The following is a 72,089-nucleotide window of genomic DNA, read 5'->3' as shown; positions in this document are numbered from 1 at the left end:
CATGGCGGTATTAGGAACAATAGCGTCAACAATTTTGAAGATATTGTGGAACTTTGGTCCACTAGCATCAAAAAATGTTACGCTAGTGGGGCACAGTGCAAGGAGGTCAATTGATTACAATGGGTGTGTCCTTTTAACGCCTGCTTCCAGTGCCATTTTTGCGGGTCTCCTTGTGCCGGAACGTCCTCTTTGCATACATTATTCATGGTGCATGTATAATGTGACGCAAAGGGTTACAAAGTGGTGCAATTGTAAATATGGCACGAGAAAAAGGTCACCAAGGCGCTGCCTTAGCGTAAAAAAAATGACGCTAAGGCAGCGCTAACGTGGGGTAAGGGGCTCTTAAATGTGCCCCTCTATTTTTCCTTGCATTTCTGTCACACAAACTGCAGGCATATGCAGGGATCCACAAAATTCCTACCACGCAGCATTTCCTCACTTGTCCTGATAAAAACACTATCCCACTTGTGTGCCTGTGCCTGCGTCAGGAATGGCACATGTAAGGACTATTATTTACCATTGTGTGATCCATTCCTATAATGAGCACTAAGCCCATGCACACCAGGGATGTAGTGTTTCATCATTATGAGTTGCGGAACCTTGGATGGTAAGCAGTTTGTGGATCCCTGCATATTCCTGTAGTTTACGTCACACACATGCAAGGAAAAATAGTGTTTTTATTAAACCGTTTTACCTTTGCAGGGCATTCTTGGGGAAAACACTTTGGGGAATTCTCACAAGTGATACGTTCCTGGACTCCCCGTGATGTCTTTTCAGAAAAGTCTACAGTTGATGGGTTTCCCTAGATGGTTCCCAGGACTAATTAGTACACTCACCTTAGTTATCATTATCGCCACAATACATTTTGGGACTTTCCCTGTCGCTAGTACTTGGCCTACCCACACAAGTGAAGTAACATTTTTATCTGGGGGACATGGGGGAATGCTGGGTTGAAGGAAGCTTGTGGCTCCCCTCAGATTCCAGAACTTTGCATCACCAAAATGTGTGGGAAAAGTGTTCTTTTAGACAAATGTTGAGGTGTACAAGGTATTCTGGGTGACATAACCTGGTGAGAGACCCACCACAAGTCACCCCATTCTTGATTCCCCTTGGTGGCTAGTTGAAAAAAATACATAGGCTTGCTAGGCTTCCCTATGTGCCGACTGAGCTAGTGCCCAAAATCCATAGCTAGGCACTTTGCAAAAAACACATCCATTTTCATTGGAAAAAGGTGATGTGTCCACATAGTGTTTTGGAGCGTTTCCTGTTGTGGGCACTAGGCCTACCACACAAGGTACGATTTTTATTGGGAGACTTGGGGGAATGCTGGGTGGAAGTAAGTTTGTGGCTCCCCTCAGATTCCAGAACGTTGCAGCACTGAAATGTGAGGAAAAAGTGTTTTTCAGCCAAATCTTGAGGTTTGCAAAGGAGTGCGGGTAACAGAACCCAGTGAGAGCCCCACAAGCCACTCCATCCTGGATTCCCTTTGTTTTAAAAAATGTAAAGGTTTAGTAGTTTTCCCTAAGTTCTGGCTGAGCTGCAGTCCAAAAACGTTTGCACAAAACCCACAAACAGGCACTTTGCACAAAACCCACATACTCTGGTTACCTATAGAATCCCCGGAATGTTGGATGTTGGGAAAAAGGGACACAAATTTGGCTTGGACCGCTTATGTAGACAAAATGTTTTGAGGGCCTGAGCACAAACTGTCCCAAATAGCCAAAAGCTCAGCACTGGGAGGGGGGAGGAGGCCCTGCAGCTAAGGGGCTAATAGGCAGAGACTATTGGATACATGGTTACTATGCACACAAAGCTAAATGAGTGTGGGAAAAAGGGAACAAAAGATACTGCAATATGAAACTGAAAAGCAGGCTGGTGTACAAAAATTGCTCAATAGGGAGTATATGTCTTAGAATTTGTAATATTTTACAAAATAAAATAGAAAAAAAAGCATTGACAGCAGATTGTTGAATGCTTTTAAGGGCTGTCGTGTGGATCCTTAGATCCACTGCAGACTATACACAGGGACACGCTGATCCCTGTGGTAGATCTGCAGATCTGCAAAAACCCACTAAACTGGGTATTTTTACTAGAAACATGTAAGGGATTAAATAGTGACCATTTAGAAGTGGAATAACAAAAGTAAAAGATGAAAGGAAGTCTGTGATCTGTTATGTACATGAGTATGAGTGAAAGCACAGTGGGAGGGTTAGCCATTATTGGTACTTTTGTACTGAGAGTGGAGGAGCATTGCCATGTTTCTCACTTGAGATTTGCAGTGGAAAACAGATATTAACAGATATTAAAATAAACGTTGAACAACAACAAAGAGAGAGAATTTACAGGTATGTTAACTAGGTTTTGCTATAAAAAGTATATGTTAAAAAACTATCAATGTAAATAAGCTGAAAGAAAGTGTGTATCTTACAGCAAAAGGCAAAATAGAAGGGAGTTTAGATGAGAACATTAACTAAAAATATTTTCTTTTACTGTAGTGTCAAAAAGAGGAATTGTGATACTCAAAATGTAGTTGTTTTAATAAGACAGTATGAATGAATGTGCTTGAAATTAGATGTGGGTGCTTACTTATAGTATACACACATCCATTTACTCAACAGCCAAAAACAACTTCCACAAGAGAATGAGAGCACTCACAGACTGGATGAAAAACAGCTGCCTCAAGCTCAACTTGGACAAGACCTTGATGCTCATATTGGGTCCCACTCCCTATGCCTGGGACGACTCCTGGTTGTTAGCTGCCCTTGGGAGTGCCCTCCCACCCACCAACCACACACACAATCTGGGCATCATCCTGGACTCCATCTGTCCATGACCCATCATCATGCTTCTACACTCTCCGCCTCCTCCGGAAGATCTTTAAGTGGATCCCCACTGAAGCAAGAAGGACAGTCGCCCATGCACTTGTCAGCAGCATACTCAACTACACCAACACTCTCTACGCCAGAAACTCCAAGCAAGACTCTAGAGAATTCAGAATGCAGCAGCCAAACTCATCCTAGACATCCTCTTCCGCAGCCACATCTTCACCCACCTCAGTAGACTTGCACTGGTTCCCCATCAACAAATGCAGAACCTTTAAGCTCCTGACACATGCCTACAAGGCCCTGCACAGTATCGGACAAGCCTACCTCAACCACCGCCTATCTTTCTACACCCCCAGCAGACAACTCTGATCTTCCCAACTTGCCCTGGCCACCACCCATAGACTCAAGAAGAGCACAGTAGAAGACAGATCCTTCTGCTACCTCACAGCGTAGACCTGGAACATACTACCTACCCACCTCAGGCAGGCCCCCTCGCTGAATCAGTTCAAGAAGGACCCCGAGACCTGACTCGTCTACTGATTGGCACACTTACAACAGCACCTTGAGACCCCATGGGTCATAAGCTGCACTATAGAAATAACTGATTGATTGATTGACTCACCTATACATCTACTTACATAGTCATTCACACACCCATACAGGCACTCTCACACCCACACATCATGTACCCAGCACTCAGTCAGTTACATACTCACTTACACATCCATCCACCCACTCATTCATACAGCCACTCACATAGTTACAAAACCATAGAGCCACTCACACACCTAGTCAGCCAGCGACTGAGGCACTGACACATCCACTCACACAGCCACACAGCACTTATCAACCTCTAACAGAGCCATTTGCACACACAGTTACAAACCCAAACACCCCCTAAGACAGCGAGTTACTAATCCATAAAGTCACTTACATACCCATTTATACACCCATACAGTAACTAACCCATACCATCACACACCTAAACATTTACACATCCAGTGACACACCCGCAGAGTCACTGGTACACGCAATCAAATATCCACTCAACCCCTCACACACCCAATCACCCACCCGTACAGCCACTTAGGTACCCATTTATACCCCCATACTGAGACACTTAACCAGACTCTTACATACTAACATAACCCCTCATGTAGCTACTCACTTGCTTATTGTATGTCACCTAACAGTATGTAATGTAAAGGTAAATGTGTTCCACATGTGTTTTTCAGAAATCTATTTGTGTTTAAAGTGGAGGATTTACTTTGCTGAGAAGAACAGAAGAAAGAGTACTATCTGCTTAAAATTGAGAGTACAAAGGACATGATGGGGAGAACATGCCAGAAAAAAGGTGCTGCTGGATAGAGGACTACAGAGTTTTTTAAATCAATATCTGGAAAAATGCAAAATGTGAAACATGTCTTGATTAGAAAGCGAGGTTTCAAAATCAGCTCACAAAGGAGAAGGAGTAAGTCAGACTGAAGGTGAAAACACCTACCTTGACAAGGAGGCAGAAATAATATAAAGAAATATGGTTGAGAATGTTTAGTAGGGTAATACAGAATTTGATATGAAACATGTAAAAGATGAGAAGGGCAGTACTGCAACAAACACATTATATTGAGAGTGTGGATGATAAAGTGTTGGACCTGGCCCTTTTTTGCAGGGTCATCCCCAAACGTTTTGCCTCCTTCATCCTATTTTTTCTGACCTGTTTTTGTTGGTTTTAAGACTCTGGGCACTTTACCATTGCTAACCAGTATATATGCTCTCTGTGTAAATTGTATTGGTAAATGGCTTTTCCATGATTGGCATATTTGATTTACTAGTAAGTCCCTAGTAAAGTGCACTAGAGGTGTCCAGGGCCTGTATATCAAATACTATTAGTGGGCCTGCAGCACTGGGTTGTGCCACCCACACGAGTAGCCCTGTAAACATGTCTCAGACCTGACACTGCAGTGTCTGTGTGTGCAGTTTTAAACTGCCAATACGACCTGGCAAGTGTGCCCTCTTGCCAGGCCTAAACCTTCCCTTTTTATACAAGTAAGGCACCCCTGAGGTAAGTCCTAGGTAACCCCATGGGCAGGGTGTGGTGTATGTTAAAGGTGGGACATGCACTGATGTGCTTTACATGTCCTAACAGTGGAATACTGTCAAATTCGGTTTTCACTGTTGCAAGGCCTATCTCTCTCATAGGTTAACATGGGGGCTGTCTTTAAATATCTTTTAATTGCAGTTTCCCTTTGGGAGCAGATAGAGATTTGGAGTGTGGGGTCTCTGAACTCACAATTCAAAAATACATCTTTTGGTAATGTTGTTTTTTAGATTGTCAGTTTGAAAATGCCTCTTTTAGAAAGTGGGTATTTTCTTGTTTAAACCATTCTGTGATTATGCCTGCTTGTTTATTCACTGTCTGGGTCAGACTGACAGTTGTGCTATTTTTGAATCTCCACTAGACAGTGACACAAAGGGAGCTGGGGTACAGGCTGCATATCCTGATGGGCCATCTGGGCTAGAGTGGAGGGAGGAGTGGTCACCTAAACCTGAATGGGCTGTGCCTGCCCTCACACAATCCATTCTCCAACCCCCTGGGGTGTGTCTGGGGCCTGGCCTGGGTGAGGCAGGATCCTGTAAACAACAGAGACTTTTCTTTGAAGTTGGGCAACTTCAAAGGAAGAAAGGGGTATACATATTGGACCACAAACCCGAGACTTTAGATCACTTCTGGATTCAAAAGGAACCTCTGCTGAGGGGAAGAGCTGAGGAGAAGCACTGGGTCCTGCCTGTGACTGAGCTTTGTTGGACTACCCTGCAGTTGTTGCTTCAGCCTGTGAAACAGAACAAAGACTGGACTTTCTTGTGTATTCCTGCTTGAGAGGTATCTCCAAGGGCTTGGACTGAGCTTGCCTCCTGTTTTGGAAGCCTCAGGGACAGCAAAGTCTTCACCAGCCAGTCTTTGAGTCTGCATGCTGTGGACCCTAACTTGTCAGAGGGTGCCATTCCAGTTCCCAGACCCCTGAGAGTGAAATCTGGTCAAAATTCCAGTGAAATGACATTGGATAACACTGTGCGACTTCATAAGGATGCCGCTGCACGGAATCTGTGATGCCGCCTGCACCTAATGTTGTGTACCTCACAGAAGCGCGACGACCCCACTGACATCGCAAGCCCAGTGTCCCCGACGCAGCTGACATCCCAAGAACTCATAAGATCGGAGTGTCATATCCTCGATGTTCAAGACACCTGACTCTGCCGCAGAGCCTCTGACACTGTGACGTGACCGCGACCCCTTGAGGTCACTCCGCAACATCGTGACTTCTCCGGACTTCGACTTTGCTAGAGGTGCCACACCTCCACCACTCCTCAGCCAGGACCCAACGCCTCTTCGTGACACCTCCGCTCCTTTGTCTTGCAGTACCAGAACTGACACTGCATCGGATCCAGGTATGCCTTGCTCCTTGACTCCGTTCATCTGCCTGTTTTCCACACATTTCGCTAAGGTACTGCACCTGGGGGCCCGTGCGACTCCGTAACCAGCACCAGTGTCGTCGCATTGGGGAAACAACTCCATCAGGGCGCGGCTTAACATCAAATTGCAGCATTGGTGTTTCTAGGCACTATGGGGGTCATTCTGAGTTTGGCTGGCGGCGGGCGCCGCCAGCCAAACGGGAACCGCCAGAGTACCGCTGCGCGGTCAAAAGACCACCGCGGTTATTCTGAGTTTCCCGCTGGGCGGGCGGGCGACCGCCAGAAGGCCGCCCGCCCGCCCAGCGGGAAACCCCTTCCCACGAGGAAGCCGGCTCCGAATGGAGCTGGCGGAGTGGGAAGGGTGCGACGGGTGCAGTTGCACCCGTCACGATTGTCAGTGTCTGCTATGCAGACACTGAAAATCTTAGTGGGGCCCTGTTATGGGGCCCCATTGGCATGGGCACTGCAGGGGCCCCCAGGGGCCCCACGACACCCGTTACCGCCAGCCAGGTTCAACCAGGCTGGCGGTAAGGGGGTCGGAATCCCCATGGCGGCGCTGCCTGCAGCGCCGCCATGGAGGATTCCCCAGGGCAGCGGAAAACCGGCGGGACACAGCCGGTTTTCCGTTTCTGACCGCGGCTGTACCGCCGCGGTCAGAATGCCCATGGGAGCACCGCCAGCCTGTTGGCGGTGCTCCCGCGGTCGTTGGCCCTGGCGGTCCATGACCGCCAGGGTCAGAATGACCCCCTATGTTTGTGATTTTAATAGCTAAAGGCAATTTTTTAATTGTGTATTGTAGATTTTTCTCGTATTTGGTCTTGTTTACTTAGATAAATATTTACTATTTTTCTAAACCTGTGTGGTGTCCATTTTGTAGCATTTCACTGTGTTACTGTGTGTGTTGGTACAAATACTTTATGCATTGTCTCTGGGTTAAGCCTTTCTGCTCTTGCGAAGCTACCAGAGGTGTGATCGGGGGTTAACCGGGTATGTTTCTCCTTTGCCCTGACTGGAGTGAGGGCCCTTGCTTGGACAGGGGGCAACCTGACTGCCAACCAAAGACCCCATTTCTATCATAAAGCATCTGGCCTGAAGCACAAATTATTTATGTTGTTACTAAACAGAATGAGAACACTGGACAGTGCTGTCTATGACAAAAAGAAGGCAAAAAAGGCTTAATAATAAAAGTAATTTTTGCAAAATTTTCCAAGGAGAATGGAAGCATAGTCTAATACTAAGGCTTTCGTTAATGAAGAAAACTACTTAAAACAGTTAGTGCATGAGGGTGAAAAAAATGGCCGATGCTATGAGGTCAGAGAAGTTACTCTGATTGCAAAAGAAGAGATGATTCCTAGAAATGTAGAGGAAGAGCTAGGTGAAACGGTACAAGGAAGGCATGGACGTGCTCCTGTGTGTAAATTTGACTGCAGGAGTATCTGTAGTATTTGCTGGGAATTAACTGATATATTAAGAAATGTTCTACATTAATTTCCAGATAGAAGTGTTAAATTACAATGTTACAAGCTTTAGACCTATGCAAAGTCAGGAAATATTACTAGCGTGTCTATCCAGGAAAGATTGCACAAGCACCTTTGATCATTTTCAAATGTTGGCTGTTCATCATTCAAAAATGTGATATTTTAATTGGCAGACTGCTGAAAAAGAGATTTTTTCTATTTTTCATTTTTGCAGTTGTTTTAAGCTTGACATTGTAAAACAGAATTGCTAGGAGAGTTTGACTGCTAGGAAGAATCTTTCAATGACGCAAAGGATGGCATTAAATGCTCAGTATTTACAAAGTTTCAACAGGAATGACAGTTTGCAAAGTAGCCAACAAACGTCAGGTTCTCAAAGTCAGGACGTACTTGGATGGCCAGTAACTGAAAATGAGGCTGCTATTGCAATGAATCAGGTAAACACTGCAAAGGAGCAAGCAAGACAGGAAATAATTGAATTTGCAGTTTTAGTTGCACAGCTAAATGATGAGAAAAATGCAAATATATGGAGGTGAAATCTATGGCTCAGCATGGATTGCTTCATAACAAAAAATAGGGTGCATGCTCAACATTTAAATCAATAATGTTGTATGTCAGTGCTCAAGCTGGCCCAGGTAAAAGGTTGTTAATACAAGTTCTTACTGCTTTTCTAAAAAAGACTAAAGAGTGCAATTTATCATGTGCAGTTACAGCACCTACAGGGTTAGCTACACGCTATATCAAAGGTATTACTTTGCATCGACTTTTGATGCTGCCTGCGGAACAACTAATTGGAATACCAAAAGTTATCTGGTGACACTTGTCATCACAAAGGGGGTCATTACAACATTGGCGGTGAAAGCCGCTTACTGCCGTGCAGAAGACCGGCAACACACCGCTGCGGCTGCGGAATTCCACCACAGCTATCATGACCCACATCTCGGATTCCGCCGAAATTCAGACACCCACACAAGTCCGCCACATCAAAGGTCAGTGATAAACTGGCGAAAACAAAACCTCCACCGTCACGCCAACAGAAACACGCCCATGCTATCACGACCCACGAATCAACGCAGCGGTCTTTCAACCGCGGTATTCCATTGGCGGTACACACCGCCGCGCTCAAAATACACACACATCTCCAAAACACCGCCACATTGGACAATTCCAAATACACACATCTGATACATATACAAACACCACTCCCACACACCCAACACTATATAAAACACACACCCACATCACCCACAAACCCCTATGACCAAAATTCATAGACGAAGGCAACAGACAGAGAGCACAGCAATAGACAACCCCACCACACAGAGGCATACAACACCATCACCCATACAACATCCACGCACAAAACACCCCACACCACCACACATCACCTCACTCATCAACACATACACCACCCCACACATCACCTACACCACCCCATGTCATGCCAAAGACACCCCAGGTTTTCTGAGGAGGAGCTCAGGGTCATGGTGGAGGAAATCGTACGGGTAGAGCCACAGCTATTTGGATCACAGGTGCAGCACACCTCCATAGCCAGGAAGATGGAGCTATGGCGAAGAATCGTCGACAGGGTCCACGCTGTCGGACAGCATCCAAGAAATCGGGAGAACATCAGGAAGAGGTGTAACGACCTACGGGGGATTGTGCGTTCAGTGGTCTCCAGGCACAACATCGCAATTCAGCGGACTGGTGGCGGACCCCCACCTCCTCCCCAACAACTAACAACATGGGAGGAGCAGGTCTTGACCATCATGCATCCAGAGGGCCTCGCAGGAGTCGGTGGAGGAATGGACACTGGTAAGTCAAATCTTAACTATCATATCCCTCACCCTACCTGCATGCTATCACACACCCCCACCCTCACCCCCTCCCCTATCACTCCAACTCCTCACTAATGTACTAATAACACAAATCACACATCCCAACACCAAGACCTGCATGACACAACTAAGCATGGACACCCATCACTAAAGCATGCTCACTGCACATATCCATAACACCCCCCAACCATCATCACACAAGCCCCCACACAGGAATGCTTGCACTGGGGTACACGCACACCCACCCATTGCACACCATGACACACACACATGCAATAATCATGCTCTTATACCCCTGCAGGACCACTACGTAACGTCACCAGACAGGAGGGTCCAGACATCTCCACCCCACCCACAGAAGAGGCCCACAGGGACGACAGCAGCTCTGGCCAACTGGATCCAGATGACCAGCCCGGACCATCGTGGGCCTAGGGACAGTTGGTTCCCCTCGCACAGGCACAGCCCAACACTGACCTTCCACCCTCTGGTAACACCAGCACAGCACCCACCCAGCGGGCCCATACCTCTGTCCCCAGGACATGTCAATCAGCTGTGTGTCCACCACTACAGGGAACCCTGGATAACCCACCACCCCAACAACAACAGGGACCTAGGGACAGTGGGAGTGGGCACATGGTCCAGGGGACGGAGGCACAGGAACACAGGGGAACTGGGAGGGCTGCTGTGCGACAGGGGGCAGACAGGCCAAGGGAACCCACTCTCCACGAGGCCCTCTCCTCCATCATGGGAGCATACCACCACTCCCAGGAGACAATGGCTACGGTCCTGTCCAAGTTTCAAGAGACCCAGCGCATGCAGGAGGAACAGTATTTGGGCTTCAGGGAGGAGCTCAGAACCATCAGCTCCGCCCTGGGCACCATCGTAGGGGTGCTGAAGGACATACAAAAGACCATGAGGGACACCGTGGCGCTCCAAGGGGCCCCTGCACTAGCCTGTATGATGAACTGCCCACCACCTCCGCCGGCGCTAGTGGACAGGACTCCCCGCCACAGGACCACCACACCAGCACCCCACCCCATGCAGACGGAGAACCACCCCGCAAGCGGTCCCTGAGATCCAGGAACAGGACAGAGCACGATGGCAAGACCCCCGCCAGGAAATGAGACCACCCTGATTGTCATCCCACTGTCCCACTTTGTCACCCTGTCGATACTTAAACTGCCCCAGCTCCACTTCCTATGCCCATATGGGCAGTGCACCTGTGAGATTAATAGACTGGACTCTGCCATGGACATTCCTCCACCATCACCCATCACCATTTTGCCACCCCCTCCAATAATTAGCACTTCAATAAACACCCTTGAACCACAAAACAATCTGGATTCAGTCTTTGATTTATAAAATGTGTATTAGCTATGACAGTGACAAAATGCGTTTTCAAATGTAATGCCAACATACCTATGTCACACATCACAAGTCCATGAAGGATGCAAGCAGATGACACACGTTGGTAACCACACCTGTGAAACCGTAATGGAAATGTACAACTGAGTTACCAAATACTGCTTCAAATTGACAGACAGGATAGAGGTAGAAGTGTGAAAGTGAATGTAATAGTAAAAAAATTGTTCTCACCTGTGTGTCACTGGAAATATTGCTGGATGACTGACTCCCTGTTGTCTATGTCTTCTTCCTCAGCTTCCTCCTCATCACTGTCCACAGGCTCCACAGCAGCCACAACACCGTCATCTGGACCATCCTCTGGCAGAAAAGGCACCTGGCGTCGCAAAGCAAGATTGTGAAGCATCGAGCAGGCGATGATGATCTGGCACACCTTCCTTGGTGAGTAGAATAGGGAACCACCTGTCATATGCAGGCACCTGAACCTGGCCTTCAGGAGGCCGAAGGTGCGTTCGATCACCCTCCTAGTCCGCCCATGGGCCTCATTGTAGCGTTTCTCTGCCCTGGTCCTGGGATTCCTCACTGGGATCAATAGCCATGACAGGTTGGGGTAACCAGAGTCCCCTAATAGCCACACACAGTGCCTCTGGAGTTGACCCATCACATACGGGATGCTGCTATTCCGCAGGATGTAGGCGTCATGCACTGAGCCAGGGAACATAGCATTTACCTGGGAGATGTACTGGTCTGCCAAACATACCATCTGTACTTTCGTGGAATGATAACTCTTGCGGTTCCTGTACACCTGTTCACTCCTGCGGGGGGGGACCAGAGCTACATGGGTGCCATCAATGGCACCTATGATGTTGGGGATATGTCCCAGGGCATATAAGTCACCTTTAACTGTAGCCAAATCCTCCACCTGAGGGAAAACGATGTAGCTCCTCACGTGTTTCAGCAGGGCAGACAACACTCTGGACAACATGTTGGAAAACATAGGCTGGGACATCCCTGATGCCATGGCCACTGTTGTTTGAAATGATCCACTTGCAATGAAATGGAGCACTGATAGCACCTGCACTTCAGGGGGGATTCCTGTGGGATGGCGGATTGGTGAGATCAGGTCTGGCTCCAACTGGGTACACAGTTCCTGGATTGTGGCACTGTCAAACCTGTAGGTGATGATCAAATGTCGCTCCTCCATTGTTAACAGGTCCACCAGTGATCGGTACACCGGAGGATTCCGCCATCTCCTCACATGTCTCAGCTGACGGTGCCTAAGAAGGACAACAGCGACCACAGAGTCAACAAATTCTCAGGGATGTACCCACAGCTACACAGAACACGACACCAAATACAATACTCTTCCTGTATGTGTGTTGAGTGTAGGCCTAGGTATGTGTGACGCAGTAGTAAATGAAGCCATGTCAGCCCCTGAAATGGCGGCTGTCTGACCTCTAAAGTGGGACAATGGGATGTGAGGTAACTGCGCTGGCGTTGTACACCGTCGCGGTAGGCGGTCGTAGACCGTGGCGCAATGCTGCATTGGTTAACATTGGACCCTATGGGTCCCAGGAGCCAATGATGAATTGCGCCGGCGGTGATGATACGCACCGCCACGGACGTCGCCGCCGCGGACGTGACCGCCATTTTCTATCTGTTCAATCACTCGATACCTGATCTTCGACAGGAGAGGACCTACACTGCAAGTGCTGCTGTGACCTCGGTCTGGAAGAGACAATGGCTGCTGCGTCTTGGGAAAGGGCCCCTGCCTTCACTGCTCAGGAGTTGGAGAAGCTCGTGGACGGGCTCCTCCTCCAGTACACGCTACTCTACGGTCCTCCAGACCAACAGGTAAGTACACAGGGAGCACGTTGTATGGGCTATGCTGGGTGGAGAGGGCTGGATGTCAGTAGGAAGGGAGCAGAGTTCTACGACCATGAAGGACTGTGAATGCATGTGCCACATGGCAAGGGTAGGGATGGGGGCCACTCACTTCGACGGTGCAGTTGGTAATGACTTCTCTTCTTCCCCTGTATATGTCATGTAGGTCAGCGCCCACCAGAAGAAGCACATTTGGCGTGCCATCGCCAAGGAGGTCCGGACCCTTGGGGTCCACCAGAGACGGGGCACCCACTGCCGTAAAAGATGGGAGGACATTCGCCACTGGAGCAAGAAGACGGCGGAGGCTCAGCTGGGGATGGCCTCCCAACGTGGGAGGGGTGCCCGTCGCACCATGACCCCCCTGATGTTCCGGATCCTGGCGGTGGCCTACCCTGAGTTGGATGGGCGCTTGAGGGCATCACAGCAGACACAAGGGGGTGAGTACACTCTCATTCTGCTGACTTAGCACGCAGTGGAGGGGTCTGGGTGGGGGAGGAGGACTGTGGGTTTCCCTAGGTCAGGGCGAGTTCCGTAGGCTAGGCCCCTTCGTAAGGCATGGCCCTGTGGCCCCCCACCCCACCTCTGTAGAGTGCCAAGTACAGGTATACATGCCCCTGTGTCATCTATGTGGACAGATGACACTTATAGCCATGAAGGCCATATCCCAGAAATTGCATCTGTAGAGGCCAAGAACACGGCGTAGTGCAGGGGGCTGCTGTGTCTGTATTGTCCGCCAACGGTAGCGGTAAGCCATGCACTCAACCTGTCTTTCTTCTGTTTCCCCACCCCTTTTTGTGCTCTCCCTGTTCTTTTGTTCATCAGCATCATCAGGCGGAGGTACAGTGGCACCGGAGCACGAGGGAGCTGCATCCCACATGGCCATGGAGGGCCACACCACAGACTCTGAATACACCAGTGGGACGGAGGGCGAGGGGAGCTTCACGTCGGTCACCGGATCAGCAAACAGCGACACGGACTCGTCCGCCGATGGGAGCTCCCTTGTGGTGGCAGCACCATCTGTGCCCCCCACTTCTACAGGTACAGCCGCCTTTCGCCCCAGGCACCTCAGCCCCTGCCCCTGTCACCCCTGCTGCCCTCAGTGAGGAGGCCATTGACCTCCTCAGGTCACTCACTGTTGGCAGTCTACCATTGTGAATGCCATCCAGGGTGTAGAAAGGGAGTTGCAACACACTAATGCATTCCTGGAGGGCATTCATTCTGGTCAGGCTGCCCATCATCGAACCCTGCAATCTCTGGCCTCAGCACTGATGGCAGCCATTGTCCCTGTGTCTAGCCTCCCCCCTCCAACTTCCTCCACCCAGACCCAATCCCCTGTACCCCAGCCTATCCCAACCACACCATCAGACAAGCATGCACACACCTCACCACACAAAAGTAGCTCAGGCAAACATAGGCACCACACATCCCACAGGCACTCACACAAGCATCACCCACATACAGACACAGCAACATCCACTGCCTCCATTCTGTCCCCCTCCTCGTCGTCTCCCTCCTCCCTCCCAGTGTCGTCTACACTCTCACCTGCATGCACTGCATCTACAGCCACTAGGACTCGCACCAGAACACCCAGCACCACACCCCGCTCACCTGCACTCACCACCCCCACTACCATTTACACGTCTTATGAATAGGAAGCGTTATCATGCGCTGCAATTAAACAGACACGTTCCTGTGTTTCCTGACTCTCGGATTCCTGGAGAGTACAGGCGGGGTCTAATTGTGGCCTCCTGCACAGAGTTATCCTAATTTCAGATATTCTCAATGCCTACAATCTATACCATTTTGGAAAACCATTTCTTTCCCCATACTGCAAGGGACGGCTCTACTCTCTGCTGGACTACTCATGTTTGTTTGCCTTGAAAAAGTCAGTTGGACGAAACACGTGTTGGCTATTTCTCTACTCTGATATGCCTTTCCTAACATATTGACATCATTTTCACTGAGCACTTATTGGATTTTCCCAGGATGAAGGATTAAAGCATTTTCTGCAACTTTCTATATATTTCAGACTGATTACTGTGGAGTGCCCTGGTTGCTCTTTCTCTTTTACCATTTACACGTCCCCTGTGTCCACTCCCAGTGTGTCTGTGACGCCCCCTCCCAAAGTACACAAACGCGGGCACCCACACACCCAACATCCATCCACCTCACGACAGCCTCCAGTACCTGCACCTGCACCCAAATCACCTAAAGTTACACCTCGTACAACCACCTCCTCTTCCTCCACTCCCAGACCCCCTCCAGTTACCCATCCCAGTGTTCGTCAGAAACTCTTCCTGAACAACGTTGACCTCTTTCCCACCACCCCCACCCCTCCAATTCATAGGTCCCGTAGTAGCACCTCAGCCAGAAAAAGTCCGGTACCAGTGGTGCGTGTTAAAGGTCTGTGGAGTGCACCGGCCACCAGGGCAGCCAGTGTGACACGGAGCCAAAGCACTGCCAGTCCACCCCCTGTAAAGCACCTTAAGTTGGAAAGTGCCCGACGGGCGAGGGTGAAGACTCCTGCCGGCAAAACAGCTCACAAGGGTCCCGAGGGGAGTGCCGAGCCAGTTGTGACTCCTCCCAAGGTGGTGAAGGGGCAGAAGAGGTCTCCAAGGTCTGGTAAGAGCAGCACGGCGGAGAAGGCCGCCATCCTCCCCGCCGGCCGGGATGCCACCGCCAGCAGTATCGTCACTGGTCCGGAGACCACCGCCAGAGTCAGTGCCCTGGAGGGCAGCAGTATCGTCACTGGTCCGGAGACCACCGCCAGCATCAGTGCCCTGGAGAGCAGCAGTATCGCCACTGGTCCGGAGAACACCGCCAGAGTCAGTGCCCTGGAGGGCAGCAGTATCGTCACTGGTCCGGAGACCACCGCCAGCGTCAGAGCCCTGGAGGGCCCCGGCAGCCACAGCCCCGCTGGGCACTGAGGGACCGTCATGCCACACACCGCTGCACAGGTCAGAGACAGCAAAGGCAAGCACCGCTGAACAGGGCAAAGACTGCCATGGTGAAGACCGCTGAACAGGGCAAAGACAGCAAAGGCAAGCACCGCTGAACAGGGCAAAGACCGCCATGGTGAAGACCGCTGAACAGGGCAAAGCACCGCTTAACATGGCAAAGACCGCCATGGCAATGCACCGCTGAACAGGGCAAAGACCGCCATGGTGAAGACCGCTGAACAGGGCAAAGCACCGCTGAACAGGGCAAAGACCACCATGGCAATGCACCGCTGAACAGGGCAAAGAACGCCATGGTGAAGACCGCTGAACAGGGCAAAGCACCGCTGAACAGGGCAAAGACCGCCATGGCAATGCACCGCTGAACAGGTCAGAGACAGCAAAGGCAAGCACCGCTGAACATGGCAAAGAACGCCATGGTAAAGACCGCTGAACAGGGCAAAGACCGCCATGGCAATGCACCGCTGAACAGGTCAGAGACAGCAAAGGCAAGCACCGCTGAACAGGGCAAAGACCGCCATGGTGAAGACCGCTGAACAGGGCGAAGACCGCCAAATCAAGCATAGTTAGCCCATGTGCAGCTGGGACAGTGACGGAACTGGGACCGTCACGGGGAGCGTGATGCACTCTGGGCACCAGTCCCCCTCCAGAACCAGTGGAGACCTCCATCCACTCCGTCTGTCCTGCACAGGATGAAGCACTCTGGGCACCAGTCCCCCTCCAGAACCAGTGGAGACTGTGGCTTTGCACTTCCCAGGATGGTACAGTGGGCAACCCACCCACTGTAGAGACTTGTGAGACTGTGGCTTTGCACTCCCCAGGATAAAGCAGTGGGCAAACCACCCACTGGAGTGACTTGAGAGACTGTGGCTTTGCACTCCCCAGGATTGTACAGTGGGCAACCCACCCACTGTAGAGACTTGTGAGACTGTGGCTTTGCACTCCCCAGGATACATCAATGGGCATGGAGCCCGTCATGGATCTGGCGTGGTGCAGTCATCCGGCTGAGGTGCCCCCCCCCTTCCCTTCCCCCTGAGGTGCCTGTTGTATTTCTATCTGATGCCCCTGCAGTGTTCTCTCCGTTTGTGGACAGGTATCTAGTGTGGGCCTCTCCCATGCATTGTGGGTCCAGTGGTCCACGGACATTGATATGTGCATACCTGCAGTACTAATCGTGATGTATGATTTCTACAATGTTTATATATATCTGTATATCATTGGTTACTGTATTTTGATACATTACAAAGTTTGAACTCATTTCCTTTTGTCTTTGCATTCATCCGGGGGGGTTGTGGGTTGTTACTGTGCTGTTTGTAAATGCATTGGTGTGTGAGTTGTAGTGGGTGAAGGTCAGGGTGGGGGTGGGGGTGTTGCGTGTGTGTGTCCGTGACTTTTGCCTCCCCCCTCCCTTATGTCGTAGGTGCAGTACTCACCGTTGTCTTCGGCGCCTACGTTGCTGGTGTTCCTAGAGGAGCAGGAAGACACGAGCAGGGAGTATTTGTAGTTCCGGCTCCATGGTGGCCTCCTTTCTCGTGGAGTGTGTAGAGGTGAGCGTTTTCCCTTTGTAATGGCTGTTTCTGCCGTGTTTTTATCCACGGTGAATCCGCCCCGGAAAAGGTGGCGGATTGGCGGGTTGTGATACTGTGGGCGGTACATTGTCTTCCGCCTGTCTATTGGCGGTGACGCCGCGCTGCTTGTCTGTACCGCCGTGGCGGTCGGAGTGTTAAAGTGGCTGTCTATGTAGGCGGTTTCCGCCACGGTCATAATTCCCTTTTTTTGTCCGCCGGCCTGTTTGCGGTATTACCGAAGCTTTAACACCGTCCGCCAGGGTTGTAATGACCACCAAAGTGTCAAGAGTGCTAAAAAAGTTAAAACTTTTAAACATTGATGAGGTGAGCATGGTCTCAAATTTAGTGCTTGCCTTAATACATTTGAGAATGCAAGAGATTCTGAGAATAGATTATGATATCATATTTAGAGGATAACAATTGATTGTTTTTGGAGATCTACAACAACTCACTCCTGTGAAGTGTCAGCCTGTGTTCATAACACTGCTGCACTATGACACTAAGGCACTCATTATAACATTGGTGGCAAATGCCGCCTACCGCCACGGCGACGGCCGCCAACATACCGTCGACGTGGCTACCAACCGTCCACCAAAATATGACCGTAGCCGGCGGAATTCCGGCTACGGTCATGGCGGCGGGCGGCAGTAAGGTGGCGCTGCTGCCAATGTCTCCAGCTAGGACATTGTCGGGTTTGTATCAAGTTATATTTGATAAAAGCAAATTAAACATAGACTAAAGTTGTGTTAAAGAATCCACCCAGTAAGGAAATCTGTAGTCACCTCATTTATGACAGGATCCAGTCTATAAGAAAAGTTCCATCTGTCTAAAGTGGAAAGTTTCAAAGCAGTGTAGTGATGCTGTTGCAAGGAAGAAAATGAAAGAGAATAAGGAAGTTGTTAAGAAAAAAAAATCCAAAAATGAGGGAAATATTGTTGGTTACCAATTTTCAAAAACCTCTAGTGTGAACTGTTATGCTAATGTTGTGGTAAACATATTGTTTGTGTTACCTCATGTCTTGTGCAACTCAAGAGAAATAATAGAATGTATTGTGTTCTACACTGTGTCTTTTGTTGGACAATCTGCGTAGTGAGAGTACTTAAATACATTGTGCATCAGTAATTATATATATATATATATATATATATATATATATATATATATATATATATATATATATATATATATATATATAATATATATATATAGTGGGTTCATACAGTGTAGTCAAAATACTCAAGAGGATGCACAGGAGTTTTTAATGGTGATGTTTGCTGTTTTAGAAGAAGAGAGGATACCTGTTATTGAGTTATTTGGACTGAGTTATTGATGGAACAGTGAATACAAAGATTGCTCACACACATTAACTACACAGATAGAATCAGATGGTTTTATTTCTTTAACACTACTAGATTCCAAAAATGTGACCTTTAAGAGATTAGTGAGAAAAGCTACACAAAAAAATGATTGTCCAAATTGATTAAACAACTGTCCTGCTGCCTTTAGGAATAACAATGACTCGAAATTATGTCATTTTAATGCTAAAATGATGATGGCAGAGGGTAGTAAATTAGATGCTGAGATTACTAACTTTAAAGCAGGAACTATATTATTTTCTGCTATCATTTTTCATGAAAGAGTTAGTATCAGATCTGATCATTATAATGTCTATCTAAGAAGTAGAAGTGGATGGACAGAATGTAATGATAGGAACCTTAAATTCAGGCAAACATTGCAAATCAAGTTTTAAGGAGGGTGACAGTTGCAAAAGTATATATATGTATACATATCCAATTGGCTCACAGCTGAAAGTTATATGGGAACTATAAATACCAGCATCCTGCTCGTCTATAAAGATGGCAGAAACCACCAGGAAGAAGACGGATGTCGAAACGCGTCGTGGTGCCAGATATAGCCTCAACCAGCATTAAGAGGAATAAATGTGCAGTTGATTGCAATCTCCGGGAGTGCAGCGTTTTCTTCTCCTTGTGTTATATTTAGGGTTTGGTCCTTACCCTAACGCAGCACCGGCAGTTAGGCACATCGTTGTTCCAGGACCGACACTTTGAATTGTTTAAATACAACGATGGTGCCCGGCATATGGTTTTGATTCTGAAGATAGCAAGGAGATACTTATCTCTTGCCTGTGTACATACACTGGAAGATTTTATGACAAAGGAGTCGGACTTCCAAAGTGCCTAGTGCTCTCTTCACTTAAAACATTACCTATTTTGCTGATGTGGCCCTGTTTCTCGGGGCCGGAGACTTTGCTCTTTCTACAGTTTGTTTACTTTACGAGGCATGGTGAGCACAAGATAATTTGTAGATCTCATTTTAACTGGGAACATGGAGATTGTGTTTACACACGAGGATTTGAGATGCACGTTCGGCATTTCCATTTAGAAGAACTGTGAATTCATGCAGAAATGCGCTTAAACATCATATGCTCGATAAATCAGTATATTGTTTTTTTGAATCCGAGGATGTAATATTTTTTAAGAACGTGACACTTTGAGCATGAAGTCAACCCGTATATTTATAACCCAGTATTTCACAGCTTTCATTCAGCAGTAAACATGACGTGCAGTGAAGGAGCACTGCTTCCTTTGGCGTGCAGCAGAAAGTTATCTGGGAGTTACTAACATCGGCAAAGAACTGTGATTTCATTCAGGAAAGTGTTGTATTACCACATGCTCTATAAATCAGCACATTGTCTAACTTTGGATCCGAGGATGGCGTATTTTCAAAAACGTGACATTTTGAGCATATAGCTAATCTGCTGATTTTTGAAACTTTGGATTTCACATACGTTTTCAATTAGCAGTAAAATGAACGTGCGGCGAAGGAGAAGCCTCTCCAATTGGCTCACAGCTGAAAGTTATATGGGAACTATAAATACCAGCATCCTGCTCGTCTATAAAGATGGCAGAAACCACCAGGAAGAAGACGGAAGTCGAAACGCGTCGTGGTGCCAGATATAGCCTCAACCAGCATTAAGAGGAATAAATGTGCAGTTGATTGCAATCTCCGGGAGTGCAGCGTTTTCTTCTCCTTGTGTTATATATATATATATATATATATATATATATATATATATGTATACATATATATATGTACATATATATATATATATATATATATATACACACAAAAATAGAAAAATTCAAAAGAATATATACAAAATAAAAATGTCTTTCTTTTTAAAATATTTTTGGACAATATTAGTGTTAAAGATTTATTTTTCATATGTTTTTCACCTGATATTTTTGTCAATTATATTTTTTACCATGATATTGTGTCAGTGTTCCAAATGCAGGACCCACAGTACACTCTTCAGAATTCTCTGGACCTCAGGAAAACAGAAGAAGGGCTGCTCCTCCTTTTTTCCTTTTTTTAGAGCTATGAGAAGACCTGAAGTGCTAGACCTGCTCCCACTTGCCTCCCCGGACAAAGAAGTGGACATCAAGAGTCGATTGGCTGACCTCTGTTAGGTACAGGGCCACACCGCTGCAAGAATTCCTTTTCCTGAAGAGTCCAGCTGACCAGTTTCAAGTGTACCTGACCTGGTCCTTGATGGTGGTCTCTGCTGGAGTGAGTCTTGACCTCCAAGTGCTGTTTTTGAGAGCATTTGACCCTTGGCTCTGTCGAAGTGTACTCCTTCCATCATCCTATTAAACCTGGGACTTTGAAACCTTGGGCTCCAAAGATCTCCAGAAGACGGGGACAAACCTGCCAAGCCGATTCAACTAAAACGCGTTGCCACTTGGCTGAAGATTCAAGTTTGTCCCACTCATAGCTTTTCAGCAGCAAATTCATTTAATTGGACCTCACAGACAATGCATTTGGACTCATGGAGACCTCCTTGGCTGCATCTTGCAGCCTTGCCCAATTGGAGGAATCCAAAACTTCAGAAAAGCGAAAAGGTCTAAACATAGCAAACATGTCAGTTTCAAAGCCCCAAAACTATCTGGAGTGTTGGAGGACATACGTTTTGAATATTCCCTTGCAGGGACCTTTCAGGGACCTCATCCAACACCTATCCAACATTGTGAAGTCCTCCCCATATACAGCCTGCTGTCTTGCCCTGCTGAAGGATTTTGACTTCCAAAAAAAAGTCCCAAGGAAAATTCTCCAAAAGGGTTAAAGCTGGTTTGTGTATTCGACTCACGCTCCATTGCGGTTGGCCTCAAATCGCACCTAAGTCCCAGTCTGCCATGACCAGTTGACAGTAGTTGGAGTTAAAAAAAAAATTCCATTACTTACACTTATGCTTTAAAAAGTCATATTTCCCATTCATCCTATTAGATTTTTGTTTTTTTGGGTGTCATTTTATTCATTACATTATTCTCTATTTTTATAGATTGGAGGAGATATTTTTAAGTGGGTTGTCTTTTCCAACTGTTTTTGTACATCTAAGTTGTTTACACATTTTCTTAAGTTAAGCCTGTCTACTTTTTGCCATAGCTACCAGAGGTTGAGCTCAAGCTTAAATTACGGATACCTTTACTGGCCCTAACAAGATAATGACATTATTCCTTGTGGTGACCTCCCATTTACCCCAGATTATAAACTACTTTACCCCAATTGGTGTGTGAATTTACATGCTTACAAACCAACAATACTACAAGCCTCTGTAGACCTCCAGTTAGATATGTATTCTCCAATGCTGAAAAAAAAGGAGGGTGCTTTATGGGCCTTTCCCAATATTCTTGCAATAAAAGATCGTGTCTAATGCCTAAATGCCATTTGATTTCTAGATTAATCTAAATGTGACTCAGAAGAGCAGCTGAAGCAAAAGTTGATCCAGATCAACTAAAGGTTTGCTCAGGTGCTCATGTGAAGAACTGTGGCACAAACGGGAGCACCAATCAACTTTCTAGTGCTAAGGTTACTTAGCACTAATACATGATGACACTTGATAAGTGCGAAAACCACTGTGCACCACGAATGGTCTACCCCCTGCTAATGCATGCAAAGGTGGCATATCTAAGGTGGACCTGTGCAAACATCCTTTGGTTTTGATGCAAAGTGCCCAAATGTATGCCCAGATGTGGGTCCCATGCTTGCTTGCTTGCCATAGGATCCAAGCTATACCTCATTGACAGTGTAAAAAGTCTAGGACAGGTCTGGGTTTGGTCAGGCTCCCTTCTGGAGAGGGCAACACCTGGCAGTTTGAAATAAACTGTTCCCATGAGATCAAGGTCAGTGCTGATTTTCATGGGCAGGCCACTGTTTGCAAGCAGTTCTCCGTTTGTGTTTTTTTCTGTTAATTACAGAGGGTAAGATACAGAAATAGGGGCCCACAATCCCAACAAAGATTGCACTAAAACCGAGAAGCAATCTCTTAATGTTAAACTTAACCTTCATTTTTCTCAGTGATTTTTGGGGGTATCTTGATCATATACTGCATGGGACAGTTCCCCGAGCCTAACTAATGATGGGCATCCACTTCCAGATTTGCCCAGCCTTCGGTCGTGCACTGTGGGACGTGGCCACAGAGAATGTCCTGTGGCCGGGCACTGTGCCCAGTCCTCCATGGAAGGTCACCCCTCATTGTGCCCAGGCTTTGGTTGAGCATAGTAGGCATAGACTGCAATGCTTTGCTTTAGGCCAGGCCCTTCAACTAATCCCATAAGAACAACAGGAGTTGGCCACATTTAGTCAGGCTTTGCATCCAACCCCCACTCCCAAAGTTCTTGGGCTTTATACAGCAGGAAGTGGCCACAGAACCCCCTCCCACCACAGGAAGCAAGCCTATGATGTGCACAGCTTTCTGCAGTGCACATTGTGGATTACTGCAGAGACAAGACTGCAGCAAGGCCCTGCTCCCAACCCCCCTTACACAGCTAGCCCCCAGGCGTGGCCATTGGCCACACAAATACACAGTAAACTGAATAATGGGTTTTTTCTTTTTTTTGTCTGTATTCATTATTCCTCAATTTCTGGAGTGTCCCCAGCACTCAGGAAAGATCCAGAATCAGAGAATCTGGCATAGGATTTGCTAATCCAGTAAAATATATTTTTTCATTGAAAGGGGACCCTTTGGGGCCCCCACCACATGAGCCTGAAGATTAGGTATCTTTTTCTGTTATTTATCATCATGTTCTTTTTTCTCTTACCATTCTCAATACTGTGCTCAGTTTGGATAAAGGTAGCTGCAACAGAATGTTTTCTTCGATAGCCAGGCAAAATGCCTGTTTTGGAGAGAGTGTGACTGGTGGAGCCTGAACTATATTTCCCTGCTTTCCTGGCCCAGGTGGCGTTTCTTGCCCTGACAACCTGCCCTGCTGGTGCTTATTAGAGCAACCAACTCCTGAAGTGCAGGATGCATGTGGGACGTGCCCGGGCATATGCCCGGGTGAAGACTGGGCCAAGATCGGGCCCATCTACGCCCATTGGCTGCCGGAGGAGGTTGGACTGAGCCTTCTCTCTTGGTCCTGGAATATGTGTTGGGGCTTTAAATTACTTTAATCCCTCTCCTGAAGCAAGTGGCAAGGCACCCTCAGGTAAGATGGGATAAAAAAGGCCACGGACACCATCTCATCAACAAGCAATAATCATACTATAATAGATTCTTCTCTCGCTAGTTATCTCCAAAGAAATTGACCCGTCTGAAAGGCCCCTGTCCTTGGGTTTTGCTGGATCAGTTTTGCCTCTTGAGAATGGTGGAAGCAGCTCAGGACATGGGTACAGATGATGCGTGGAATAATAACTTTTTTCCTTGGATGTACAGTCTATTGAGGATGTCTCTTTCCAGCTGAGTAAAGAGAAATTACCTTCAGCTCCCTCTACTTTGGTTCAATCACCAGCTTCTAAGAGCAAACGAAAGAATAGGAGGAGGGGCTGAAGCTTCTCTAGCCCAAGGTTGGTTACTACCAAGGAGACTACCCCAAAGGGCTTACCATGGGCTGCCACCTTGAAAGATTTGATGTCTTCTTTGAAAGAGCTCCTTACACCCATATGGGATAAGCTGAACAAGCTGGAGTCTGAAATGAGAAAAATTATTGCCTTTTGTCAAATGCAGCAGGAAGCTGCCACTACGGTATCCTCATGTCCTTCTTCAGAACTTGCTGTATTTTCTCAGATATCAGGATCAACTCCCGCCGCCCGCAAGTTTCTCAGTCAGCTAGAGTCCATTTATTACACCTACTCTCGTGCCTGTCACCCTATCTAATGGCAAACACTTGAGTTGAGTTTGAGTGCACCAGCTTTGTCATCTAGCAGGAAGTGTTTAAACAGGGCAGGAGCACAACATCTCCCGTCAGAGGCCACCCATACTTGTTGTAGTTCTGAAGAATTCTCCCCTCCTGCACATGGACAGGAAGAGGCCTATGACCAATTGAGGAACAAGGCTATTCAATTGTTTGTGGGAAACTTGGACTGATACACTTATGACTATTATTTACGTGCCATGATAAATGTGGAGTGGGTACACTGTGTAAGCCCTCAGTTAACAAGGGGGGGCTGTGTACTTTTGAATCAATTAGCCTGGGTCAATGTTCCTGTGGAAAGTGCAAAAGCTGTTCCCCTGGAATATTTTTATAAAGCTTTTGCTCTTCAAGCTTCAAGATTTATACATGGGATTGTGCATGGTCAAAACTTTTATAATGTCCCTACATCTAATTATTCCCCGCATTGGAACAGGTTGATTGACTTACACCTAGTAAATAGGTGCTACTTTTTGCTGATGCTTAGAGGTTTCCTATTGCGTCTATGGAGGAGGCAGGACAGCCCTATCTTCTCACACTCACATCTAAATACTGCATTTAGCACAAATTCAAATAAGGTGTTAGTTATGCCAAACCTATTAGCACCAAGTAGGCCTCCTCAACAGCCATCTTTTTTAGAATGTTACGATTTAAAATCTTTATCTTGGAATGTGGCTGGCGTTGCAAGCAAGGCTGACAATCAGGATTGAGTCAACCTAGTTTCAGAGTATGACATTGTGTGCCTCCAAGAGTCCTGGTCCAGAGAGGGGGTCTACATCAATGTGTTCCATTCAGTCCATACACTGGTTGTAAAGTCAAGTGGTGGGCACAACAATTCCTTACTCTGCTATCCACTACCGCGGCTAGGAGGATTCTTAATACTTATTTAGGCCATTTTCATATACTTGTATCTGATACTTGTTATACTTAATTTTTATTATAATAACTTGCATCAGACAAATGTGGATATTGTTGCTGTACTTGATAGTACTCTGAGCTCGGTTTTACACAAACTTATGTCTCATTATTTTATTAATTGCGGTGGTGATCTTAATTGTAAACTGCGCTGTGTCAGAGATTCAAATGTATGTGGCATCCCTGACTGGGGCACTGAACATCCTGCCCATTTTAAGCACTCTCCCTGCAGTGATTTTTTTTTTAATTTACTGTTTTGCAGACATTCCCCTTTCTCTTACAGTGGATGTAAGAGACCAACCTTTGGAAGATTGTATATCTCTTCCAGGGAGAGAGAAAGGGAGCTTGATAGATTTTCTTGCGGTGTCACGTTCTTATAAGACCCAGGAAATCAGGTTTGGATTCGTACCAAATGGGCTGAGTGATTATCCTTTGTTCCTTCACATTGATACTGGTAAAGTTTCTACACTGCCAGCTACTATGGATATTGTTTTGGCAACTTATTAAAAAAACAAGGGTATTACCCGTTAATTACCCGTAAATGGGCCACAGTTGACTCCTCCTTTTTCCACAGGGCATTATTGAAGTAGGTAGGGGATCAAATCTCAGATTGCTTAAACAGTGTCTTCTCCCCTAGTGAGGTCCTAAGTGCATTCCAAATAAGCAAAATAATTGCTGAACTTTTGACCTCAAAGGAGAAAGTAGCTGAAACCAAACACCAGTGGTGGTTTGATAGCACCTGCTCAAATACTCATTGAACTTTGATGGGTGCACTTACTCAGGTCCCGTGGGAAAGGGGGTTGGTGATGTGTCTTTGCCATGATTATAAACAGGCCATAAATCAAAGAAAAAAGGACATTTTGACAGATGCCTGGGATAAACTTCATAGAGTAAGCATGAGCAGACACATAAATGACCCATTTCTAAATAATGTACATAGGTCCTCTATGGATGTTAATATCCTTCCCCAAAAGTGGTTTGAGCATTTTTCAACTGTTCTAGTAGCAAGGAAGTGGGTAATTCTCTTCTTAGGGATACCTTTAAGGGTAACCCTGAGAAATTGATGCTAGATCTGCCAACCTACAAAGAGAGGTGGTTTCTCTCTTGAGCAGGTCTAGGAGAAACAAGGCCCCTGGCCCATATGGAATCCCTGTTGATATCTTTTTAGACAATCAAGTTTTGTGGGCCCCATTAATAGTAAATATTGTGAGATCTGTTGCTAAAGCTGGTCCCCTTAAGATGTGGTGCAGCGCAAACATAATGTTCATCTTCAAAAAGGGTAATAGATCAGATCCTTGTTGTTAGCGACCAATCTCACTGATTGACTCCACGTGTAAACTCATGGGTAGAATTCTTCTGGAGAGATTAGAGACATAGGTGGTAGATAAAGGTTGTTTTTCAGATATTCAGTACAGGTTTAGACAAGGGCAAGGAATGGTAGAACAATGCCTCATATCTTGATATCAAAATACACCATGGGTAATCGACAGAGTGTTCATCTGTGCTTCATGGATCTCTCAGCAGCTTTTGATTAGGTGGATAGAGGAAAGCTGTGGTTGTACATGCTTGATTTGGGTTTTGATCCAGCCCTAGTTTATTTTCTGGCCCAGATGCATGATGGGGTTACAGCGAGGGTAAGGTCTGGGAAAAATGATGAGCTCACTGATGTGTTTGATATCAAGCGTGGTATTAGGTAAGGCTGTGTTCTTGCCCCGTTTTTCTTCTGCCTCTACATCAATGATTTAGAAAAACATCTCCTTGCAGTGGAGGCAGATTTGCCAAAAGTCAGCCCTAGGAAACTCTGCCTTGTTGCATGCAGATGATTGTGTATTAATTTCAAGAACAGGTTTAGGCCTGCAAAAACTGTTAGACTGTTAGACATGTTCCTTTTGTTCATGAATGGTTTAGGTTTAAAAACAAACATTTCCAAATCGTAGATGATGGTCATTGGTCCTTTGTCTAAAGTGCCTGAACATTGGTTTCTGGATGGAAATAAACTATTAAATGTAAGTATCTTCATGTATTTGAATATCCCATCGAACTGGAATAACTCTTGGCCTCATCTGATTAAGTGGAGAAGGCTTAAAGTGGAGCAAGCTATAGCAGCCCTTTTTAGATTTTCTCAGAGACTGTGCAGGAAACCATCTATGTTGAATATCTATTGAGCTAAGTGTTTGCCACTGGCTACATTTAGTGCAGGAGTTTGGGGCTATTGTGACGTAAATAACCTGCAAGTGGCTGAAGGCAAGTTTTTAAGGAAGCTTCTCTCACTTCTAAATAGCTTCCCTAGTATAATATGTACAATATGCCACTCTGAATTGAAGCTGGTTCCACTTACGGATCATGTTGAATTAGTGTCTCTGCTGTTATGAAAAGCAATCTGAGTCAGGTAGGAAACTCGGCTCAATCAATCTATAATAAATGACAACTTCTCTCCTAACCTGGCCCCTAGTTTTAAATGGTTGATTTATATGAAGGAATAGCTCCCCCTTATGGGGATACAGGATTGTTATTATAATCCCCTGTCTATGCTTAACATCTCTAAAAAACTGATTTGCAGAAATGTATTTGCCCTGAGAGAACAGTACAGAGTCATAAAGGTAATGGAAAAACAGAAAGTGGTGAGTTACCTTCCCTTGGTCCCAGCACTTGTATCTAATTAGATTGAGATCGGGAATTGTGCACCTTTTGGTAGCCTACCCTAGTCACACTTAGACCCTTGTCCATGTGACTTGATCTCTGCCCAGTCTTTGTTACATTTTATGTTTTGTTGAAAGGTTTCCCTTCCTGCACAAAACAATCATACCTACAATGCAGGCACCCTTGCTCAATGTTGCAAGGGTGCCTGCATTGGCACTCGACAGCCAATTGTGTTCCAGTGCTGTGGAATAGAATAGGAATGTGCTGTATCTTATAGATAGGGTGCATTCCTGCACTTTTCTTTTGATGCAAGGCAGTGCCGCAAGCAGGCTTGTGGCGCTGCTTGCACCAAAAAATTGTAAGTATGCCTCTCAGTATCTAGCTTCATTTCTTATTAGAAGTGGCTTAGCAATAGCGTGCTTGATGTTGCAGAGGTCTGGACCTTTAGCTAGTGAGACATTGTGGGGCATATTTATACTCTGCTTGCACTGGATTTGCATCATTTTTTTTAACGCAAATTTGGCGCAAACCTAATACCATATTTATACTTTGACACCCGACCCCGCGAACGCCAACATTTCGCAGTGTGCAGCATTTTCTGCATGCATGAAACCGCCTTGTGTTAATGACATGGAAGGTAGGCGTTCCCACCCAAAAAATAACTTAAACACCTGTGCGCCATATTTATCCAACCTAGCAAAAATTCCGCACGGCTGGGAGGCGTAGTCGGAAAATGGCACACAGCCCGATTTGCGTCAAAAATTAACGCCTGGGTCAGGGCAGGCATTAAAATGGGGCAAACACACCAGTACTTAAGGAAAACACACAGAAGCAACATCAGAGCTCCAAAAGGAAGACATGGAGGTGCTATTCATCCAGCATGCACGAAGATGCAGAGCACAGGACCAACAGCAGCAGCTTCTACCACACCAGCAGGGACCCCAAAGGCAACGCAGAAGGCAGGAGAGGATATTCTGGACCAGGACAACCCTTCTGGGCCTCAGGGAACATGACATCATCCAGAGGTACAGACTAAACTGGCAAGCCATACAGCAGCTGCTGTGCAACATTGAGCCACAGTTGGCACCCAGCTTGCAGACACCCCACATCATTCCACCAGAGACCAAGTTGCTAGCTGTTCTCCACATGTTGGCAAGTGGCTCTTTTCAAACCACTGGTGCCCTGGTTGCCATGATTTCACTGCCCTCATTCTCTGCCTTCCTACCTAAGGTACTGAATGCCATCATCTCCCTCACACCCCGCCACATCAGCTTCCCCAACATACAGCTGAAGCAGCAGAAGACCAAACAGGGCTTCTACCAAATCAACGGTTTCCCACACGTGCTTGGTGCCATTTACTGCAAACATGTACGGATTGTGCCACCTGCTGCAACCGAGCATCTATACCGCAACAGGAAGCACACACACTCCATCAATGTGCAAGCCATTGTGGATCACTGGGGACTGATCACCAAGATTGTGGCAAAGTATCCTGGGAGTGCACATGATGCCTTCATCTTCCGCCACTGCACCATCAATCAACACTTCCAAGATGGATGATATGGAAATGGCCTACTTGTTGGTAAGTACAGAAACCTATTTAGATACACACTGCACAGCAACCCTGTAGGACACACAACACATACATCACTACATTGACACGTGGCCAGGAAGACACTGAGGTTGTGACACTGCTAATCATGTTTGATACCCTGACCCAATGGGATACACATCTATGGACAAATGACAGATGCAAATAACAACAGATGCCACTCCAGAGCCACAAGGGACCAATTTAAAACCACACAGTGGCAATGATATGGCCTTAACTGGCAGTACAACTTGGAAGATGAATCTTACAATATCACATCAATAACACTCAATCACACACCCTTCCAAGCAATCCGTACTGTGTAAGGTGTGTGAAGTGTGTTTTGCTGCAGGTCAAACACCATGAGACACATAGCATGATGATGCTAACTCTAATGAAGGTGACATGGAATCATTGAGGCTGTACCAGCATCTCACATCACTCCTGGGGTGACATTGCCAGCTAGCAATAAGGAAGTGGACTGTGCTAAGAACACATATTGATGTGACATTTTTGCAAAGTGCACATTGCTACACGTACGGATTGAGACAATTACACATATACACAACAGATGTACAGGCATATGGACCTTCTGACAACTAAACCTTCACCCACACAACCAAGGTAGCCAGCTTACCTGGACCAGGTTCAGTAGTGTAGGTACACGTTTGCACATGAGCCAACTCGGTGAGGGCACAAAAATAGGCTTGCATAGAATTTGTCACACATGGGATATTTGTGCATTGTCAACACTTCAGTGCTGCAAGCTTATGGAGATGTGTTGTACTTTGTCACCTAGCCAAATCAAAGGGCCTCACTGTTGTTTTTCACATGCTATAACATATGTTGAGTTGGATGGGATGTTCAGGCCACATAGTGCAACCGTGTTACCACCACAGTGGAATTGATTCTGTTTGTGGAAGTATCATGTCACCTTCAGTGAAGACACATGGACACTTCTTTCACATGACATATTGCATGGGAGATACACAATGTACTACAAGTTTACAAAAATACTGTTGATATCCGGTCAATCAGCCAAACACCAGTTTAGATAAATAAACAACCCAATGCTGATAGAACATCCTAGAAGCCAATGATTTCACACAATAACACAAACACAGAAGAGTCTTAGACGACACTAGATAACAACTGCCATGCAAAGTTATAATCAAGGTGCAAGCAACATCCACATTTTTACACTCATTTTCTCTTTCAGGTGATCAGGGGTATGGGATCCAGCCATGGATAATGACCCCATTTGCATACCCAAGTACAGCAGCAGAGCGTGCCTATAATGAGGCACATCGGAGAACACGCACCATAGTAGAGAGGACTTTTGGCATCCTGAAGTCAAGATTTAGGTGCCTCGACATCACCGGACGCAGCCTCTTATATTCCCCTGAAATGGTCTGCAAGATAATTTTGACCTGTGCCATCCTGCACAACATTTGTGTAAGGAGGAACATTCCTCTCTATGAACCAGACCCACAAATGCCAGAAGAGGAGGAAAAGGAGGATGCAGTTCATCAACATTAGGGGGACCATCCAAACACTGCAGCAGGATTGCGTCGGAGACAACACATTGTACAAAACGTCTTTTAACTCTAGTCACCATCACCACTTTCTTACCATATGTCATTAAACACCTCACTTCATCACTCAATCATGGTCTGGGTAATTATTTATGCATCACATGATCCCTAGGAATCATAATCAGAGTTTAGCCTCATGGAGCATAGCAGAAATACAGATTAGGATACTGAAAAAGCCACATTACATTTGATGGGTATGAATGTACACCCAACATCACACACAGTGTTATTGACATATATCCTGTCTATTTCACATTAAAAGGGTAATATCCGAGGACCACAGCTATGAGACACATCTATGTTGCCAACATGGCCCATTGCAGCATCTGGCACAGAACTAAGACACCATGAATCATAAGGTAAAAAAGTGCTTCATACATGAGGCAGTCGATGTGCAATGTTATTGTTAACAGGAATGTATGACCAGACCCTTGACAGCAGTAAGTGTGACATCAGGTATCTCGGCAAGGAGCATGTGTGACAAGAAAACCATCTAAGCTGAAAATGGATAGCACAAGTGCCCCAGGTATGACAAGCATTGCTCACAAGACATGCCTCTGCCATGTTTTAAGTCTATCCCCACCCTTCTCTAGGGCGCCATGTAAATAGACTATTTGTACCATGATAACCTTCATCTACACACACCCAGACTCCCATTCTGACTCCTGTGTGCTTCCCTCTTTAGTATAGCATGCCATAGTCATAGTTCATTTGTCTGCATGGAATTCAGGTCTGATAATGCACTGCCTGGTAGTCAGTAGGACCTGTAATCACCTGACCATTGCATCCAATATGAAAGGTACTGTTGGCCCTTTGAACTTGATTCCCACCTACAGGACTTGTGAGAGACTGAAGTTGCACACACCTGTGAGCACTTCCATGCAGACCAACCATTTGAACCTGCACTGCCATTGCTGCTGCCTGGAACTGCTTAGAAGCTGACATTTTCATAATCTCCTTGTTGTGCATTGCTGTATAAATCACTTGTGTAACACAGGCCTTGGGGTATTGTGTAACGTTGCAGCCCACAGCACAAGTACAGTTTTTAGTTCCCACAGTGTTGTTCCAGCTTTTCACAGTCAGAATCTGCTCACTGTGTATTTGCCTTGTTCATTTTCGTTCCGGACTGACCCTGCATCCTGTTAGCCTAACTGGTCCCTGTCTATGCATTACCATAGAGGTTCCCTGTGGCTACATTTGTCTCATAGTTGCTTTCCATGCCCTCTCTTTCCTCCTGGGGTATTGTGTCTGGTAGGTCTATGATGAATCCTCAAATGTATAGTATAGTTTAGCCAGTTTACTTATCGTATTATGGTCTGGGACATGTATTTAAATTGCCTAATCCAGCCCCCATCCCTTATCTGGGTTTCATGTATTCATGAGTGCCAAACAGTGACAGTGTACTATGGCTGTATGCATGGATTTGGTACTGTGCCTCCAGCACAACAAAAACGTTAGCTAATGTGTATGAAAGGACAAAACATGTTTGTGCCCTGATGGTCCACACACAGATTCACATTGGCCGCAACCTGTTGATGGTGCTTGCGTGGTGACTAGCTGTGAGATTCATCAGCAGAGAGGCACTGATGTTCCCTGTTGCAGCGGGAATTTTAGAGGCGACCCTGTGTACAAATGTTGTGATGAAACCTGCCTGTTTCCTATTACTGATCCATAAAGTTTTTAAGCACACCAAGGTAGCCCTGTTGTCAGCCTTATAAAAGTTCTGCAGTGCCATAGCTAGACTTTCCCCATGTGTGTCGTCAATTTATCTTTGCATTTAGGTCAATTCTGTTAATGCAGGCAATGGCTCCACAGACTCATGACCAGACCTGCACGTAACGGTGACAACATGAAGGCCAATACTGACACAGGGTAGCATGGCCACATATTTGAACTGGTCACCTTTGTGCAATGAACCTCTGGAAATATGTGAACACAGGCAGCATGGTCTGCTGGTCCTCCACTGCCACAGGAGAAACATAGGTCATTTACATGACTCAAACTGTGGTGTATCATTACTTTTTTGGATTGGTGTTGGGCCTCTGTGTCACAAACACTGTACCTACCTAGCATGTTCAAATGCCTGACTCATGGGTAGTATACAAACAAGTGACCAGGAAGTGGTATCCAACATTCCATACATATGATGGCTTACCCTTGTAACATTGCCGTTATCAACCGTTCTCTATCTATCCTGTGCATAGTTTGTCATGGGAGATGTTTTGTCCCCAAGACAGGGAAGTTCAGACAGCATGAGATGCTATGGGTATGACAAACACATATCCTGACTGATGTACCACAATGAATGGCATCTGATGGTTATACACATTTACAACACATGCATACGAGCACATCATTAAAAACACGTCTTGTGACGTTCATACCCAGGCAGAACAATAAACTTTGAAATAGCCAATTTACAGACATATACACACAGGCCATGAGTGAATGTATCCAGTTGCGTAGCCTTGCTATCCTCTATTGAAGCACCACCTGCTCAAACTAGGGAATACCAATTTTTATTCCAAATGTTTGGGTTGCTGTTGCGTCAGTCAAGAGTGCTCATCCGGCACAACAACATGAGTATTATGGTCTGCAGTAGTGTGGTCTGCCACATGTGCCCAAACACTGGAACACACAAAGCAGGCCCTAACAGAATATCTCTGTATAGTTACAGCTTTCATGTAAGTTAAAATTGTGAAAAATGACACAAACACAGTTAAGGACAGATATTTTGACACAAACGCGTCAAAAAAGATGCAAATGCGTAAAAAGTTGACACATATGCATAGGAAAATTACGCTCACAGTCATTATACATCCATTGGTTCCTAGCGGAAATTCCAACACTGCACCCCATGGAATTGGTTATCCATGAAAAATATATTGATCTTTGTATGCGGGCACTTTTTAAGCAATTTGCGTAAAAAAAAATTGACGCAAAGCCTGTTAAGCGTCATAAAAATTTCACGCATCATAATATAAACACACCACATTTGAAACAGGAAGTGATGTAATAGTATATCCTGTTTACAGAAATGGTACAGTGGGTTTACTTTCCCTTTCACTTTGCAGTCTGTGATTCTTCTAGACTGTGTGGCTGTGCTGAGAGTTTTGTCTGTCCAAATTGTGCTTTTGTCTCCTGTGTGCCATTCTAATTGTCACCTGTTGTTTTTGTAATTGTCTCAGTAATTCAGTGTAAGTGTGTTTTTGTCATTTTTGGTGTCTAATTTTTTTCTTTGTACTGTTGGGAGTGTGTAGTGGGTATTGTTAGTTGGGGTATTGTTGGGCTGTTTGTGGGTTATTTAAGTTTCATTTTCATCCCTCCTTTCCCTGTATTTTCCTCTTTACCCTTTCCTATCCCTATTATTTCTGTCATGTTGGGAAGGCCACGTCTGGGGAGAATGGGTGAGGAGGAGCTGGGGGAATTCATTTGGCTGGTGTCCCACTTCCTCCCCCCGATGTTAGAGGCTGGTGGCAGGGTGATACAGGGGTATCACACGGAGGCGAGGAGGCTCAGGTGGTCCAAGGTGCTGTACCATCTGAAGAGAATCTTCAACACACAGCGCAACGACCACCAACTCAAGCATCGCTGAGCTTAGCTTGTTGCCGGAGAGCAAGACCTGCTGGACCTCCGGAGTGTGGTGATTGGTGGCCCTGTTGGCGAGTTTAATTCAGACTAATGTGAACATTTAAATGCTCTGTAGTGACAGTAGCAGATTTGTTTACATGCTGCATGCAATGTTTGTGGACATGTGGAATGCAAGTTAAATATACAGTTGTCCTGATTTATACTATATTTGCTACACATTACTGTCATTTGTTGAGGCAAAAGCTGCACAAACTTACAAAACACAACTTGATCTTGTCAATTAGTGCTGCTTTGACGTCAATAGATGATGGTAATGCCGCACAAACAAATGTTTTATTCATGGTCTGTGAGTGTACCAGGAATGAGATGTATTTCACATGCTAAAGCAAGGAATGAATGTAGTCCCCAATTATTTGGAATACATGTCTGAACTGTATTCACGGCCATACATACAAAGTTCTTCCTAACCTCTGGTAATACCTTAGGCTGATACTTTGACTTGGTTTGTGAAGCATTTCAATTAGAAATGGATGCAAAGTAATGCACAAGGGATAATACCTAAATGTTTGGTGCTACTTTTCATAGATGTAGCATAAAAAACACAAAGCAAATGTAACACATGAAAATATATATATATATATCTGGCTCTATGTTCATTGTTCCTGTGTGTTTTAATTTCCCTTGGGCACAATTGCTGATACAGAGCTGATGCATTTGCCATCTGTGTCACTTTATAGCCAAGCAATTTTCATAAGATAATGGGTCATCATGGGATTCCTGAACTTTGTGAATGCATGGTCACAAAATAGTTACTTGCATGATGTTGTGCAAGGGACCACTGACTGCTTCCATCATACATTTTAAATGACAAAATAGTTTGATAGTTTATGTTTGGCACACCCCTGCTGATCTAGTGCAGCATATGTACAACAGTTAACTTCTCAGTATGAAGGCTATCACAGACATGGGTGTATGCTAAGATCAGCAGATCAGCATTCCTGTGACTGCTGCCATTCCCAAGGTGCATACAAATTGAGACCTACCTCATCACGATTGCCACAGTCGGACATTTGCTACACCATGTTTCAATTAGGGGACAGTGTCAGTTCGTTGTATAACCACAGATCACCCAACTTGGCAAATGTAAGATGGTGAATGTGGCTACCTGTGATTTACAATACCTGATATAGGTACACAGGGCCCAGAGTAACACATTTCAGGTGCAATGACTACAATGGGGCCCATGCATTCTGTCATGGATGATCAAATTAGACACTGTCAGCATATATTTGTTTGTTGTTTTGATTTAGATGAATGGCCAATCCATGTTTAGCATAACATTGTCTTCAAGTAACACACTGGATCCCTGCCATCATGGTTTCATCGGGGGCATATACGGCTGTGGATACACTGGCAATGTGGCATATGTAACCTACAGACAACACAGGCCCACATATAATGGACCATAGAAAGCATAATAATTCATGAGCTAACCTCAACCCACATGAGCATCACACAGTTACTGATTGTCCCTTGATGCACAAGCCACATTACCTGAGTGACTGGTATTGCAGTGAACTGGGAATGTGGCTTTGCATGTCGCTCATAACAACAAAAGCAGAAATGGAGTACCCTCTCTAAATAAATCTGCACCCAATTGAGTAATCATGTTTGTCACCACATGATTGTTAGGGCCAGAGCATGTGTTCATATGTGTGTCTATCACTCATGTGAGTGACAGGGTCAATACATGCTTGCAGTAGTATGTCTGCTGGGGTGTCTACATGCCTGAGATGCTGCTCTATCATATAAAATGTCACACACAGTGACTTTGTGTTCCACAAATTTCTACAGTGAGCAGACATTGAGCACATTTCACCCTTCCATGTTTTACAGGTGGACAAGCCCCCTACACAATTGAAGAAGTGGCTCGATTTGTGGACCTAGACATATCCAGTAAGTGTTGATATGTTAGTTCTGTGTTGTGTTTGCAGCTGTTGTGTGATTGACTCCTGTGTGTCGGACACATAGCAATGTATGATGTGCTGGCACATGATCTGATATGTGACTTGCCTGGAGTTTGACATTTTGTTACATTTTTGAGTTGGACAATCAGCAGTGGAGAGTCATATTTTGGGTATCTAGTGCTGCGCTGTAGGCATGGGCAGGGGAACAGGGTGATATTTGTTGCTACATTTCTGCCAATAAAAATTTTGGAGGTAGGAAATTTCATGCTTTAGTCAGCAAGCCATACACTGATTCACACAGACCAGTGTTGCCAAACTATTACCCACAGACTTGAGCCTCCCTGTTAACTAATGAACATGTAGGACTGTATGTTTGACTTCCAAGCAGCATCTAGCTCTACATGTTGTGCTACGTTGATGTGGCACTTGAGTAGAATGTCATAGGTGTGCATGCAGCTCAAGCCCAGATGGGTGCTTGCATCTATGTGCTTGTTTTTGGAAAGGTATTAGTGAAATCAAATGATGTTGACAATTGTCCGCAATTAGGAACATAAATGTGGATGTGGTTGTCCAATGTTTGCGTCGATCCTAGTTGGCAGCTGTCCTTATCAGTGGTGGACTGACTAAACCCAGGGACAGCTGTCCACAGCTTCCTTGCTATTCTTGATGTTTGAAAGTATGTGTTGCATGTCCATCACCCCCTGCGGCACAGTGTTAGGGTTATAAAATATGTGTACCTAGGTGTGAGGATCCCAGTGTAGAAGACAGACATGTAATTCCAACATTCATTTGTTCCAACCTAGGATACCCCCTCATGATTAGCAACTGCATACCGTCCTGGCAATTCCATTTACAAATCACTGATCTTGTGGCCCTTGATTGTCATCCAAAGATAGTCATTAGTTCGCCTGTCACATGTGGAGTACTTGCAGCATTTGTTATGTGACTAATGGCAGAACAATGATGCATAGATCATTTTAGTAGTTACACACCTTTTTGAGCATTGCTGTGCTGTTAGATAGGAATGTGTAGGATGCGTTGGCATGTCATTCCTCAGGGACAATCTATGATCTGTACTGGGATTTGGACTGTTTAAGCTCATTTTGAGGAAGTGTTAGAATTTCATCAGTAGATGTATCACACAATGATGTAACTAATGTTTGGCTTTCTCTATTTTTACAGCTGCCAACATGGAGGTCAACCAGATCAGAGATTTCCAGATGAAGGCGATGCGCTACCGCCACATTCATTTACTGTTAATAAATATTTAGGTACTCCTTTACAGTATGTGTCATATGTTTGGGGATCAGGGCCTTGGCATGGGTGAACAGTGTCAATTTAGTATTAGCACTTGTGTTCCGTCCAGCATCCAAATCCCATAATTGACATGGTTATTCCCAATTACAATTGAGCTGTCACATTGGCAGCTACATCAAAGCTACTTCTCTATGCATCTGCCATCCATTGCACCCACCACTCAAGGTTACTATGGTTCCCAATGTGTTGTAAAGTTTGGATGTGTGTTTTCAATCTGTCACAGTTTGAGACCAGATTTGGAATCTTGAGCACTGTGGTACGTCTGCCTGCAGCCGGATGTTTCATGTGAACCCTGATAAGGTGAGTGATGGTATAATCTTATGTAGTATAATATACATAACTCACACCTATCATATCTTACATTGTACTGTCAGGTTACATATTTGTCCATACACTCGGAAATATCCATTCCTGCTGTATGGTGTGTGTGTGTGATGAAAGTATATAGTCAAATGACACATACATAAAGAATGTCTAGAAGGAAAATTTGAACACATTGATTTTCAGCTTAAACATCCCTTGAAGCGGACTTATACAGTCCAACACAGCATTATACTGTTAGCTTTCTATTTACTTCAGAAATAACCCTCAGGAAGCGCAGATGATGATACAATCCAGACCCCAGTGCATAGTTATCAGCCCACATTCTTTCAAGGCAGTTGTACTGACATTCTATGGCCATTGACATGTGGCATACATCACTAATCTCCTACAAAGTTGATGTGTCACATTACACAGAGACAAAGTGCTATTTATTTTAATGTGCTATAGTGCAATATTTACATAGTACAGGATTGTAAGTACATTAGTGTGACGCATTCTATTGTGATACTACACAGGTGCAATGGGCCATGTCATTGGACATGCTGGGGTGAAGTGTCAGTGTAGAGAAACATGAATTGCCAAGGAGGTAGTGAGAGACAATCACAGAGCATAGTGTCAAGGTAAACAGTGGGCTGGAGAACAGTGCATGTGAACAGATGTTGCAAGACTGGCATGTTAACAAGCACAGGACCTAGGATATAAGTGCCCATTTGGCATGGACTTGTGCTACCGGGTACTCTTACCGGTGAAGGTGATCTGTTACACGTCTTCATCTTCTGATGTGTGTGTTGTCTCCTCTGCCCTTGGTGTTGGTGGGTTTGAAGGGGCAACACACACTTCAGTGCTTGAAGATGTGGAGTCAGAACTCCCGGTAGCTGCCAACTGTGGGTCTATTAAGGGCAGTACTGCACTAAGGAGGAGCTGCTGGTTCTTAAGTATAGCAGCCACATCACTGTGGTAAGCAGCCAGGTTGGCCCTGAGGGGGTCACTATTGCATTGGTGAACGCAGTGAAAGGTTTGGTGTGCAAGGTGTTGTGGCAACTCCTTTACTGCTGTGCTGATTTCCTTCACACTTTGTTAAAGTGCTTGCAGGATGGATGTTTGCCCTTGCATGGCTGATGCCTGTTCTGCAGATGACATCATGCACAGACGCACCCCTCAAGGCTGGCTGCCATATTTTGCATCCCCACCCGCACCTCCTTGGCCAGCTCCCTCTGTACTCCAACTGCAGTCCTCTCAAAGCTGCTACCAGTGTCGTCAGAGTCCTCAGCTAGGTTGGAGCTGGCAGGTTGTACAATAGGGGTGGTGGGTGGGTCCTCTGTGATGACTGCTACTTCTGTGCTCCTCCTTGTGACTGAAGGTGGGGTCTGGAGGGTTCCAAGGACATCTTGGAGGATCTGCTGGCTGATGTTTGTCAGCATGTCATCCATGTCATCAGGGAATTCCAGGACAGCCATATCCCCAGGAGAGCCTTCGTCCTCTGCAATGAGATATTGTACATAGTGTGTCTGTGTTGTGGCATTTGTAATGTGACGTGCCTGACTTCCTTATAGTTGCACATTGTGATCTTGGTTCCTGTTCATTGTTCCTGTCATTAATATTATCATTCTCCCAGGCCTATGCCCCACCTGCATGTCACATGTAGTGTGGGCAGTTTGGGGACTTGTCTGCGTCACATCCTCTAGGTGTAGGTTCTGGCCAAATTGTATGTTGCCAGATTCTTGTCCTACTCAACCCTCCGTCCACTTCCATTATCATGGTGTGGCCTTGCACTGGCTTTGGGTGTTCTGATGGCACTTGCACCACACTTAAAATTCAGGAACTGACCCAGTCTCATATATTTCACATCCACCTATATGTTGCTGAGACCTACCATATACTATGTATAGCATTGGCATGGCACGATACGGTGTCAGCATTGGTATTGTGTACTGCTGATGTTGGGGAATGTGTGCTACATTGGATTGCACTGATGGTCCTAGCAGTGTTCCATTTCCTCTTATGAATGTGCCAGTGTGTTTCACTAGCTAGACACATAAGTCCTCCCCCTTAATGCTGTTGTCTTAGCACTATGACACTTGAGATGTTGCATGGCGGCATTGCAGCTATTGTGACCCAGACACAGAGTAGACCCTGACATGTGCAGCATGGGTATGACATTACTGCTGTGTACCTCATAATGTTTATAACAACACCTGATGTTTGTAGCGACTATGGACATGGGCATTTGACAGCAGGATTTGCACATTTTTATTATTTACGGGGGATTGATAACATTGTCATCCTGAACCCTCTAATTTGGGTGTGTTTGATTCATGGGCACGTAACTGCCTTTAGCTACTTGACCTGCACACACAACAGAGGTGGTAGTGGCAACTGTTGTCAGTGTTAAATACCACTTGCGGATATGGCCTGAGACTGGTAATTGAGCCCTAGTTTATGTAGCGACAATACCAGTTGTCGTGTGACAGCATGACAGTTTTACGTTGTACCCTACCCTCCTGGACTGGCTTTGCTTTTCCAACATCCTTGGCATGTCAGCATACCTGATGCAAAGGTTGTTGGTGTAGTGTTGTGCTGTGCCCCAGGTTTGCCCTGCACAGCCCATGCCCCCATGCCGTGCCCCTTTGCCCTTTCCACTACCTGATTATCATGGCTTACATGCATTGTGTAGTAGGTATGTCCCACCCCTGCTTGCAGTTAACAATTAGGCATTTTAGTTCCCCATGCCACTTACCCTGCATCTGTGTTGTATCCTGATAGTCTGCGCTGTCCTGTCCTTGAATCCCTGTAACGATCTCCTCTGGGATGATGGCTGCCACCATCTACTCCATGTGGTCCAGGGCCTCCTGCGGTGCTGGACTCCCACCTCCAGTCTGCAGTGCTGCCTTCCTGTTCCTTGCCATTTTTTCCTTGGTCCTGCGCTTGCAGTCATGCCAGCGCTTCTTGCACTCAGTGACTGTTCTCTGTACTTCTGCCACACTTTTGATCTTATCAACAATTTGTTGCCAAATTGCCTCACTCCTCCCAATTGGCAATTTAGAGGTGACAAAAAGTTGGTCCTGGTGTTTTGTCACCTCTTTCACCAGTATTTCATGCTCCTCTGCACTGAACCGACACTTCCTTTTTTTCTTCTCCCTCTTGTGTGGGTCCTTCTGGCTGGTTCCTGGTTGGTTGTCATCTTCCTGGGGTTTCTCATAGCTTCTGGGATCCATTTTGGGTTTCCTTTGCACATTTTGCTGTGTTTGCGCTGCTTTTTGACACTATTGTGGCTAAAAAAGGCGCGTATCCGGTTTGCAAAGTGGTAAATCAGATTAAAGGCATTTTCGCCGCATTAACGTCGTTTTTCTTTACGATGTGGCGCATTGGTTTGAGTTAAAAAAATGACTCTAACCAGTGGTTTGCGCCCCCGAGCATCAACGTATAAATTTGACTCCCGGGTGGCTCAAAGAAATGGCACCGGCGTTAAACTTTTTGACGCAAAACAGCGTCGGTGCAGTTTTGCGTCAAAAAGTATAAACATGGCCCTAAGGATGCTGGTGGTGATGGAGGCAACAGCATAGGCTCATACATGAGTGATATTTTTGTTCCAGATGGGAGGAAGGCGTTTCTTAAAAGGGTAACAAAAGCTTGGTAACTTCTGGTTCTTGCACAAAGGTGAACAAAGGCGCAAAGAAGAGACAGGCACTTTGACGAACAAGTGCATTGTCTCTTGAAGTGGTGATTTTATTCTGCAAGAAGAAATGTAAATTGTTTTGTAAGTCTACAGAAAGGAGTTGTAGAGCAAAGAGGTTTGGTACATATTCTGCAAAGTTTACTTGACAAATTTGCAACATTGTTGATGTAGGTTTGATGCTCATGCAAGCATCATTTGAATTAATATGATAAATGGTGTAGTCAACAAGAGATTAAAATTTGATATGGCATGGGTCATTTTCTTTATCTAAGCCTAATTTCAGGAACATCCAGAAGATACAGAGGCCCGTATTTATACTTTTTGACGCTAAACTGCGCTAACGCAGTTTAGCGTCAAAAAGTTTAGCGCCGGCTAACGCCATTCTGAAGCGCCATGCGGGCGCCGTATTTATTGAATGGCGTTAGCCGGCGCTAGCAGACCGGCGCTGCCTGGTGTGCGTGGAAAAAAACCACGTACACCAGGCAGCGCCGGCGTTGGGGAAAATGGCGTTAGGGCGTCTTAAAATGGTGCAAGTCAGGTTGACGCAAAAAAATCGCCTCCACCCGATTTGCGCCATTTTTAACGACGCCCAGACGCCATTTACATGACTCCTGTCTTAGTAAAGACAGGAGTCATGCCCCCTTGCCCAATGGCCATGCCCAGGGGACTTCTGTCCCCTGGGCATGGTCATTGGGCATTGAGGCATGTAGGGGGGCACAAATCAGGCCCCCCTATGCCAAAAAAAAATAAATAAAAAAAAAAAATTATACTTACCTGAACTTACCTGAATGTCCCTGGGATGGGTCCCTCCATCCTTGGGTGTCCTCCTGGGGTGGGCAAGGGTGGCAGGGGGGATCCCTGGGGGCATGGGAGGGCAGCTGTGGGCTCATTTTGAGCCCACAGGTCCCTTAACGCCTGCCCTGACCCAGGCGTTAAAAAGAGGCGCAAATGCAGGGTTTTTTGCCCCGCCCACTCCCGGGCGTGATTTTTGCCCGGGAGTATAAATACGACGCATTTGTGTCGCAGTCATTTTTTGGGACGGGAACGCCTACCTTGCATCTCATTAACGCAAGGAAGGCGTTCACGCAAAAAAATGACGCTCTTTCCTCATACTTTGGCGCTAGACGCGTCTAACGCCAAAGTATAAATATGGCGTTAGTTTTGCGCCGAATTTGCGTCGAAAAAAACGACGCAAATTTGGCGCAAACGGAGTATAAATATGCCCCAGAGAGTTTTCTTTATTTCATAAAATATCTATATTTTTTACTCTTATGCTTTTTATTGTTTTTTTTCTAATAGAGACTTAGTCAGGTCAGAATATGTTTTGATGGGAACTGTAAAACTGTGTGCTGTCCTGGAAATGTTCATCACTTTGCTTTGGAAACAGTATTGGGAATGCATTCAAGTCGCATCTCACATGCATTTTGTATATGGTACTTATGTATAATTGTCATGGTCCCTATACACAATACATGAAACTTTCACTAGCTGTTCATGTATTATGCATTGAAAGCTTTTGCAATTTTACCCTGACTTAGATTTGATCCACTGTCTTTAGAAAACCCTTCTTTTTGGTTCGTAGTGAAGGAGCTCCTAAGTATAACTGTGATTTCCTTCCCTACTACTCCCAGTGGCTCTTTGAGCATTGACTAAAGTCATTTAGTTGAGGGCACTTTTGTATTTATGCTGAAACTATGATTTCTGAGGGATTCAAAGGTATATATTTATATATTTGATGATCTGTGCTAGTGTATTTGGATTTAGTTGCATTCATTCCAAATTCTCTAAGGTAAAGGAAAATGTGACTTCTGATGTTCTGTGATCGGTGAGCCTAGTTGGCGAAGTATTATAGAATGTGGGCCGGAAACACAAAGGTAACACGTCTAACAGTAGACCTGAAGTCTCAGTTTAGACCTGAAGTCTTGAGTTTAGACCTAAGGTCCAAGATAGGACTATAATCTAACTTTATTTAAAAAACAGCACACCATGGCGCAGGTTTGGGGGCAATTGCGTCACTTTTTCCTGCTACTGATATAACCTGCAGGAGTAGCGCCAACATTTCGGCGCTACCCCTGCAGAGTGCATAGGGGGCCATTATAAATAATGTGGCAGGGTGCTATTTTGTTTTGAGGTTATAATTGCTCTAGGTCATGATTTTCCGTTACTGCAGGTATGTACTGTAATGTAATAGACATTTTGTTCTTAAAGGCAAGTAGCTTTACAGTCAGATATCACAAATGCTTCTGAGTAATGGAAATATTGCGAGAAGATTTTGACACAAGTGCTGCTGTTCTACATTGTCACGTTTCTGGTGAGTTTGTCTGGACCTAATAAGTATTTGCTACCAGGGTCTGTGGATGATCGTATTAGACGTGTTTTTACATTTTTCTTTCAATGTTTTTAAGGTATCTCCTTGTCATGCTAATGACATGGATGGAGGAACCAACTGTTAAAATAAAAGAAAAGCCTAATTGAGTTGTTCGTGCAAGTAACCTTATGCAACATTAACACCTCCAAATACAAAAAATGCAAGTTTTTGAATAAGGCTCTATGAGTAATGGCCTAGAGGGTTATTTTAGGTCACTGCCTGCTTGAAGCTGTCGAGGGGAGTCGGTTACATGAGTGAAGATCATTAACTGGCCTTGATTTTCCTCAGCTATCGTGATTTTTCCTGAGGTCAGCTACAACAAATGTGAGATGGCATGTTTTTCAGGCCGCCGATCCTGTAGAGTAATAATATTTCATTTGAAGGTGGTCAATGTTATTTGCATAATTGCACACAGCTGTCATAGTAACTAAAGCGATGTGTTACATTTCTCCAGAGACATTGAACTGTGACTTTTCAATAGCTGAATAAGAAAATTATCAGTTTAAGTACATAAATATTACTAATACTAATAATGGGAAACACTCGCAAGTGGATGTAGCAAAAAAATATCAAGCAGTTCTTCTCGAGTATGCATTGTCCGGTGTAGCAGTGCTGCGTTTGTCCCACTGTGCACATTGGGCTGCTGTTAGCTAGCTTAATTTCGTATTGTTTTGAATACTAATGTTTTTCAAGTATCATTTACGTTGATTTTCATAGTGTTGTAATGCTTTCCTCAATAATGACTTTTAACCTGAGGATTATCCACTTGTAAATGTATAGCATGTTATTGAATTTTATTTTTTAAATGTTAAATGTTTTTAAGTGCAAAAGGACGTTCAATCGTTTTTAGATGGGTGCATTCAGCTGCTGGGTCTTAAAATACATGTCAGGCAGTCAAAGATAGTAACACCTTAAGGCTCTTTGGGGCATATTTACATGCCCCTAGTGCCACCGAGGGTCACTTTTAGCAACGCTCAGGTGGCACTGTGCACTGTGCCAAATTCACAAGGCGGCGCTAAGCCACTTTTTTTGGCCTAACCCTGCCTAGTAAAATGCACCCCAGAGATGCAGTTTTCTGTGGCAGAGGGGCATGAAATAGGTGTTGCTGTGGGCGTTCCACTGCAACACCCACTGCTTTTGACGCTGCTTGATGTTCAAGAAATCGTAAATCTGCGGCAGTGCCAAAAACTAACGCCACCCCAGGGATGGCTTTAGTTTGGCGCAACGCAGAAAAATATTTTTATTTCTCCTCATTTTTGCATTCTGCAACACACATAGAAAGAGCAAAAGGCCATTAATGATTGTTTATGCGCAGGAAGGTGTCCCTGCCTGCACATAAACAATCATTCAATATTGACAATTTGCTACTTCGATGTGTGCTGCATTCTACCGCACATATAGAAGTGCCAAATCACCATTGTAATTTGTTTATGTGCAGGAAGAGACACCTTCCTGTACATACAAAAATCATTCTCTTCAAGCGGACACCCTTGCACTATGGTGCAAGGATTCTTGCGTTGGCGCTGGCACCTAAATTTAGCACCTATGCTAGGGGAAACACAGGGGTGCATCGTATTTTTGTAAATACCGTGCATCCCTGCATTTCAGAACTGACGCAGCGTGGCGCTACCAATTTTGGTGCAGCGCCACGCTGCCCCAAATCAGTGTAAATATGCCCTTTCATATTTTAAGTACTGCCTTTATCCTTTCTTCCAGACAAATTGTAAACCATAGTCTTTAAAAATTGAGCTGCTCATAGGGGGCATCAAGCTGTATCTAATGGCAAAATAGGAAGGCACCTTGCCACTCCTCCTAGAATGCTTCTTGTGGTATCCAATGGGTCTGAAGGCTGAGAGTGAATGATGTAACAGAATGCTAGAAAAAGTGTAAGAGAGAGGGGGAGTCTGTGTGTGTGTGTGTGTGTGTGTGTGTGTGTGAGAGAGAGAGAAGTAGAGGCTAGGAGAGAAGGAACATTAGAGAGAGAATGGAGCCTAGACAGGACCTACATGTAGTTAGTACAGCCTGCTGATTTAGAGTTCGGCAGGCAAGGTACTCTGTCACAAATATGATGGATATCCTGTCCGCTGTATTACAAGTGCCACTGGGTAATGTACTTGTAATATGGTAGACAAAATGTCTGCCGAGCTCTAAATCAGGCCCTTTCTTCCCACAGGAGTGGATTTAGAATTGTGTATGGAAACCCTTCTTTCTAAACCCAACTCTTCTGATTAAAGCTCCAAAAGAAAAAAGGTTAAGAATCTTGAAGCTGATTTATTCTTGTAGTGAAGCTAAAGGAGTGAGGTGTGGGGTGTTTCTGTAACCAAAAATGTTGATTAGGTAACATGATGAAGTATTTATTCTCTCTGAAAAAAAATTGTGGGCTGTTAGAATGATATGTCTTGACAAATTACAAATTCATATTTTTGAAAGTCCGGCACCCCTGTTAAACACAGGCATTTTGAAAAGGAACAGAGGATATGCATGGAGTCAGGCCCCCGGATTGAAGTTAGTAGCAGGGCAGTATCCTCATGCTTTCCTTTTTGTCTTTAAGGAGTAAAACTACAACTACTATTACGTTTCAGTGCGAATGGGAAAACATATTTGTTGGCAAGAGCTGCACTTTGGTTTCTCTTGTTAGGTAATGCTGTGAACCCAGGGAAGTATTACGCCAGAGTGTCATTTATTAAATATCTTCCTCCAAAAGTGTTGTATTCAGAATAGCAACTACCACCATATTGTGAAGGTAGTTATATACAGGTAAGTATGGATGGGCTCTTCCTAACTGCGCATATATATTTTCAAGGAAGGTATATGTGAAGTTAAAAAGGAGAATCTAAACTTACATATATGTACTCATCTTCTCCATATTGTTATGTTATAGAGTTTGTAGCGCTGCTGGTATCTGAAAACTCGTGTCCTTGTGCTGAAGAAGAGAACAATTAAAGACGTGATTCAGACTTGCAAAAAGAGCCACATTTGTAAAAAAAATTATGAGATCATCTTGATACCAAAGCACAGAGGCCCGTATTTATACTTTTTTTAGCGCCGCATTTGCGCCGCTTTTTGGCGCAAAACGCGCGAACCTACAAAATACAATGGCATTTTGCGAGTTTGCGCCGTTTTTGCGTCAAAAAACGACGCAAATGCGGCGCAATAAAAGTATAAATACGGGCCAGAATTTCATATTTTAGACGCAATGCAGGAAAAGGAGAAACCCTCGCAGTGATCGACAGTGAAACAGGAGATTGCTAATAGTTGTTTGGAGGCTGAATGAAGGGAGCGATACATTAGTAGTTGGTAATCTGGCTACAATATTTTTGAGTATGACAATCTGGCGTACCAGTGCTTGGTCATGATAATTAGGCCTAGGTGGAACTCACTGAGTTTTATTCAACGGGATTCCATGGAGTTACACAAAATCTCTGCTTTTTTCAAGCCGGTAGCGGGTTCCACACTGAAAAAAACAGCAAGAACGGCACCACACAGTGCTCAAGGGCACAACCATTTTGTTTTCCTCTCTCCTTGCTAGCTGTCTTTTTCCTCTAACCAACTGCCCGTCCCTATTTCCAGTCCCAACTTTTTTTGTACTTGTTTTATTATTTTCACACCCTAAGTATATTTTTGTGTTTATTTTATGTGTTGTTTTTCTTTCCTGACCTGTCCTTTGCCTGTCCTCCTATTTTGAACTTCCCCTGCTGAATCCCAATTCCAGTCCCAGTCCCAAAGTCAGATTGGTGAAGTAGGTAGTGCAAGCATCACCTACACCCCATGCATGCATGCAATGCGGATGAACAGGGGTGTGGCCCTGTCCCTTCTTCAGCAAGTCGGAGATGACCGCACTCATTTTCTCAGTGGGGCGCTACCTCCCCTGTATGCTGGCAGCAGGTAGCTGGCCCAGCAAGGGCTAAGTCCTGCAGGAGCATCAAATTCTCTGGGTTCAAGTGCGGTGGCACCCAGCAGCAGCAGACACACATATATTCACAAAAAAACAAATGTTGCAGGGACGTTTTAGTTAGGCTCACATGTTAAAAGTACAAAACCATAAAAATGCACAATTATAGCCAAACTATAATATCCTTGTAACCTTTTTTTTTTATTGTGAATTTCTATGTTTTTAAAATTCTATTTTCTAACTATCATGCCTGGTAACCTTTGTTTTTTTCAGTGGATTGCTATGGTTTCTTTAACGTAAAGTAATTTTAACTACTATACTTTAAGCCAATCACAGCCGCACCCAGCCTTTAGTCATGTGTGGAAGAAGTTGATGACAGGGCTTGGCCTGCAGCCCGGTCCTGTGGCCAACCACCTATTACCACTCAACCCTGCACCATGCACTGCTGAATGCCATGCACAGCACGGATCGGCCACAGGGCCTGGCCTGTGACCAGGCTCTGCGACCAACCCCCTATAACAGACCCCCGGGTTCCAGGGATCACTACCTTCCAGGGTACTTGATAAAATATTTGATAAAATATTTATGAGGGGGCTGTAAGAACGCTCCCGGGTCCCAGGGACCACTACCTTCCTGGTGCTTCTTCATTAAATATTTATAAGGGAAGGGCTTCAAGAACCCTCTGGGCCCTGGGGACCACCACCTCCCAGGGGCCAAATACTTTTTTTCAAAATGGAGAGGAGCCACGTGCTCCCTCTCTCCAAGCTGACTTCGACCCTGGGGATCCTGTCCCTGGGGTCCGGCCACATATAACTGGGTTCCCAGGGCACCCAGTGAAAACCTATGAAGACCGCATGGGGAGCCTGAAAGCCCCTGTAGCCGCAACCAGCTCCCAGCTCCTGAAGGAGCCGATATTGTTCCTGCAAGCAGGGAGCTGCTTTAAATAGCAACTCCCTACTTGCAGGAACAATGTTTTCATCTTTTCATGTTTGCTTGAAGGGAAAGAGATAAAAACTCCACTTTCAGCAAGCAGGAGCTGTTGGACATCTCCTGCTTGCTGCAAGTAGGGTTATGGTTTTTCTTGGTGGGAGATGTCAGCTGCCACAGAGGCAGAAGCAAACAGCTACATCCCAAGGGTGGTCACCTTAAGAGATAGCAGGAGCCGGCCCTGGGGGGGGGGGGGGGATGGTCTCAAGGGCGATCAATAGCTGTCCTCTATCGCTTCATTTAACCCTAGGGAGTTGGTGGCCCCTGGGGGTCTGTGACAGACCCATAAATTAAAATATTTGAGCCCCAGGGAGGTGGCAGTCCCCTGGGCTGAAGGGGGCTGCGTTGCCACCCATACAAAATCTTTATTGCCCCGGGGAGATGGTGGTCCCCAGGGCTGTGGCTGAGCATACAAAATCAAAACTGCCCCACGGAGGTGGCAGTCCTCAGGGGTAGGGGGCCACGCGTCTCCCTGTACAAAATCCTCAATGCCCCTATATAAAAACTATACTAATTGCGCAGGAAAGGTCTGGGTCCAAGGGGCGCCAATGGGGTTGCACGGCTTTCCGGATATTATATTAACATAGCCCTGGAGAGGTGGTGGTCCCCAGGGCTTCTATTAGCCCTAGGAGGGGGGCCCTGCACCCCCTCCTATTTTTACCTTCTAGTGTCCCCAGGACCTGACCCATCTGGGGGTCAAATAGATGAACTCCACAGGAGACTGCACTTTTTTTTTAAATCACAGAAAAATCCATGATTTTTCTGAGAATTAAAAAATATGCTTTTAAGCCCTGATGGGGTTCCTGGGGGACCTGTGCACCAAGAGTAGGGGCTCAGGATATCCCTACCGGGGCCCCTTTTTTTCATGTTTTCTTTGGAACTTGGCTGAAGCTGAATCCCAAAATGGCTGCCAACACTTCCTGGCTGAATTTTCAGCACCCAGTGTGCTAGCGGCCATTCTTCGGGGCTATGCAATTGTCAGGCAAGGTAAGCAGACACATATGGAATGCAGCATCATCATTATTTTTACACAGTCTATTAAGTGTTCACTAACAGAGGTAACGATATCTGGAAATGAAGCAGCTTACTTCTTTCTAAATTTGTCAAGCAAATGTACCCTAGCTGGCTTTTTGATTTACCAGCCTCTAGGACCAGCAGCTAGTTTTATGGCAGAATTAACTGAATTATTGCCTTCTTTTATTATGCATTAATCTAATTTTATGGTTATCGCCGATCTTAATCTCCACTTTGATGACATCTCATGTTCAGCTATGGCTTCATTGGTTGAAGATTTGAAAGCCATCCATCTTACTCAACTATTCAAGCTTCCCCCTCATTAACTGGGTCATTTTCTTGACTGTGTGTTTCTTTAACTTACCCAGTTTATCTGTGGATTGTCCCCTGCCTCTGTTATGGTCTGACAATTCTGCCATCCCTTTTCAGGTCCGGGTTTCCAACCTTTTACCCACTCCGGTCCATGGTCAGGTTGTAAGGACTCGGAAATGGACAAGGGTGATCTGGGCCAATGTTACCCAGGCTCTGGCCTTGAAATATCCAAGTTTTGATAAATGTATCAACACAGTTTATACTCAGTTGGAATAGTGGAGAACAGATGCACTTGACCAAATTGCATCGAAGGCTGACCACACTGTTAAACGGTCTAAAACTTTGGCTGAATGCTTTCACAATGAATTGCCTGCCTTAATAAAGAACTGCAAGCATTTAGAGTGCATTTGGCGCATGGAAATTTGATCCTACCGATAAGGCCAACTATCAGGAGGCTCTGAAGGGATATCATAGATGTGTGTTTTTTATGCTGATAAAATTGGGGAAGCACAACATTACACACAAGACATTTTTTCTATCATAAAATCCTTATCCTCCTTGGGTTGTCTTACAGCAGCCATGTCACCTGCAGAAGAACGCTGTAATGCAATTGTCAGTTTTTTTGCTATTAAGGTTGCTTCCTTTTATTCTATGTTCCCTGAAGCACCTCTAGCTGTTCCGTGCTGTAGCTTATGGTTTGAGCCTTTATCAGACAACTCTGGGCTCTCCTCATTTAAAGACAGTGAACCAGAGGAGATGCTTTCCCTGGTGGCAGAAGTGAAGTCTGGCTCCTCTGTCAATTCTGCTGCCCCAGGGTTCCTGGAGCGGGGTATGTCTGTCATTGCCCCCCTGCTTTGTGACCTTTTGAATAGTTCCTTTGAGGCTGGTAAGGTCCCCCATCGCTGGAAGCATGCTATGGTGATACCACTTTTGAAGAAACCTGGTCTGGATCTAACCAAACCTGAAAATTTCAGGCCTATATCGCTCTTCCCATTCACCTCTAAGGTGGCTGAAAAATGGGTAAATCAGCAACTGTCTGGTTTTATTGAGATAAAAGAGCTTCTCCATAGGACTCAGGTTTCTGCCCTTCCTACAGTGCAGGGTTGTCACTGCTTTTAATGTGGAGTGCGTTTGTCAGGTTGTGGGTAGGGACGATACAGAAGCACTGCTGATGTTGGATCTCAGTGCTGTCTTTGACATCATGTCACACAACCTTCTGCCTGAACAATTGTGGAAGTGGTGTGTCGGGACCGTAGCTTTGCAGTGGTTAGCCTCCTTCCTGGATGACCAATCCTTTCAGTTGCTGACAAAACCTTTCCAATCCCAGATCCTCCCATTGCAGCAGGGGGTTCATCATGGCACCTCTCTGAGCCCCACTGTATTCAATCTATGTATGCACCCCCTGGCTAACATAATCGAGCGGTATGGATTCAATATCATTTCATATGCTGATAATACACAACTGGTCATTATCCTGTCTCAGGAGGCCTCTGACACTGCTGTGCTACTATGGGCTTGTTTGGCAGAGGTGGCTCAGTGGATGGACTTGAATTGCCTCAAATTAAATGTTGGAAAAACAGAGGTTCTCATTGTTGGGAACCAGCCGTCCATCTGGTCAAGTGCTTGGTGGCCAGAAATGATTGGTCCATTGCCCCCTGCAAGACCGAAAGTTAGGAACCTTGGTATCTGGTTTGACCCCAAGCTGTCCTTTGACAGTCAGGTCATAGCCCTAGCAGGCAAGTGCTTTGGGATCCTAAAGGTTCTCAGAAAGATTCTGGGATTTCGTCCTGAGGCTGCCAGAAAGATAGTAGCCGAGGCCTTGGTTATTCCAAGGCTGGAATATGGTAATGTTCTCTACTTAGGAGTAGCGCCGACCTGACCGAAGAGATTTCAGCATGTACAAAATTCAGTAGCTCATCTGCTTTTGAACTCCCGAGGCGGTCGTCTCAGGGTCCAACTCAGTCAAAATTGCACTGACTGCCACTTTGAAAATGACTTACTGTCAAAGCTATGTGTTATTGCTATTGGATCCTTAGAAATGCAGGTGCCATTTATTTGCACTCTTTTTTAAACCCATATCCCTACTAAGAACATAAGATCTGCCGGGTCTCATTTAGGAGCGGTTCCCATGGTTAAAAAAAAATGGATTGGACGCTGTTCCTTCAGCTTTCTACCAGCTAAACGATGGAACTCCCTGCCTTTCTCAATCAGACAGGAACCCTCAGAACTATTGTTTCGGAAAAAGCTAAAAACCTGGATGTTTAAGTCAGCCCTTTAGGCCTTTCACTCCTTCTTCCTTAAGTTGCTGTGTCGAGTTCATGGGTCACTTTCTCCTAGTGCTGGGGCACTTTGGTTTAAGTAGCCATGCACTCTATAAATTATTTTATTATTAAGTGTTGACAGCCAATCAGATATCACCACGGAAATGGTTGGATCTGCAAAGGATCCATGTCCCTAGATATCTATATTTCTTTTTTTCCTTAATATCTTAACAACTACTGAATGGATTTACCTCAAATCATGAAAAGCATGCTTTCTTGACATAAAGCTAGCTTTCTGCCAAATTTTGTGTAATTCTGGTCAGCGGTTTGGGCTGTAGTCGTGTTCAAAATCTCCATGGGAAAATGCTTGGGGAAAATGTATTTTGAACCCCCCCCTTTTTCTCAGCACCTGCTTGATAGATCACCCTGAAAATTTCAAGACAGCAGCTAAACCAACTGTTGTGTCAGTTTTGAAAAATTTTGTGAAGATTCATCAAGCAGCACCAAAGTTATTGGCAAAACAAACAATGCTCTTCGTTTGGAACCAGGGGCCTGATTTATACTCTTTGTCACAAAAAGTATAGCGTCAGCTTGCGCCATTCCACTGTGCCAGCCAGGTGCCATATTAAAGGAAAGGCGCAAGCCAGCACTAAACTAGGGCTAGCGTGTTCAAAAAAGACGCTAGCCGGATGGGGGTGGCGGTAGGGAAGGAGGGGGCTGTGCATAAAAATTGGCACTACCCTAGTTCGAGGCAAAAAAAATGCCTCTAACCAGATTAGCATCATTTCCTGGCGCACAACAACGATAACCATGACTCCTGTCTTAGTAAAGATAGGAGTCATGCGCACCACCCCAATGGCCAGCTCAGGGGACAAGTGTCCCCTGGGCATGGCCACTGCACCCTGTGCCATGGAGGGGGCCCCAAGTTAGGGCCCCTGATGGCACTTTAAAAAAAGGCCCAAAATACTTACCAATACTTACCCTACTTACCTGGGATGGGGTTCCCCATTATCCGGTGTCCCTCTGGTGTGGGTGGGGGTGTTTCTGGGGCTTGGGGTGTTTAACCATGGAAATGGGTCCACAGGTCCCCTAACGCCTGGTCTGACGGAGGTGTTAAATAATGGTGCAAAGCAAGCTTTGCACCATTATTTACCCCTCCTCCCACATGTACGTCAGTTTAGCACGGGGGGATAAATATGGGGCTATTGGGGATAGCACCAATTTTCAGATGGGAACGCTTGCCCTGCATCTCATTGATACAAGGTAGGTGCACTCATCCAAAAAATGGTGCAAACTCCTCTATTTTGATGTTAGACGTGTCTAACATCAAAATATAAATATGGAGTTAGGTTTGTTCCGAATTTGCGTCAAACAAATGACGCAAATTTGGCCCAAACAGAGTATAAATATGCCCCTAGGTCCTAACTCTATCTATCTACCTGTCTACCTGTCTGTCTGTCTATCTATCTATCTATCTATCTATCTCTATATATGTACATATATATATATATATATATATATATATATATATATATATATATATATATATATATATATATATTTAAAAAGACAAATCTATAAAACATAATTAGTCAATGTGTATATTATATTTAGATTATACACATTGACTGCTTATTTGTAAATAAATATATTTTACACCAGTTAACAGTGTGCATATTCACAAATAATTAATTAATATACATATATACAATGTCAATGTTTTCGTTTATTATAAAATGTAAATTACATGTGTGTATTACCTTGATTATGTACTTTGTATGAGGTATATACATATATATATATATATTGACTGTGGCCAGTGGCCATATGTGTCCTCTGGTGCAAAGCCCAAAAGTCCATTTTATTTATGAGCGTGGTGCCATGTTCAAGCAAGAGGTTTTTAAATGTGAGTGTGCGTTGCTCACTTTTAATAAAATGCACTTTTAGCATCCGAGAACGCGTGCAGTTGCTTCCACTGGCTTTGTTCTAAAAGGCGTGTGAGCCTGATGTTCTAATGTATGTATGTATAGTATTTATAAAGTGCATTGTGACAGTAACAGGCGCTGTAGCAACTGGAAAGCAGTGGAGAAGTAATGCAAGACATGTACAAAGGGGAAACAGTCCAGCTCAAAAGCATAGTCTAATTAGGGAACAAAAAGTCTTCAAAGCTTTTCTGAACTTCATCAGCTCCGAATTTGCTCTCAAAGTGCAAGGCAGCGCATTCCACTGCTGAGCGGTCTTAAAAGAGAAGGCTCGTCATCACAGATGAGCTCTTTGAAATCTAGGTTGTCGCACCAGATTGGCCGAAGTAGGGGGCAGAGACCTAGCTGGAACATATCTCTGTAGTTTGTTTTACAAACATACTGGACCTTTTCCCTGAAGTGCCTTAAACACCCAACAAATTGCTTTAAAAAGAATTCTCTTTTCTATTGGAAGCCAGTGCAGTTCCTTGAGTGCATTAGTTGCAGAAGATTTGCGGGGTAAATTCAGTGCCAGTAGACGATTAGACTCTTTGAACTCTCCTAATCAAATAGTCAGGTGCCCCCAGAAGAATGGCATTTTCTAGTTATTATAGATCTGGCATGCATTGGAAATGCCAAAAATATCTTTCTGAGACTACTCAGCAAGGCAAAACAAGCAACTGCAACCTTGTTCACGTCGTTCGCTAGTGAGAGATGGGCATCAAACATAATTCTCAAGTTATGCACTGCATCAGAGGTCTTCATCTCAGTTTCTTTAAACAGGGCCAGGAATTGAGGGAGAACTGTAGAAGGCCATTGTTTGGGGCACAGCAAAGAAACTCTGTTTTATCCCCATTCAGTTTTAAGGAGTTAACATCTATCCAATCCACAATATTACGCATGCAGATTTTAAAGGAAGACGTCTTGTCCTGTTGGTTAAGGGATGCGATTAATTGTGTGTCATACAAGTAATTAATAACCAAGAGATTATGGCTCTTGATTAGAGTAATTAATGGTCTCATGTAAGCATTACATAGATTTTGGCTTAAGGTCAACCCCTGTAATACTCCTAATTTCAGCTCTCTAAATTCCGAGCAACAGGGAGACAGTGCCAATAACACACCAGGGATTAATAATACAACTCTGAGCGCACCAATGGCCAGGGCCCAGGGTTATCAACATTTTGTCGAGGGCAGAAAGACAGCTAGTTGCTCTGTGTCAAAGGTAGAGGGCAGGAATATGACATTTAGGGCCTGATTCTAACTTTGGAGGACGGTGTTAAACCGTCCCAAAAGTGGCGGATATACCACCTACCGTATTACGAGTTCCATAGGATATAATGGACTCGTAATACGGTAGGTGGTATATCCGCCACTTTTGGGACGGTTTAACACCGTCCTCCAAAGTTAGAATCAGGCCCTTAATTATTATTATGCCTCATTCTTGGATTCTCTCTGTGCTGCTACACATGTGCTGCCTAGCGCACCAGTGCAGGTGCTCCTGCCATGAGGGTGTAAGGATTCCATGTTACATGGCACAACTCCTGAGATTGTTTTGTGCAGGAAGGGATACCTCCCTGCACAAACAATCCATAGAGACAAAGATAACCCAAACCCTTGATAGGGTAGTGTAGCATTGTGCCAGTCATTGGTCTCAAAGCTGCTCCGTGCTTGCTGAAGCAATGGCACCAATGGGAAGGCTGTGAGGCTTCCCCTGCATGCCAGGTAGCCTCTAAAGGGTTTTGTATTAAAACATTTTTCTAATTACATATATAAATAAATATATAGGAACTGCGCAGGAGCCTTTGAGAGCTCCCTCATGGTCCCAGATGACCTATAAAGGGCAAAAAAAAGTATTAAAAAAATAAACGCATAGCTCAGTGTGAAGGTCACAGATCTGCACACTGAACATTGTGGGTGCGAGTCCAGCTGGACTAATTTCCCTCTTTTTTTAGTAAAAAAACAAATTATTATAGTTTTTTAAAAAATAACAATTACATTATTTTGTTTAAAATTGTAAATTTATCAGTTTTTACTTTAATGGTAAGTTTTTCATTCTAAGTATATCACACATCAAAACCTAAAAAACTCACTTTCTTTCTCTCTTCCACTCAATTTCTCCCACTCACACACCCACTTTTACACTTACATACCCACTCACAGACCCACTCAAACACCCATGCACCCACGCACAGACCTACTCAGACATTCACGCACCCACTCACACACCCATTGACACCCTCATGCACCCACTCACAAACCCGCACACACACTGACACACCCAGTAAAACACTGATGTACGCACTCTCACACCCAGGCCATGCACAGTGCAATCTTGGGTGCTTATAGGGGGTAGGCCCTGTGGCCAACCACCACTGCGCATGGCCATGGTTGGATTAACACATAGAAATGAAAATTACTATACGTTAAAAATAACACAGAAATTCACTTAAAAAACAAAGGTTACAGACATGTTATAGCTGAGAAATATAATTTAAAAAAATAGAAATTCACTGAAAAAACTAAAAGGTTACAGGTACGTTAAAGTTAGGCTCACATTTTAAACGTACAAAGCCATAGAAATTCACCAGTTATAGTTACCTCAAGTTCCTCATGCCCTAAGGTAACTATAACTCACGCCCTTGCCATGCACTGCTAATTACCCTACAAATTACGGCACTTATGACATCTTTGATAACATCATTGATAATTTCAATGTAATATTTGCAGTAAAATTTTTAACGAAAAAACTGTCCACGACGGGGGTGCAAGTTATAGTTACCTGAGGGCAAAAGTTGTAATTACTTAAGATAACTGTAACTATAACTGATGAATTTCTATGGTTTGGTATATTTGAAACATCCCTATAACCTTTGGCTTTTTAAGTTAATTTTAAATTCTGTTTCCTAGTTATAATATCCCTGTAACCTTTGTTTTTTTCTGTGATTTTTTTTAAAAGTAAAGTAAAGTAATTTTCATTACTATATGTTAATCCAACCACCACTGTGCACGGCCTTCGACTGTGTGCAGCAGGGGTTGGCTGCAGGGCCTGGCCGTACACAGCTGGATCCAATCCTGCAGCCAACCCCTATACCACCCAACCCCGTGTTGCACACGGCCAAAGGCTGTGTGCAGCAGGGGCTCCCCATAGGGCCAGGCCTGCGGCCAGCCCCTGCAACAACCCCTATAACCACCCAACCCCACCCTGCGCATGGCCTTTGGCTATGCGCAGCATAGGTTGGCTGCAGGGCCTGCCCTTCTGCCAGTCCTGTGGCCAACCCCTATAACATTTCAACCCGCATCACCCCCAGGCCAAATTCAGCCCCGGGGGTGACACCATCACCCAGGGCCCAGCATACATTTTTTTTTTGGTGAAGGGGTCTGTGTGACCCCCCCAGGCTAATCTCAGCCCTGGGGATCACATCCCCCGGGGCCTGACCTAAACATTTATTTTGTTTGGGGGGGACATGCTTCCCCCCTCCCCAGGCCAATCTTGGGGGAGGGGGGACTGCATGACCCCATCCCAGGCCCATCCCGAGGGGCCGGCCATGTGACCTTGGTGCTCCCAGGGCACCCAATGACAATGTTGGGGACCACAAGGGTAGGCTAAAGGCCCCAGCAGTCACAGCCAGCTCCCCACCTCCTATGGGAGCTGGCATTGCTGTCACAGAGAGGAGGCTGCTATAGCAACTCCCTCTCTGTGAGACCAGTTTCCTCTGTGTCTCTATATATATATGTATATGTATGGCGGGGGTGCAAGTTTTAGTTACCTTAGGGGCTGAGGTACTTGAGGTAACTATAACTATAACGTAAGTTTAAAATGTGAGCCTAACTATAATGTCCCTGAAAATGTTGGTTTTACTAGTGAATATGTATAAGGTAACTAATACTTGCGCCCCTGCCATACACAGTTTTTTCAACAAATTTGTGTGGTAATTAGCAAAACATTTAAAATACAAAGCTCTTTTGCCCTGGTGGGGTTCCTCCGAGACCCCAGCACCAGAAAATAGAAAAGGGGCCAGGATAGGGACACCCTGAATCTTTAGCTCTGGTGCTGGGGTCCCAGAGAGACCCCCCCCCACCCCCAGAGCAAAAAAGTATTTTTTCAAAACTTTTCAGCAGGAGATGCAGCGGATCTGTGTATCTTCTGCAACATTTAAGAAAACAAGTGTGGGCTCCCAAGCTTGTTTCAGTGAAGCCCTCGGATGGGTCAGGTCTTGGGGGCAACTCATATTTTGAATGCCCCCCAGCATCCCCAGAGATCACCACCTTCCTGGGGCAAAATACAATCTGTATGTGTAAAGAAATGGCTCCGTGTTGCAGTTACCCCCCACTTTTTGCCTGATACTGATGCTGACTTGACTGAGAAGAGTGCTGGGACCCTGCTAACCAGGCCCCAGCACCAGTGTTCCTTCACCTAAAATGTACCATTGTATCCACAATTGGCACACCCTGGCATTCAGATAAGTCCCTTGTAACTGGTACTTCTAGTACCAAGGGCCCTGATGCCAAGGAAGGTCTCTAAGGCTGCAGCATGTCTTATGCCACCCTAGAGACCCCTCACTCAGCACAGACACACTGCTTACAAGCCTGTGGGTGCTAGTGAGAACAAAATGAGTAAGTCGACATGGCACTCCCCTCAGGGTGCCATGCCAGCCTCTCACTGCCTATGCAGTATAGGTAAGACACCCCTCTAGCAGGCCTTACAGCCCTAAGGCAGGGTGCACTATACCATAGGTGAGGGTACCAGTGCATGAGCATGGTACCCCTACAGTGTCTAAACAAAACCTTAGACATTGTAAGTGCAGGGTAGCCATAAGAGTATATGGTCTGGGAGTTTGTCAAACACGAACTCCACAGCACCATAATGGCTACACTGAAAACTGGGAAGTTTGGTATCAAACTTCTCAGCACAATAAATGCACACTGATGCCAGTGTACATTTTATTGTAAAATACACCCCAGAGGGCACCTTAGAGGTGCCCCCTGAAACTTAACCGACTATCTGTGTAGGCTGACTAGTTCTAGCAGCCTGCCACAAACCGAGACATGTTGCTGGCCCCATGGGGAGAGTGCCTTTGTCACTCTGAGGCCAGTAACAAAGCCTGCACTGGGTGGAGATGCTAACACCTCCCCCAGGCAGGAGTTGTCACACCTGGCGGTGAGCCTCAAAGGCTCACCTCCTTTGTGCCAACCCAGCAGGACACTCCAGCTAGTGGAGTTGCCCGCCCCCTCCGGCCAGGCCCCACTTTTGGCGGCAAGGCCGGAGAAAATAATGAGAAAAACAAGGAGGAGTCACTGGCCAGTCAGGACAGCCCCTAAGGTGTCCTGAGCTGAAGTGACTCTAACTTTTAGAAATCCTCCATCTTGCAGATGGAGGATTCCCCCAATAGGGTTAGGATTGTGACCCCCTCCCCTTGGGAGGAGGCACAAAGAGGGTGTACCCACCCTCAGGGCTAGTAGCCATTGGCTACTAACCCCCCAGACCTAAACACGCCCTTAAATTTAGTATTTAAGGGCTACCCTGGACCCTAGAAAATTAGATTCCTGCAACTACAAGAAGAAGGACTGCCTAGCTGAAAACCCCTGCAGAGGAAGACCAGAAGACGACAACTGCCTTGGCTCCAGAAACTCACCGGCCTGTCTCCTGCCTTCCAAAGATCCTGCTCCAGCGACGCCTTCCAAAGGGACCAGCGACCTCGACATCCTCTGAGGACTGCCCCTGCTTCGAAAAGACAAGAAACTCCCGAGGACAGCGGACCTGCTCCAAGAAAAGCTGCAACTTTGTTTCCAGCAGCTTTAAAGATCCCTGCAAGCTCCCCGCAAGAAGCGTGAGACTTGCAACACTGCACCCGGCGACCCCGACTCGGCTGGTGGCGATCCAACACCTCAGGGAGGACCCCCGGACTACTCTACGACTGTGAGTACCAAAACCTGTCCCCCCTGAGCCCCCACAGCGCCGCCTGCAGAGGGAATCCCGAGGCTTCCCCTGACCGCGACTCTTTGAACCTAAAGTCCCGACGCCTGGGAGAGACCCTGCACCCGCAGCCCCCAGGACCTGAAGGACCGGACTTTCACTGGAGAAGTGACCCCCAGGAGTCCCTCTCCCTTGCCCAAGTGGAGGTTTCCCCGAGGAATCCCCCCCTTGCCTGCCTGCAGCGCTGAAGAGATCCCGAGATCTCCCATTGACTTCCATTGAAAACCCGACGCTTGTTTCTACACTGCACCCGGCCGCCCCCGCGCTGCTGAGGGTGAAATTTCTGTGTGGGCTTGTGTCCCCCCCGGTGCCCTACAAAACCCCCCTGGTCTGCCCTCCGAAGACGCGGGTACTTACCTGCAAGCAGACCGGAACCGGGGCACCCCCTTCTCTCCATTCTAGCCTATGTGTTTTGGGCACCACTTTGGACTCTGCACCTGACCGGCCCTGAGCTGCTGGTGTGGTGACTTTGGGGTTGCTCTGAACCCCCAACGGTGGGCTACCTTGGACCAAGAACTAAGCCCTGTAAGTGTCTTACTTACCTGGTTAACCTAACAAATACTTACCTCCCCTAGGAACTGTGAAAATTGCACTGTGTCCACTTTTAAAACAGCTATTTGTGAATAACTTGAAAAGTATACATGCAATTTTGATGATTTGAAGTTCCTAAAGTACTTACCTGCAATACCTTTCGAATGAGATATTACATGTAGAATTTGAACCTGTGGTTCTTAAAATAAACTAAGAAAAGATATTTTTCTATATAAAAACCTATTGGCTGGATTTGTCTCTGAGTGTGTGTACCTCATTTATTGTCTATGTGTATGTACAACAAATGCTTAACACTACTCCTTGGATAAGCCTACTGCTCGACCACACTACCACAAAATAGAGCATTGGAATTATCTATTTTTACCACTATTTTACCTCTAAGGGGAACCCTTGGACTCTGTGCATGCTATTCCTTACTTTGAAATAGCACATACAGAGCCAACTTCCTACATTGGTGGATCAGCGGTGGGGTACAAGACTTTGCATTTGCTGGACTACTCAGCCAATACCTGATCACACGACAAATTCCAAAATTGTCATTAGAAATTGATTTTTGCAATTTGAAATTTTTCTAAATTCTTAAAAGTCCTGCTAGGGCCTTGTGTGTTAAGTCCCTGTTTAGCATTGTCTTTTAGAGTTTAAAAGTTTGTTAAAAGTTTGAATTAGATTCTAGAAACAGTTTTAGATTCTTTAAAAAGTCTTCCAACTCTTAGCAAAATAATGTCTGATACAGAGATGAATGTGGTGGAACTCGACACCACACCTTACCTCCATCTTAAGATGAGGGAGCTAAGGTCTCTCTGTAATATCAAAAAAATAACCATTGGCTCCAGACCTACCAAAATTCAGCTCCAGGAGCTGTTGGCAGAGTTTGAAAAAGCCAACCCCTCTGAGGATGACTTCACAGAGGAAGAAATTAGTGACTTGGAGGGCAATTCCCCCCTCCCAGTCCTAAATAGGGAGACCAGGGCCTCTCAAGCCCTGTCTCCAAAAATGATAGTCAGAAATGTTGCTTCCCTCACAGGAGGGTCCAGCATTTCTGAAATCACTGAGGATGCTCTCAGTGAAGATGACCCCCTGTTAGCCAGGATGGTCAAAAGATTGGCTTTGGAAAAGCAGCTCCTAGCCATAGAAAGGGAAAGAAAAGAGATGGGCCTAGGTCCCATCAATGGTGGCAGCAACTTAAATAGGGTCAGAGATTCCCCTGACATCCTAAAAATCCCCAAAGGGATTGTAACAAAATATGAAGATGGTGATGACATCACCAAATGGTTCACAGCTTTTGAGAGGGCTTGTGTAACCAGAAAAGTGAACAGATCTCACTGGGGTGCTCTCCTTTGGGAAATGTTCACTGGAAAGTGTAGGGATAGACTCCTCACACTCTCTGGAAAAGATGCAGAATCTTATGACCTCATGAAGGGTACCCTGATTGAGGGCTTTGGATTCTCCACTGAGGAGTATAGAATTAGATTCAGGGGGGCTCAAAAATCCTCGAGCCAGACCTGGGTTGATTTTGTAGACTACTCAGTAAAAACACTGGATGGTTGGTTAACTGGAAATGAAGTGTGTGACTATGTTGGGCTTTATAATTTGTTTATGAAAGAACACATTTTAAGTAACTGCTTCAATGAAAAGTTGCATCAGTATCTGGTAGACCTAGGTCCAATTTCTCCCCAAGAATTGGGAAAGAAGGCAGACCACTGGGTCAAGACTAGAGTAACCAAAACTTCCACTGGGGGTGACCAAAAGAAAGGGGTTACAAAAACTCCCCAGGAGAAAGTGGGTGACACTAGAAACAAAGAAAAAGAGTCCTCTGTAGGCCCCCAAAAACCAGAACAGGTGGGTGGGCCCCAAGACACAACCCAAAACCAAGGTGGGTACCAGGGTAAGAACTGGGATGCCACTAAGGCATGGTGCCACAACTGTAAACAGTCTGGGCACCACACCAAGGACACTTCTTGTCCCAAAAACAAACCCCAGAACAAAATTCCAGGGGTAACCAGTGTAGCCATGGGAGATGACTCCTCAGATGAGGAGGTCTTCCTAGCCTTCAACTGGAAACAGGGCCCAACAGGTGAGTTGGAGATTCCAGAGGGAAGTAGACACTTCCAACACCTACTGGTGAATGGAATCCCAACCACTGCCCTGAGAGACACTTGTGCCAGTCACACTATTGTGCATGACAGGCTGGTGCTCTCAAACCAGTACATCCCAGGTGAGACTGCCAGGGTAAGAGTTAGCCTAGACAGGGTCACTAAGAGGCCTGTGGCTTTAGTGCCCATAGAAGTGGGTGGCACTCTTAGCTGGAGAAGGGTAGTAGTCAGTACAGACCTCCCCCTTGATTGTCTCCTTGGAAATGACTACCCAGAGGTTAGTCAGAGCTCAAGAGAGGAACTGGTCCAGTGCCAGTCCTCTCCCAAGGATGCTGGAAGTCCTGCCTCTGCAGTAAATGCAAGCAGGCCCCAGAAAAAGAAGAAAAGAAAACAGAGTAGGAAGGGTGGACAACCTTTAGCCAAGGTTACAGCAAGCCAAGGAGATTCTGCTCCAGTAGGGGAGAACTCCAAAAATGGCCCTGATAAAGTCCAACCTGACCCACAAGAAGTCCTGGCTAGTCAGGCAACTGTTAAACCTGAGTGGGTGGCTCCTCAGCTAACAGAAGAAAGAGTGGAAGAAGGGTGTTTACTACAAGATGTGGTAACCCCCCACTCCAATACAGCAGACAGGCAACCTGAACCCAAAGAAGCCTGTAACTTAGCCCCTTCCCTTTTAGGTGAAGAGCTAAAGGTGTGGTTCTGGGCACTGACAGCTGTCAGTGGCCTCTGCTGGGTGTTAGCCTTTATGGCTGCACTATCCTTAGCATGGTGGTCTGACCCCATGCCAAATAGCAAGTTAGGCCCCCTGACCCTATTGGTCATGGTGGGGTTACTCCAGCTCTGGGTAACCTCTCTGGGTAAGCTAGGGGTAACCCTGGCCAAGATAAGGTTAGCAGAGGTGGATACCTCTAAGACCAAGATAGAAAGAATGGGTGGAGACATTGAAGAGGCAGACAAGAGGCAATTCAGACTAGGTCCTATCACTGTGGAAGTAGGTCAGTTCCCCAAAGGGAATGACCTGAACAGAAGGATGTAAGGCAGAGTAGGCCCTGCAACTAACCAGCCTATTTCTCCTACTCTTCCTCGCCTGACAGACTAGGAAGACTCTCCCAGCTTGGGCTGAGTCTCCTGGCCTGTGGGCTGGGGGGGGCTTGTGTAAAGAAATGGCTCCCTGTTGCAGTTACCCCCCACTTTTTGCCTGATACTGATGCTGACTTGACTGAGAAGAGTGCTGGGACCCTGCTAACCAGGCCCCAGCACCAGTGTTCCTTCACCTAAAATGTACCATTGTATCCACAATTGGCACACCCTGGCATTCAGATAAGTCCCTTGTAACTGGTACTTCTAGTACCAAGGGCCCTGATGCCAAGGAAGGTCTCTAAGGCTGCAGCATGTCTTATGCCACCCTAGAGACCCCTCACTCAGCACAGACACACTGCTTACAAGCCTGTGGGTGCTAGTGAGAACAAAATGAGTAAGTCGACATGGCACTCCCCTCAGGGTGCCATGCCAGCCTCTCACTGCCTATGCAGTATAGGTAAGACACCCCTCTAGCAGGCCTTACAGCCCTAAGGCAGGGTGCACTATACCATAGGTGAGGGTACCAGTGCATGAGCATGGTACCCCTACAATGTCTAAACAAAACCTTAGACATTGTAAGTGCAGGGTAGCCATAAGAGTATATGGTCTGGGAGTTTGTCAAACACGAACTCCACAGCACCATAATGGCTACACTGAAAACTGGGAAGTTTGGTATCAAACTTCTCAGCACAATAAATGCACACTGATGCCAGTGTACATTTTATTGTAAAATACACCCCAGAGGGCACCTTAGAGGTGCCCCCTGAAACTTAACCGACTATCTGTGTAGGCTGACTAGTTCTAGCAGCCTGCCACAAACCGAGACATGTTGCTGGCCCCATGGGGAGAGTGCCTTTGTCACTCTGAGGCCAGTAACAAAGCCTGCACTGGGTGGAGATGCTAACACCTCCCCCAGGCAGGAGTTGTCACACCTGGCGGTGAGCCTCAAAGGCTCACCTCCTTTGTGCCAACCCAGCAGGACACTCCAGCTAGTGGAGTTGCCCGCCCCCTCCGGCCAGGCCCCACTTTTGGCGGCAAGGCCGGAGAAAATAATGAGAAAAACAAGGAGGAGTCACTGGCCAGTCAGGACAGCCCCTAAGGTGTCCTGAGCTGAAGTGACTCTAACTTTTAGAAATCCTCCATCTTGCAGATGGAGGATTCCCCCAATAGGGTTAGGATTGTGACCCCCTCCCCTTGGGAGGAGGCACAAAGAGGGTGTACCCACCCTCAGGGCTAGTAGCCATTGGCTACTAACCCCCCAGACCTAAACACGCCCTTAAATTTAGTATTTAAGGGCTACCCTGGACCCTAGAAAATTAGATTCCTGCAACTACAAGAAGAAGGACTGCCTAGCTGAAAACCCCTGCAGAGGAAGACCAGAAGACGACAACTGCCTTGGCTCCAGAAACTCACCGGCCTGTCTCCTGCCTTCCAAAGATCCTGCTCCAGCGACGCCTTCCAAAGGGACCAGCGACCTCGACATCCTCTGAGGACTGCCCCTGCTTCGAAAAGACAAGAAACTCCCGAGGACAGCGGACCTGCTCCAAGAAAAGCTGCAACTTTGTTTCCAGCAGCTTTAAAGATCCCTGCAAGCTCCCCGCAAGAAGCGTGAGACTTGCAACACTGCACCCGGCGACCCCGACTCGGCTGGTGGCGATCCAACACCTCAGGGAGGACCCCCGGACTACTCTACGACTGTGAGTACCAAAACCTGTCCCCCCTGAGCCCCCACAGCGCCGCCTGCAGAGGGAATCCCGAGGCTTCCCCTGACCGCGACTCTTTGAACCTAAAGTCCCGACGCCTGGGAGAGACCCTGCACCCGCAGCCCCCAGGACCTGAAGGACCGGACTTTCACTGGAGAAGTGACCCCCAGGAGTCCCTCTCCCTTGCCCAAGTGGAGGTTTCCCCGAGGAATCCCCCCCTTGCCTGCCTGCAGCGCTGAAGAGATCCCGAGATCTCCCATTGACTTCCATTGAAAACCCGACGCTTGTTTCTACACTGCACCCGGCCGCCCCCGCGCTGCTGAGGGTGAAATTTCTGTGTGGGCTTGTGTCCCCCCCGGTGCCCTACAAAACCCCCCTGGTCTGCCCTCCGAAGACGCGGGTACTTACCTGCAAGCAGACCGGAACCGGGGCACCCCCTTCTCTCCATTCTAGCCTATGTGTTTTGGGCACCACTTTGGACTCTGCACCTGACCGGCCCTGAGCTGCTGGTGTGGTGACTTTGGGGTTGCTCTGAACCCCCAACGGTGGGCTACCTTGGACCAAGAACTAAGCCCTGTAAGTGTCTTACTTACCTGGTTAACCTAACAAATACTTACCTCCCCTAGGAACTGTGAAAATTGCACTGTGTCCACTTTTAAAACAGCTATTTGTGAATAACTTGAAAAGTATACATGCAATTTTGATGATTTGAAGTTCCTAAAGTACTTACCTGCAATACCTTTCGAATGAGATATTACATGTAGAATTTGAACCTGTGGTTCTTAAAATAAACTAAGAAAAGATATTTTTCTATATAAAAACCTATTGGCTGGATTTGTCTCTGAGTGTGTGTACCTCATTTATTGTCTATGTGTATGTACAACAAATGCTTAACACTACTCCTTGGATAAGCCTACTGCTCGACCACACTACCACAAAATAGAGCATTGGAATTATCTATTTTTACCACTATTTTACCTCTAAGGGGAACCCTTGGACTCTGTGCATGCTATTCCTTACTTTGAAATAGCACATACAGAGCCAACTTCCTACAGTATGTAAACGAGCCATGAAGCCCTTCTGCAGCCCTGGGGGTCTGCCACCTCACTGTCGCTAAATATATTAAGAATGCATGGGGCTGCATGGCCCCCTGCTGCCCACGGACCAGCACTTCCCCGGGGCTATTTAAGTTAAAGGGGTGCTGCAAGGTCCCCCTCTTAAGCCACAACTGGCCCTGGGGACCACCACCACACAGGGCCAGCTCCTGCTATGTCCCCAAGTGCCCACCCCCAGGGCATAGCTGCTTGTTATGACTTGGTTGAAGCTTTGACAGCTTCTGCCAAGGCAGGGCAAACACTCCAGTTCCAGCAAGTGAGAGATGTCAAACAGCTCTGACTTGCTGGAAGTGGATGCTTCCTCTGTTTCCCTGCCTGTGGATATGCTGGCAGGAAAATAGGAAACAATTGCTCTCAAAGAGAGGGAGCTGCATGTTTAGCAGCTCCCTGCCTGTGACAACAATGCTGGCTCCCAAAGGAGGCTGGGAGCCAGCTGGGACCATGGGGGCCATCAGTCTCCCCTCGTGTTCCCCAACATTTTGACTAGGGATCCAGAGGGCACCCAGATGGCATGGTCAGGCCCTGGGGAATGGAGTCCCTGGGCCGAGATCAACCTGCGGAGAGGGGCCACATGACCCCTACCTACCAAACATTTTTAAATGTTTAGGCCAGGCCCTGGGGTATGGGGTCCCTGGGTCTGAGATCATCCCAGGGAGGGGTGCCATGCAGCTCACCTCCCTCACAAAAATAAATACATTAATGCCAAGGGATGAGGTCGCCATATGGCCACCCTCCCCAAAAACAAATATTGTAGAAGGCCAGGTCCTGGGAGATGTGGTTCCTGGGGCCAAAATCAGCCAGGGGAGGGGGCCACGAGCCCCCCCCATGGAATGTTAGTGGGCCGTGGGTAATAGTATCCCTGGGACCAAAACTGGCGGGGAGAGTGGGCCACGCGGACCAGCGGCCAGCACCTATTGCACAAAGCCATAGGCCGTGCACAGCGTTTCGTTGAGTGGATGGGGGGTTGGTCACAGGAACTGACTGCAGGCTAGGCCCTATGGCAAACCCCACTGGACATGGTCAAAGGCCATGCTTGGTGCAACGTTGGGTGGTTATAGGGGGTTGGCCATAAGGCCTGGCCACAGGACAGGCCCTGCGCCCAACTGCCATCACGCACAGCCAAAAACCATGCAAAAACCGGCGGTGTTTGAATTAATGTATAATAATGAAAATGACTTTACATTTAAAAAAACATAGAAATTCATTAAAAAAACAAAGGTTACAGGGAAGTTATAGTTAGGAAATAGAATTTGAAAATAAATAAATTTACTTAATAAAACCAAAAGTTACAGGGACATTATACTTAGGCTTACATTACAAACGTAACGTAATCAAACATGGATATTTGCCTGTTATAGTTATCTCAAGTAACTACAGCTCGTGCCCTAAGGGAACTATAACTCACACCCTCACCATGAACTGCTATTTACTCCACAAATTACAGCACTCATGACATCATTGATAACATCATTGATAATATCAATGTAATATTTGCAGTAACATTTTTGACAAAAAAATGTGCATGGAGGAGGTGCAAGTTATAGTTACCTTAGGGCACGAGTTATAGTTACTTGAGATAACTCTAACAGCTGAATTTCTATGGCTTTGTACCTTTAAAATGTGAGCCTAACTATAACATATTTCTAACCTTTGTTTTTTAAGTTAATATATATATATATATATATATATATATATATATATATATATATATATATATATATATATATATATATATATATATATATATATGCCTTGCTCACCAATGGCAGGTAATTCATTTTTAACACACATTAAATATCTGCTCAGTTTCACTATGAAATACTTTAAACAAAAATTACACTTGAAATTGATTATGTTGGTGTTCTTGCATAATTAATCCTTGAAGACAGTGCTGTGATTGATTACCTAGCTATCTTGTGATGCATGGGCAGGAACAACTTGGTCCAGGCTGTGTGGCTAATCAATATCATCAATCATCACATCCATTTAAATCGCAATGGTCCTAGGGGAACAGCAATGTTCTGCTACTGTACTGTGCCACTATAGACAGTATAAACAATTGTTTGAGCTGAGCAACACAATTCATGTTTTTGTATTTTGTTTGTCTAACTTTCTTCATATAGCTACTTTTGCTGCTGGAGATGGTAATAGGCAGCAACCAGCACTGACCCCAACACAGCAGGAGATAGCCACAAGCTGTAGCAGCAGAAGTTGAAGGCAGTTGCTGCATTGTATCGCTGGCTGGTGTCCTTGGAGGAAGAAGAGTAGGCATAGGCCTAGTTTCTTTGGTTACCAGCCAGACCCACCTCCAACTCAGACACACTGCCTCAACTGCCACCTGCAACCAGGGCCGACTGCTACTCATACCACCAGCAGCCTCCCCTCATCAGACTCATGGTTCCTGCACTGTGTCCTATGCAAGCTGTTCCACCTGAGGCAAGAGGCGACACTGCTCCAGGATGGTCAGCATAAATTGGCAAAGGAGATAGGTGCCTTTAAAGCCCCTTTTTATTACTTTTTGGGTTTTCATTGGAAGGCATGTTGTGGGTGGAGAGGGTGGGAAGGACAAAAAGTTGGAGAAAGGATTTTGGACTTTTGGATTTTCTTTTGGGGCACTTCTTGGCTTGGGGAGGGGGTGGGTAGGTGTTGTAGGTAGAGAGGGTAGATCCTAGTACAAATAAGTGGATTTAACTTTGTCATCATTTTCTATCCTTCATTTGCTAGTTGGCATAGCATAGCATTGACACTATTGACATAAGAGTGAGACATGGAGCTGAAATTGTTTTACATTATACACCAACCTTTCCCCCTAGAACTTCCCTATCTGAAGTCCCTTGACATGTGTGCATTCCTCAGGAGGTTACTTACGTCTTCCTGCAATCCAGTAATTAATAATACCCCATCACCAGAGTGACACTGTCCAGGAACAGAAGAGTGGTTAATTTAATTTTGTATCATTTAATGAGGTTTCGCAGCACCCAGCAACCAGTATAGTAGTTAGTGTAGTAACTTCCCTTGTCCTACCCTCTGTAAATATTTGCCCAGTAAGGGGTCTTCCAACATACACAAAAATGTGATAATATTATTACCTCTCCTTCTAAAGGACAACTTCACTACTGAGTCATCAAATAGTTCTTCAAGTTCTTACCTGAATTGATTAAGCGATGGTACCTCTTGCAATCTTCCCAAACGTTATTGCAGGGCTTCCTAAAAAAGGCCTTCTCAATAATGGTGGTGGTAGTAGTGATCTTGTGTTAACAAGGAAGACATCACAAAGTTCACTCCCACCTGTTCTAAATGAGGTGAATTCCAAATGAGGATTATTCAGAAAGATTATTCATCAAAGGCAACTAGACTGAAAGAAAACAAAGAGCAAGAGGGGTATCAAAGACTGAGTCCAGGCCACCATGACAAAAACTCTCATTACAAAAAAGGCAGTAGTAAATTCTAAGCAATCAGGGGTCTAATTTATAATTAAAAGAATAAGACAAAACTTACAAAATCCTTGAGTCAGGACTCAGGACTGGAGGAGACGGTTCTGTTACTCTATGTTGCATAGATTTTGTAAGTAACACAGGGAGGGCCTGATTCACAAAAGTAAAGTAACACTTGTGGTGTTAGTTCACTGCCTCTTGCAGTGTAAACTGATGTTAGAAATGGGGTTTCTAGTTGGCAGTCAGTTTACACCCAATCCAAGTAGGGACCTTCATTCTAGTCAGGGTAAGGAAGTCACACACCTAGCAGCTCTGGCTGCTACCCAGGCCCTCAGCGCCTTTTGTAGGTCCTCCTTCTTGGTGAGGCCTCTAACCTGGACTTTGAGGTTTTTGCAAACTGCCTTTAGTTTCTTCATGGTATAGGTTTCCAACCTAGTTGCTGCAAGAAAGAGAAGGGAGAGTCCAGCCAAAAGACTTCCTGAGAATGCCAGACTTGTGGAGAGGTTGTAGGAACTTCAAACCGGAAGGCCTGGACTCTTAACCTCCCAATAACAATAATAATAAAACCACCAGATACTTCAATAGCTACACCGGGTACCTCTGGTATACAAACACGGGCCCGCAGCAAGAGTCTCCGGTCCTAAGACATGATGATCAATTAGTAGTCAATCTTTCAGATTATCCTCTCTCTCCAACTGAATTACACATTCTCAACAAGGGCTTGTCTTATTGTCCCACAAATTTTTGGAACATCACACAAACTAAAATTGATTTTTTCAAATTTATACGTCGACTCAAACTGAAGTCCTTCTTCTCCACATTCACTTCCCCTCCCCTCTTGCCATCATCCTTATCACACTCCAGTGACATTACTGTTCAAGACCTTGAAGATATTGGGCTTCTTTGTAATTTAGCTAATACTACTGAACCAGACCTTCCTCTCCCCTTACTAGCTGAAGAACTAGAGTTAAATACCAACCAGTATCACCCCTCGGGTCTGAGACCAAAATCCACTTTTACTCCCATCCTTCCAGCAGGGAATTCTATTGACCTCTTTGCACAAGCAGTCCTGAAAGATTTAGACAAAGAGTATAAACGCTATTGTAATAAGCGTAAATTTTTCCCTTCCAATTTCAC

This window comes from Pleurodeles waltl, chromosome 2_1 (assembly GCF_031143425.1).
Source record: "Pleurodeles waltl isolate 20211129_DDA chromosome 2_1, aPleWal1.hap1.20221129, whole genome shotgun sequence".
Taxonomy (NCBI): Eukaryota; Metazoa; Chordata; class Amphibia; order Caudata; family Salamandridae; genus Pleurodeles; species Pleurodeles waltl.
This window is presented reverse-complemented; position numbering follows the sequence as displayed.